Source organism: Artemia franciscana, chromosome 4 (assembly GCF_032884065.1).
Source record: "Artemia franciscana chromosome 4, ASM3288406v1, whole genome shotgun sequence".
Taxonomy (NCBI): domain Eukaryota; kingdom Metazoa; phylum Arthropoda; class Branchiopoda; order Anostraca; family Artemiidae; genus Artemia; species Artemia franciscana.
Window position 1 is genome coordinate 20,500,029 of NC_088866.1, and position 72,089 is coordinate 20,572,117.

The following is a 72,089-nucleotide window of genomic DNA, read 5'->3' on the forward strand; positions in this document are numbered from 1 at the left end:
GTATATGAAAGAGGCTGCTTCTTCATCAACGCCCCGCTCTTTACGCTAAAGTTTGACTCTTTCTCTCAATTCTTCTTTTTACAACAGTAAAAAGTAAAAAAGTAAAAAATTCATAATTTACGGCAGAAAGTCAAATATATGCCCATGTATTACCCGAGTTACTTCTTAAAAGAATCTATTATTAATATATTGGGTGAAAACGATTAAATACCTTGGACTTGTGATTGACGAAAGCTTATCTTTTAAAACACACGTTCAAAATATACGCTTAAGGATTTCAAGGTATTTTGGCTTAATGCGAAGGTTGAAGCTTTATTTTCCCTACTCTGTTTTATGAAGCATTTATTTTGCTCTGATTCAGACTAACATTAATTATTGTTCTCTAGTATATTTATCTCCATTTAAAAGCCATATTAAACCAATAAAGATTTTACAAAATAAAGCACTAAGAATCCTTAAACTTTTTATTCAATCACCTATTGAACTTCCAAATAAGTCTTCTACAGCATCTTTATATACTTATCTAGATATACTTCCAGTTTTTCAACAATTTACTTTCGGAACAATTCTATTCAAATTCAATTATGACATTAAGAAATTACCGCTATATTACCTCAATCAAAGTTTGTTCTCCCAATCACAAGATTCACAAAATTATAACACTCGACAAAAAAGAGTATCTACATTGACAAGTATAATACTGAGAGATCTGAATTCGCTTCGTATGCGTCAATAGCTCTGTGCTGATCTGCTCACAATGATCGCATTGACAAAATTTCCTCTACCCATTTAATTAAAAGGAAACTTAGATTTCATTTAGTCCAGGATTATTTTTAATTAAGCATCTTTTTAATAAGGCAAAGTTATTTGTATTGTTTGTTGCTTTGGTTTGCACCAACACCCCCCAAGCCCCCCGCGCGCGTAAGTCGTTACGCGCCATATTACTTACGCGCCATTGTAGTTGCGTCCCTGTGTCCCACCTGTGAATATATATATATATATATATATATATATATATATATATATATATATATATATATATATATATATATATATATATATATATATATATATATATATATGTGTGTGTATATATATATATATATATATATATATATATATATATATATATATATATATATATATATATATATATATATATATATATATATATATATATATATATATATATATATATATATATATATGTTTTTAACTACGCAAAACTTGCGAATATACAACATTCTTCGCTGTCCCATTGTCTGTGCATATAAATAGATTGTCAGGTTTACCGACTCTTGAACATGCAACATATAATTGTCCATGGGAAAAACAATCCGTATTCAGATCTATACCTCATGATTCTAATGATTGCCCTTGAGCTTTGTTGATGGTGATTGCTATCGAACATTCCCTGTGTCGCCGTCGTCATTTATATATCTCCCTGTGCCCCCCGGCGTCCCCGTTGTAGTTGTGTCCCTGTGTCCCGGCCGTCATTTATATTCCCTGTGTCCCGGTCGTCATTTGTGTCCCAGTGTCCCAGTCTGTAATTTCTCTTTGAGTGTCCCGGTCGTCATTTATATTCCCTGTGTCCCTATGTCCAGGTCGTCATTTGTGTCCCGGTGTCCCGGTTTGTATATACATTCGTTTTTGAATTGTTTTTTTTTTAGTTTTTAGTTTTTTTACGTTTTTTTAGTTTTTTTAGTTATACCTCATGATTCTAATGATTGCCCTTGAGCTTTGTTGATGGTGATTGCTAATCGAACATTCCCTGTGTCCCCGTCGTCATTTATATATCCCCCCTGTGCCTCCCGACGTCCCCGTTGTAGTTGTGTCCCGGTCGTCTTTTATATTCCCTGTGTCCTGGTGTCCCAGTGTTTTTTTTTTGGGGGGGGGGGGTTTAGCTTTTTTCATTTTAGTCTTTTTTGTAGTTTTTACCTAGCCAAGGTTCGAACCTGCAACCTCTCGGACCTAGAACCTGGAACATAACGCGTTTCCAACTCAGCTACAGCCGCTTGCATACTTTCCTTTTTGAATTGGTATATGATAGAAATAATTCAGATGTCATATGCGGACAGGCAGACAGACAGACATAATACACATACAACTTATATTCCCTATGTCCCGGTGGCCCGGTCGTCATTTGTGTCCCGATGTCCCGGCCTGTAACCACCTCCAAAGTTCATATAACCATCCCTTTTATAAAAACCTTATATGCGCCCAGGTAACAACTAATAACCCACACCCCCGAGCCCTATGAGGCTGTGTCAACCCCAGAGGCATTGTTATATAACCTTTGGATAATTTTGAAAAAAAAATGATTATTTCCAAATTTTCATCGGATGCATTTGGGGAAAGGAGGTATGGGAGAAAGGTTGCCCTCCGATCACTTTTGACTCTCAAAAAGAAAACTAAAATCTTCAATTTCCTATCATATAAGCCTCCTCCATAGTTTATGTGACCAATTCATCAATTAAACCCTTATAAGTCTCCAGGGTACAATTTACAACCTTCGCCCCTGGCCTCCAGGGAGGTTTGTCAAGCCCAGAGGGATTCTATATGACACATACACTATTTTGAAAAATGATCATTTGAAAATTTTGATGGGATACATTTGGGAAAAACAGGGGGTGGGATGGCAAGTTCCCTCCGATCACTTTTGACTCTTAAAAATAGAACTAGAACTGTTGATTCCCAATCATTGAGCCCCTTCCATAAAAACCTAACATGAGTAGTGATACCCCTCTGCCTTTAACTAGAAGGATAGGAGGTATGCTATTGGAGCTACTAGTCCCTAAAGACGTTATTTAACGCACCTGGGTCTGATGCAATACTATATTGCACCTGTAACGGTATAGTGTACCTGATTGCTACATAACAGGGGTTTGTTTACCTCAAGATTTCTGTGGTTTTTACATAATAGGAGTTTGTTTGTTTTTGCAAATGATTTCTTTGGATGTTACGTAATAGGACCTGTAAGATTTCAATGGCCGCTAGTCAATATGCAAACGGAGACATTAAATCATAGCTTAATGATTTTTTAAATGCTCGCGAGGGCCAGGAAAAACCTTCAGGGCCCGTTAGTGGGGAACCTTGAAGACACCGGACCTTAGCGAGAAATTCCACCGGACCCCCGGCAAACTTTCTCTCGGGGGGTCCTATCATAGCAATTCGAGCAGCTCTTTTAGCAGCTCTTCCACTCGAGAAATGGCACCAAAAGTACCATATAGTACCAATTTGCACGTCCAGATGGTGGAATGTATATAAAGCACGTAGATATGAGCTATAAGCTTTAAATGAGCCATTTAACACCTGTTTATGATGATCTGGTAACACGCTATCCCTGATATAAAAAGAAAAAAAAAAGGAGACACTTCATTGCTACCCATGAAAAAAAAAGTGATTTTCCTTGTTGTTCAAGATGGAGGACTGTAATGTGATGGAGGACTCGTTTTCGACAATGCCGATTCCAATGGTACACTTGTTATTACAATCTGGCACTATTTTTTAAGGCATTTCAGGCTCTTTTTTAAAAATCCCCATTTTTTCAATAAACTTTTACTTTTAATATTAGCTGAAATATTAATTACTATTCTTGAATCTGTGTCACATGGAAACACTTTTTCATTGGACATTTTTTTTTTCAAAACAAGTTTTTTAAATTTGGTTCCTATAGGATGTGGTTCGCTGTAGCATTCGAGATGGTAAAATTTATAAAAAGCACGTAGATATGAGCAATAGATTTTAAATTAGCCATTAAACATCTCTACGAGGCTCTGGTAGCCCGCTAGCCCCACCAAATGAGAAATTGCACGAAAAGCCCAATTTTTATTGCCATATGGCACTTGCAGATGGTGGAATTTCCCAGGAAAAAGAGGTAGTGAGCCGTTAAATGTCTCTATAATTTTCCGGTAACCCGTTTGGTAGCAAAAAAAGGATACATCAGTGCTAGCAATGCAAAAAAGTGATTTTCGTAATTCTTCAAGTTGAAGGGCTGTATTTCTCCTATACAAGGTTTTCGACTATAATGATTTCAATGGTACATTTTTATCGAGCTGACGCCATTTTCGAGGGTTTCCATTTTTTTTTTAAATCACCATAAATTTCTTTTCGCAATATACTTTTACTTTTAAGACCAACGGTAATAGTAGTTATCATTCTTGAATCAGCGTCATATGCCAATTTTTCTCATCAGGCAATTTTTTTTTTCAAGAAGTGTTTTTCAACTTTTGTTTACTATCAGCTGTGGTTTGCTCTTTACTAGATTGCAGCTACTGATGGAACCGTGATAGTTTCTCCAAACACCTAACCATGCTAACTAATCCAGTTTCTTAAATGCCACCAGTAAAGGTATCTGAAGATGTTTGAAGCTAGCTAAGTCATTTATATAGGTCTAATTTGCACTTACCTAGTCAATTTGTACCCTTCTTGTTAGCTGAGTGGTGGCTGTTTACCTTCTGGAACATCACATTTTTTTTTTAATTATCTGGTCTCTACAAGTAAATTAATCTATACGCGCTAGTAAATAGTAAATAGATCCGATGGAGAGACTGCCATAGCGAAATATTAATCAAATCATCCAACAGAGACAGTTAGGGGAGTAGCACAGCTTTTTTTAATCATTGTTTATATTCAACCCTGTAAAAGGCTTTTTTGAGGGGGGGGGGTATGAGGCAAATATGAGGGTTTTTTTGGGGGGAGGAGCAATAAACAAATTGATTTGATAGTTTCAGTAAGAAGTATGTGCAAATTCGGAACAATTCTGGGTTTTAGTGTGGCTCGGTCTTGAGCGCTCCTCTGCGTACATTCCTGAAATTTATTGATTCTAGAATCAAATACATAAAACCAACAACCTTAATTTTTTACAATAGGGACATTTTATTTAAAAAAATATATATGTACAAGAGTTATCCATAGAATCCGCCGTAGTAAGGTGGGTAAAAACCGCCTCCATAGCCTCCATAGCCGCCGTAGCCTCCAAATAATCCTCCAAGTAGCCGTTGCTTCACTGTAAAATGAAAAAAAAACTTTATACATATTGAACGTTTTATATGATTGGTAAATACTTGTTCAGTCACAAGTTTGAAAACAACCGGGTAACTGAAGAAGAAAGTTCCAGCTATCCTTTGCTTTCGAACACCCTTCCTGTTTACCTTTTCCAGATTTCTCCAGGTACCCATTCAGAACTCAGTCAACTCTAGCTAAGCTTACAGACTCACACCACTGACCCCCATTTCAGACCAAATAACAGGCGACACCAGGACCCGAACCATTGTCGTCACGAACAACCGATTTCAAGCTGAGTTTGTAATTATTGAACAACAATCAGAAAAAAACAAGCCTTAAATAATTATGAAGTAACAGAGGTGATAAGACTGAAAGTAAAACAATACAAAAAAGTATATATTTTAAAATTAAATCAAAAATTGGCAAGAAATTAATCCTCATCAGGTCAAGATTACAGGGAAACTCGAATGTTTGGAAATTCGAACAATGAAATTAGTTCGTGCATGTTTCACTGTGCATTGAATTGATGGTATGATATCCTTGTATTCGAAATGTTACACTATGTAATCTTGAGTTAATGCTTAACAATTTTGTATACTTCGGTGAATCTTAGAGATTTTACCTCAAAATCACCAAAATGCGTCTTTAATGAATGCGTCTAACTTTGTTTCATGGGTCATCGATCATCTGTTAATCAATGGCAACATGGCTATTATATGTCCTTCTCTCGAAACCTAAATTTTCGGAAAAAAAACTATTCAAATGCTGGATACATAAAAATAGAAAATGATAATGGAATCTTTTGATTTTGGACCTCAGTATGTTCAAATGTAGCGTAGGTTTTACTTTTCACGTGATTAATTTATGTACTACACATATAAGGCATCATCCTAAAAGGATCGTTAAGAATTTAATGTGTAAAAAAAGTATATACCCTTAGCGTCGACCAAGATTATTGTCATTTTCTAAAGTCCATGTCTAAATCATTAAAATTACTTGGTTTAAGCTACGAACTAGAAAACGAAGAATTATTCCGTCAATGCGAGACAATTTGCAGTTTCCCTTTTATGAAAAAGCTAATAACTTTATTAGCGATTATTTATCAGCGAACTTTTCACCAATTTCGAACTTTTATTTGCGAACTTCTCTAATTTCCCTTTCATATGCAGTACGGTCTACGGTGCAGTGTGGTTATACGATTTACGGTGCAGTATGGTTTAGTTTAAGACCAATTAGTGTTAAGTTCAGTGTACATTTGGTGTTTGACGGACAAAGAGGAATGTGAATCAACACAAAAACTAAGAAAAACTAAGTCAGTCTTTATTTTCATTGATTAAATTGCTGACTGTTTTAATGTTTTTATTCTTCTTCATTTTTTATTGATTTTTCTTCTCCACTTCACTCCTTAAAAGGGAAGTATTCCACTTCGGCCTTACCCCCACAATGTCAAATGCATGTATTGTTTTTGCCAAAAAAATCTCACAACTTTCAAAAACTAAGACTGTTAACTTGAAATTGTTTCACTGATTAGTCTTGAAAACATCAATCGTTTACTTGATAATTAACTTCAAGTTAATTTACTTCTTTTTTGTCACTCCTACAAGGAAGCATCTGCGCGGAAATGTTTTCGGAGGAGGGCTAATGATTAAAATAATCTTTTTGATGGGCAGGGGGACTAACGAAAAATATATTTGAAAATTTGAAAAAAAAGTGTCAAAAAATTCAAGAAAATATAGAATTAAAGTGGGTGGGACTCTCTTTCCTGCATACTTCCCGGTCTAGAAATATAACAGCTTTTGTCACAATTTTTTAATCTTTAAATAAAACCAATTAGACGTCGTGATTTTGAGGAGCTTACGATATTACAGACCGGGACACCGGGACACAAATGACGACCGGGACACAGAGAATATAAATGACGACCTGGACACAGGAAGACAACTACAACGGGGACGCCGGGGAAGGAGAAGGGGGGATATATAAATGACAACGGGGACACAGGGAATATTCGATTAGCAATCACCATCAACAAAGCTCAAGGGCAATCATTAGAAAAATGCGGTATAGATCTGAATACGGATTGTTTTTCCCATACACAATTAAATATTGCATGTTCAAGAGTCGGTAAACCTGACAATCTATTTATATGCACAGACAATGGGACAGCGAAGAATGTTGTACATATATATATATATATATATGTATTTTGTTTTTTTCATCGTAACCTTTTGTAGAGTGGGACTTAAAGTCTTTTTTTTATTCAAGTCTCTCCTTTCCACTTAATTTTATGTTTAGTGACTAAATGCCTTTTGGATAATCAGAACCAAGTTGCAACAACTGTTCACTAATTTCGTAAGTTTTGAATAATTTTGCTTAGGGACGTATCCTGTTAAACCGGAAATAAAAAAAAACACAGTTTTTCATTTAACGATTAAGCCAAAGTGTAAACCACAGTTAGTTTAAAACCATTATCTTTAAACTGACGGATCCCCCGGTTGTTTGTTATTTCTCAACTATTTGTCCTATAAGATTATTTAAAATTTGTTTTCTGGGTGTTCCGAGATGCATTCCAAATAAAATAAGTACTGTGAGCCTTTTTTTGCTTATTTCTGTATAATAGCATAATTATTATGATATATATACCTCATCTAGAAGAAATATGGAAATCAAGATTAAACTGGTTGTCTTAATCACGGCATATTCACCAAAAATCAGTCTCTGGCTTCCTCCGAGGACTCTTCTCGGTGTGTTAAGGACTATATAACTTATTACACGCTAGAAAATCCAGAAAAGTGAGTGTAAGTGTGGTTTCACATTGGCTAGACACAACATACTAAACTTGTTTCTGGTGGGCAGGTTATTTTTAGCCCACCAATCATAGACTATTTTACCTTTTTACAACAAGTAGATTACATTACTTAATAACTCTGAGGAATTACTACATAGCTCAGTTCTCACAGAAGATGGAAGTTTCGCGAAATCAACAATACACATTCAGTTGTTTTCATTCTCCTATAGCTACTTCAGTGTAACATTGTCTTTTGAATTTTTATAGATGGCATTTGTTTGACAAATTCTTCAAAAATTTCTTATGAACTTTGCAACAATTTGAATTAAGGTGCTAAGAATTAGATGCCTTTGTTAAATTAGAAGTACAGAACTGAAGGAGGCCGAGCCAGAGCTAGATTAACAATACGTAAAACGAAAGGTAGATTTGGAGCTAATTATATTTAATTCAGGAGCAGAGACGGGGGAAGAAGAACGAAAAAAGATAGGCACGCCCAAAGCACACTGTGTGCCCTTGGTTCTGTTTGTATTAAATTAAAAATAACTTTTTTTTTAATTGGAAGGAAGGAGCAAAATCAAAGCTTAAAACAAACAAAATTTATTCTGTTTATAAAGGGTTTGCCGACTTCTCAATCTCTCGCTCCATACGCTAAAGTTTTATAGTGCTATAAAAAAAGGTTTTTATTACAATACGAGGGGACCATCCTCATAATTTCTTTTTTTTTCAAGCTTAAATGCTGCTCCTTACTTCAAGTTGAAAACCTCGTTTTTTTAATTTTTATTTCTAACCTTTTTCAAAACATCTTCAGACCTAAAAAGAAATATAATGTTGGTTACAATTGCCATAAGCCTCCGAGTTCCTGCTCTTAAGTTGTAATACTTCCTCTACAACTGGAAGGCTCCATATATGGTTTATTATTGCTTTTAGATTGGATGGCTATCTTAGAATTGTAATCAATGGCAAGTTGGTCCCCTTTGGGGTAGTAGTATGGTACCACAAAATGGTAGAAACCATCACTTTTGTGTGGCACAATCACTTTAGTCACTTAAAATGGCACTAGAACTTTTGATTTACTGTGAGCCCTCTTAATATTTCCTAGGGCCAGTGGTTTGACACGATTACCCTTGGGAGAAAAAAAAATAAAACAAACAAACCCATGTGTGATCTTCTCTCTGTCAAGAAATGCAATTTTTCATATTTTCGTAGATAGGAACTTAAACCTCTATAATACAGTTTTCTGATATGCTGAATCAAACAGAGTAATCGTTTTTAAAGATCAGATAATTTTGGGGGTGTTTTTCCACTTTTTCAAAAATCTGGCAAATTTTCTCAGGCTTATAGCTGTTGATGAGTAACATTAAACTTAATATTTTTATACATTTGGAATAAGCACAAAAAGCAAAATCTTCTAATTTATTAACCGTTATCAAAATTCCATTTTTAGAAATTGTGTTATCATTGGGGCGAATCGTTCCTTACTTAGAGTTCGTCATGCCGAATTCTTCGATCACAAATTCGTCTTGTTCCTAAGACGAGGCACAGGCTATTCACCTCAATGTGGCACCAGGAAGCTGTTGGACCAGGTTCTGCCAAAGTGATATTTCCTGTATCTTAGGTCCAAAGAGTTGCTGCCACGATTTATCCAACACATGGTCATATTTCTGGAAACCACCTAGTGGTTCGACGTCCTTGCTCATGCCGTTCTGCACTGACTTGATCTGGCCTCCTGGGATTTTTTATATTTTAATTAAATGAAAGTTATTAAATTTCTTATAAGATAGAAAATTCAACTTACATCCCCAAAATAGAAATCTATTTTCTCCTTCTTCGGTGTTGGTCTTAGCTTCTGCCGGCTGAGTTTCCCCAAAAATTATCGCATCGTCGTCAGGAAGGGGTACCGAAAAAGCTTGAATTGAAATGGAAAACAATAAATTAAAAAGCGAAAGGAACAAAATACGTAGATAATTGCACTGGACAACAGAGAATGAAGTACCATAATAGGCGAATATGCTCATATTCTACTAATGTTTGGTAGGACTTTTTGAGAGCCAGGAATGAGCCTTTGTGACAAATTACATCATGAGCAATATTTACCTCTTTTCTTTCAGAGCTGAACATTTAAGGGAAAGTTTCCTCTTTGAAGGAAACAAAGTCTTGTACTTAATCCTTTCACACCTGTGCCCTGGAGATTTTTTCATCTTTCCCTGCCCTCCTGCTTCCGAAAAATTTACCCTTTTTGGTGTCTTATTGTCAGCAAAGGAAAATAGTTGTTCAATATGTGCATGTGCACTGGGGACCCAGGAGCTTAAGATGATAACCAGGCAATGAGACAATCAGGCAAGATTTTTGTGCCTCTTCCCTCAATTTTTGTGCCTAGCCCCACTCACTCTCTGGCTCCAACTATCCTCCTCGTATGAAATCGTGTTTACACACTGGAAGGCAAAAGGATTGGGTCCATGCTGTGATTTTTTTTTTTCAACTTTTGAATTGAAACTTTTTTGCCCTTCTGGGCTTTCACTTGTTACACTAGGTTGTTTCTGTCATTTTAAGAAATAGTATATATTGCCAAAGTTTGTCCTTATGAATTATTGTGAGATTCACTGAAACAAAGGTCTTCTTTTCATAGGCTAACGGTTGACGGTTCTGGTTCAGTGTATATTTCTACGAGAGGTGTTGTGTATATGATGGAGAAGGAAGAAACTCCCTTCCTTGTTTGGGCCATAGTTTTGAGGGGGCCCCCTGCCTCCAAACGAAGATTCTATTAAAAACTATGGTCCGTTTAGCAAGAAGCTAATGAATTTAAACTGAACCTGGAGTAAAAGTTCAATGACCCTTTTTACGGTCCAATTTCTAGGTAAACCCATTTTTTTAAATCATTTTTGTAAATTGTGAACGAATTGAACCATAATTAATTCGAAAAACGATTGATAAGTCTAAAGAATAAAATGGTCACAGTTTTTCGTTTGCCCGTGCCCCAACCTTAATTTTACGTGCATAAGGGTTCTCTTTGCCTGCAAGCTCAAGGGCGTAAGTGTTTCAATCCATTCGGAGAAAAATAGTTTTATAGCCCCTTTTTGGAAAACTTAAATTTTATTTTCTAGTTTTTCTTGTTAATTCGTTCCCTGTTGACCAAAGAAAGTAGGGATTTACACTTTTAGCCAATAACAAAAAAAATTATGGCTTATCTGAACCCTATTGTCGTTATGGCCCATTTCAAATCCCGATATGGCACAAAATTTCATTTTGTAAATTTTGTGTGCCTCTTACGACGACCCCTTAAAGTTTCAAGCCAACGGAACACATCGAACCTGCGCCCTTTTTCTGACTGTAAAAGCTATCTGTACACAATTGATAATATTCTTTACTTATTACGTTTGTTCCATGAGTGTGTTGGGGTTAAGTTATTCCCAAAGAATATTTGGGTACTTAAGTATTATACGAAAAACACTCGAGACATTACCTGGTTTTTTATCCCGGTTAGCTTGCAATGCATAGTGATAGAATATATTGTCTGACCAATTATTGCTATATTTTAATTAAATATTTAGTTGATATTTTGGTTAGGTTAGGTTAGCTACGTTTGGATAGTCATATTTTAATTAAACATTTAGTTGGTATTTTGGTTAGGTTAGGGTAGATTAAAATAGGCTTGTTTAGGTTTAGTATTTAATATATGCTATGATTTACCCCCGCCCTCTAATGTTCAAATACATAGCCCAAGTTTGTTCCTATACGACCAAATTTTTATTTTACTTAGATATATTTCATTAGCATTAACCAAACTTCACTTCTCGAGCGTTTCTCGTATCATATTTAAGTACCGATAATTATTCCGCTGTTAAACAATTTTGAACTAAAGAGCCATCTCAGAATTTCATTAGATTTTTTTTTTTTGGGGGGGGGGGGGGGTTTAAACGGAGGGGGTAGCGAAAAATTCACGACGTGGGTGAATCTTATAATCAAGTTTGAATCTTATAATGGGCGTTAAAACTTTTAAGTTCCAATCGCTTGAGCCCCGACGGTAGTTCTTACGACCGTCTTTTCATACGTGGTATCCAGCGGAAAAATAAAAATAAATCAATAATGCATGAAGGCACATTACTCCTTATTCAAATATAGCTGATGTATATCATGCTGTTTAAAGAAAAATATACTTTCGAGTCAATATTTCCTACTTGGACAAAGTCCTAACAAAGTTGTGTTCCCAGCTGATACTGCGTTCTTGCATAGCTTCTTTCGTATTTTTTACGTGCGCAGGAATTCATTTCCGGTTCGGGACATCACCAACTCGAAAAAATACTTAAGCAGAAAAAGTATAATGCAGACATAAAACATTTCAGGAAACGTGAATAACGACGATGACCACACTGCCTTTCCATCACAAACGTCAAAAACAAGAAGAACAATAGGGAATTCTTTTGTAAGACAGTGGATATCTAATCTGAATGAATGTTTTGGTCCTATATCCAAGGGTCGTCCTCAGTAAAACATAAATATATAAAAGAAAAAAAAACTTACAATAACATACGACCAATAACACTGAAATGAGAATTTTTCAAAACAGTCCCAGCATCCTTACTTCAGCAAAGTTCAACCAGGACTGATAAGCAAAGTGAGATGAAACGAGGCAACTCATTGACATGAAAGAAGACTAATTTAAAACAAGTTTGTAGTCCTAATCTCGCTTTTTTGGCAACTAACATCAAAGGTCTATTTGTGACTGGTTTTGTGTTAAATTTACTGGTTATTTAAAATATTTTGTAAGGTCGTTTTTAATTAAATTTGTGCATAGAGCGCTTAGTGAATATTTACCCGACTCCCTATTTAAGCAAATATTATTATTAATCTGAAGTCTGATTTCAATTACTTCTCGAACTATCTGCTTTATGCCTAGGTCGTGGCTAATAAGGTTGGATTCTTCAGAGGTATTTTGTTGCTACGGTTCTCAAATACATGGTTGCGTAAAGTAGAATCAAAAGAAACAGAAGCAATATTAGAAATTAGAGCCTTGGTAATAACATCTTTATGCTGTTCTCGGCGTTTCTCTAAATTCTGGTGAGTGGTAACTACATAATATTTGTCAGAGTCACATGGTATTTGATAGAACCCCTCTTTGGCGAGTAACTGTGGTTTTATCTTTATAAGACTTTAGGAAATTTACGATTTGAAATTATTGATAAATACTACACACAGATTATTTTATGTGCAGACTTTTTAAAGATTCTTAGTGATTTTTGGGATGTATGGGAGGTAAGTTATATTTGAGGGCTTATCAGGATTCTCACAAGGTAAACTTCAATAGACTTTGTGGGAGTGTCTTTTCATTGTACGGTTAATTGTATTATTAATAAATAAAATTGGATACTCATTTACATAAAGTATGTCCCTGATAAAGTTTTGTTCTGCTGTGATGTGCTGTGAAAATTAAAAAAAAATTCATTTTAGTTTTATTGGTCGTATGTTGTTGTAAGTTTTCTTCTTTTATGTATTTGTATTTTGCTGAGGAAGACCCTTGGACATAGGGCCGAAATATTAATTTAAATTAGATTTCCACTGTCTTACAAAAAGAATTCCCTGTTGTTCTTCTTGTTTTCGATGTTTATGATTTCAAGAAACATCGGGGATTTCGTAAAATCTTGAGGAAACCCTGGTTCAATGGAATTAGAATAATCGGATGATAATTATAACGGTCAGGATGATAATAATTAGTGAGATGATTAGCATTTGAATAATTATCCGAAACATTTAGAATAGTTATAAATAAACGGTATTGGTTTTTCATCCTTAAACTAGTTATTCAACAGCTCACAAATGAAAAAAAAAAACCTTATATATTTAATACATCTAATAAGCATAAGCGGAATTAGTTAATATAATAAAATTTTGCTCCATTCAGGAAAGAAGTATACCCCTAAAAAGAAAGTTAGGTTTTCCGTAAAACAAATCTTCAGGTCATAATTTTTAGTTCGAGAATTTGACTATTTAATTTGTCAAATGACAGTGAAAAGGCTAGAACAAGAATGAATCCTTGCGTACTAGCGTATATAAAATCTTAGATCGGCTCGTCTTTTTTGTCTCGTCTTTTTTCTCTTGTGCTTCATTGACTACTTTTTTGGATTTTATCCAGCTGGACAAACTCCTCAAACCAATGAACTCCCCGGTAGTGAACATAACCGGCTGAAATTATTGCGTAATTTTTGTAGATATAAAACTACTGGTTTTAAAGCCAAAGATCAGGACACTGATTGTTTTTGTTTTTTCTTCAAAATAGTGGCAATGCAACTGAGTCCGCTGAATCAAACAGAACTGTTCTTGTCTTGAACAAGGGCGTTATTTGCTATGGGACAGGGGGGCAAGTGCTCCCAAAACCCCAGTTTGCTCCCATCACAGAAGAAATTTAGCGCCTTCTAAAATCTTGTCAATGCTAAAATAGGCCTACATAATTCACACATCGACAGAAGCCAATCAGTTTTCTTTAATATACCCTTGCCTCTGCGGTATTATGTCGCTCACTTTTCATTTTTCACTTGACTTGCGAAAATTGGCTCCAATCCCCCCCCCCACAATTTCATAAAATTAAACCCTTGGTGTTGAACCCTCCCCTCTTAAAATTTGTTGAACAGTTGCAAAGCAAGTTGCAAGTGCTTTTAAAGAGACCTAGAGAAAATACTTGTCGTGGCGAAAGAACTCTTGTGGAGGCCCGGGCTATGAACTCCCTTCGAACCACTGGAGTTATGGTTTTAGATTTTAAAAACAGTTTATGTGTATTTATTAACCACAAACAATTTGTATGTTTCAGTTTGTTTTTGTTGAGCATTTTTTCAGTGTTGGTTACATTGGGCCATTAATCATGAAAATAAGGAGAGGGCTCAGTCAAACAAATTGTTTCAGTCTAGTCAGGCAAATGAGAATGTTTTTTTTTCATTATTGTTTATATGAAAATAAAGTTCTTAAATAATAAGATGTACGAGCTTTACAGCTTTACATAACTCTACTGTATTTTGTCAACAAAGTTATTATGTATATATAAATAATCCCAGTGCAAGTGCCTGCTAAGACTGTTCATGATCACTATTTATTTTTCTCTATTCAGAATACTGAATGAAACTGATTTGAGTGAATTCAAGAAACAAGTGTATTTCTTAAAAAAATAATAAGTACTCCTTGGAAAAAAAACTTCATGTCATGATTTGGATAATTCGAGAATTTGGCAATCCTTATGCTTTTATTTCTTAAACAACAGTGAAAAGGCTAGAACAGGAATTAATATTCTCAGGTATCTCACTTCAGTAAACTAAGATTTTCTGTGTGTTAACATTTCAACTTTACGTGTTAGGGTCTTCAAACTTATGTAGGGTTGAGGATTTAACCTCCAAGCAATCTAAATTTGGAGAAAAATATTCAGATTAAGCAATATAGCTACAAATGGTGGCTAGCCCCATCTTATGCCTTTACCATCTCGCAACTTTTTCTGAATTATTGTGTCGGGCAAAAACTCCTAAAATTAGAGTGGAGACTCAATCAAGCGGAAATATTCTATTTTACTACCCTCTTTAGGAAGCAAAAATATCACCCTTTAATCAACTAGTCTTTTCATCATTTTTTGCCGCAGAGCATAATTATAGCTCATACTGGGCCACAATGTCACACTACAAAAATTAAGCAATAATAATTATGTGTAAGCTATCTGAAAACGTAATGTAAATATACCAGTTGGAATAGTTTGAAAAGGGATAGCATCATGCGGTTGTGTGTTTTAGTTCTAACGCTCAATTCGTTCCCGACACGCAACTGCGTGCGGACTACCACTCCATTAGATTCCTGCTTTTTACGTTGACCGTCTAAATTTTGCTTTACTGAAAGCTTGTTAGAATGCGATAAATACATCGTGATTGTAATTACTTGTGTTTTACTTTCACAAGTGGGTTAAATAACATAGCCTTAAAGTTTTGAGGTTCTAAAGGGTGTATGCACGATAGAAAATGTGGATAAATTTGCAATGGTGACCCTTAATGATTTTCTGCTTGTTTTAGTATAAATGTTTACTCACAAAGCTAGTAGCCAATTAAAACTTTCGAAGTTAAAAAGCTAAAAAATATAAGAAGAAGATTTGCTTGATTTGGCAACTAAAAGACTGGGTTGTTCAAAGTAAAAAATTCTTTTAAATACTGCTGAGACAAATTTAATCAATGTTTATTAAACTCTACAGATATTTGTCAATAAATACTAAGCATAAGAAAGTGATAACCAAATACACATTTGAGAACAGATTATCTTACCTGGTAAGATCAATCCAACAAAGAAAAAGGACAAGATCAATAAATGTTTCATAGTTGACGTTTTACGACTTACTGCCTGCAAGAAATCCTCTGACTGTGTTTATTAAGCTGTACAATGCGTAATTTTTGAACAAGTTTTGAAATCTTGTTCTAAGTTTACGCAATATAAAAACCCTTAGGTTTTGGGAATTTTGGTCGTAGTAATTTCCGCAATCGGTTTTTTCTCTTCAAAAAATCTGAGGTGATGTAAAGAACAACGTTGTGTCTTAAACAGTAATGAACGTGGGGGGTAATAAAAGGGGCCAGGCAACCCAACTGCTTGTGAAAATGGGGCACTGAAGTAATTATTTGTGAAAAAAAAAATTCTACAAAATGACTCTATTCAGATATTAGCCTTCTTTCTTGTCCTTCTTTGCGAATTTCAATCAATCCACAAATTATAAAAGGAACATTCGGAAGATTCATAAAATGAACCCAAGTCCTGATCATTTTATTTGTTTCAAATTTAGCGCAATACCTGCAGTATATTATGCCATGCCTAACGGCTCTTTCTTACATTTTCCACCTCTTCAATAATTGCTAAAACAGTTGAATTTTGGAAGCAATCCTAGCAAAATACTAAACTATCAGCAAAATATTCTATTTTTCTCCAAAAACTTCCTTTCGGTTGTGTTCCCTCGTCAATTTTTGAATTGGTGCGACTGAACTCTACGAAGGAAAAGCAGGTTTACTTTGCTAAAAGTACAGTCTAAAATAGTAGTATCATTAGTTTGATATCTTGCAAGGATCGCTTTCAAAATTCAATTGTCCTGTTCTGTCGAATGGAATGTTCAATTGATCTTCAAAGCGGCTGATCAATTAAGCAATCCCAAAGTTAAGCAAACACTAGCGAAGATGAGAAAGAGATGTTGGTTAATGAAAAATTCGATCAAATGAATGATCTCACTTCCCTAGGTAGTATTATTAAGACGGTGCGTGCAGAAAAGATGATAAAAGTAGATTAGCCAAGGCCCAGGGTGTTTTTTCATATTTGAAAAACGTTTGGAAGAATAGAAGGATGAGCCTGCGAACCAAGATTACAGAATTGGAAGCTACAGTGAGGCCAGTAGTCAATTATGGTTCTGAAGCAATTATGCTCCAAGAAACGGGCGAAGACTTGATGGATGTTTTCCAGAGAAAGTGCCTACAGATTGTTTTGGGTACCCGACTGACTGACCGTTTTTCAAACAGAAGGCTGTACGAAAAGCAAGCATACAAAATGGGGTTTATTTTTCGAGGCACTGTTCTGGAAAACGCTAACTTCGTTTTGAATAGTGAAGCTTGGTGAGGGGGGATGGTAGCCCTCCTCATATTTAAAGCGACCCTGAGTATTAGTTAAAACTAATACTGCTAACAACTCACCGCAGCACCAAGCAGCCCGAGGCCAACAAAGCTACGAACGCTCCTCCTTCATCTCATTCTATTCAAAGCCTCCTTCTTTACATCCTCTCAGGAAATTACCGTTCCTTTTAAATCTTTCCTGACAATATCCTCCCACCCAAACTAAGGACTTCCTTCTTTTTGTTTAGCCTTAGATGGTTGGTCAAAAAGGACAATCTTTAGAAATCTGTCATCCTTCATCCGCAGAGCGTGCCCTAACCATCTCAACTTTTCTCTCATTATAGCACAACAAAAGCGGGAATGAACAACTCTTTTCGCGCAGCCTACTGTTTGAGATACGGTCAGAAGTCAGGTAGCCAAAACAATCTGTGAGTATTTCTCTGGAAAATATCTTACAAATCTTACTCCGTTTTTCGGAACACCCATGCTTCAGAACCATAAATGACCACTGTCCTCACTGTAGTTTCCGATATTCTAATCTTGGTGCGCAAGCTTATCTTCATATTTTTCCAAACTTTTTTCAGCTGAGAAATAACACCCTGATCCTTGGCTATTCTACTTTCAACATCTTCAATGCACCCTCTGTCTTTACCAATAACGCTACATAGGGAAATGAAACTGTCAACTTGATCGATCTTTTCGTTACCCTGCGTCACCTATTCATCTTCACTTATTATAAAGTCGCCGTAGCGACTTAGTCTCCTTATCATTAGTTTTCAAATCTATTCTTGCACCCTGAACCCGCAGAACCTCTAGGAGTTCATTTCATTTTGTCAACACTTTCATCGCAGATGCTTAAATCTTCAGCATAATGTAGGTACAGGAAAGTTTTACTTTCCTGGACTTTACTTCCCCATTTGATTCCGTGCTTTCCCATTGGCTTTCCTGCGCTCCTTAAGATATAGCCCATCAAAATGATCCATATAAATAAGAATGGAACGCAACTCTGAGTAGCATAGGGGTAATAGTCCTGTCAGAGCCCTATCCCCAAGTGTACTATTGGTGTTTCTGACCCCTCGTTACCCCCAAGCAAATACTACTGGAGACCTACCCCGGTGTGCTATTGGAGCTTGCAATCCTTTATATCCCTTCATGGATCAGCCATTTTGCACCTGGAGTAAATTGTAGTTACCAATCTCACGCGTTTTGTCTTTCAACTATCTAGTCTTGCCATTGAGATAACAGTTTCCGAAAAAAAACATTTGATTGCCAAGAATATTGCCGTAGTACTTCAGGAGCCTCGTGTCGTAAAAGCCGTATCTTAATGTTCTGTTGGGGTGGACGTGACCATTTGGTGAGCATTAGCATTTTTGCCTTGTGTGTCGATAGAAAGAAAGAAAACCGGTCCAACTTATTATCGAGACTTGAAGTGAGCTTGAAGTTACAATGTGTCCAAAAAAGAAGTTTTGATATGGTTTCTAATATATAGTTAAATGAGGTTCGTAACTTATGTAATTTTCGTCATATGCTAAGTGGATAGGGACTGTTTTTAGTGCAGTTTTGCTTTATTAAAAACCTTACCTTAGACCTTAGTTCCTCCAGAGCCATTGGTGGCGCATAGGGCGTCGACAAAGCCTCTCCATTCGTCTCGCATTGGTGCTGCAGCGATGACTTCTTCCCATTCAGGTATTAGTGAGGTGCCAGCCGTCCTCAGATCTCGGTCATGTGTTCGTCTCAATGTATTTTTGGGGTGGCCTCTCTTTCTTCTACCGTCTGGCTTCCATTCATAGGTTGTTCGAGGAAGGCGGCTCTCTTCCATACGAAGAACGTGTCCCAGGTATGTCCACCGCCTTCTTTTCAGCAACTCAATGACTGGAGGTTGACCTGTTTTTCTGCATATTTCTGCATTTGTAATTTCTTGTTGCCAACTTGTATTCAACATTCTTCTGAGGCTCATATATTCAAATGCAAGTATCCTTTTTTCAAGCTGGGTGTTTATTTTCCAACATTCACTTGCGTAAAGGAGAATTGAGAATACATTGCTGTTGAAGAGTCGAAGCTTCAGTCGCATTGAATATTTATTACTTCTCCAAATAGGCTTCAATCTATTGAAGGCCCCTGCTTGTCCAATTCTACGTTTAATCTCGGTCGAGATCTCTCTATCACAATCAATCCAGCTACCCAGGTACTTGAACTCCTGGATTTGTTCTAGATCTTTGTTTTTGCAATGGAGAACAAGTGGCGAGGTTGTAATGGCAATGCTCTTCGATTTGTCAATGTTTATCTTTAGAACAACATTCTCTGCATTCTCGGTAATAGTGTCAAGCAGCTGCTGCAACCGTTCTTTAGACTCTTCGAGAAGGACAACGTCGTCCGCTAAGTCCAGATCAAACAGTTGCTTGTTGCTTATTTTTACCCCGTAGCCCGATGCGAATCTCAGGGCATAATCCATTATAATTATAAAGAGCATGGGGGACAGTACACATCCTTGACGAACACCAGACATGATCTTGAAAAATCTGGTTGTACCGTTTTCGGTCTTTACGCAACATTCCGATTCTTCATAATGCGCTATAATCATATCTACTATTTTCTCGGGAATTCCGTAGTATTTCAAAACTCTCCACAAGCAATCTCTGTCAACTGAGTCAAATGCCTTTTCAAAGTCAATGAATAGGAGGCAGAGCTTCTTGTTCCATTCTTTTGATTCTTCGACAAGCATTCTCAGTACAAATATTAGATTAGAACAGGATCTCCCAGTTCTGAAACCATGCTGCTCTTGAGTTGCGTCTAGTGCTTTCCGCAGACGCTGTAAAATGACGCAGGCTAATAGTGTGGATGAGACAGGGAGAAGATTGATGCCTCTCCAGTTATGGCAGTTCATCAAGTCTCCCTTTTTGAAGAGTTTGACTATAATGCCTCTGCTCCAATCTCTCGGGACCGTCACTAAGGTCTATATTTTGGTGAAAAGAGAAAGCCAAATGGATATGCAGGTACTAATTGAGTACTTCAGCATTTCTGCTGAAATGTCATCAATACCCGGGGCTCGTCCATTTTTTAACTTCTTTGCTGCATGCATGATCTCCTCAGCACTCGGAGGATCTGTATTGATGTCTAGATACATAAAAGGGATATCAGGTACGTTCGCTTGGTCGCAAGTTCTCGGTCTGTTTAAATGATTAAATTAATATAAAAAATACTGATAATAAAGGCTTTCTTTGGTCAATACTCGCTAATCTTCATCCAACTAAAAACCATGTAGACAAACTATCAAACCATAAAAAACATGAAAATGAATTCAACTTTAAAGGGATTACTAATTTTCCAATGGATAGCTAAGATGTTTGTAAATTTGAAAACAAATATAATATTTAAATTTGTCTATTTGAAATAAGTGAAAATAAAGCTGTTAGACCTCATATTCCTAAAACTAAGATCAATGGAAAAACAACTAAACGTGTTATTAATTTACTCTATTTTGATAATCATTATTTTTCAATTAAAAATTTAATTAGATTATTTAGAACTGAAATTTCTAAACCTACATCAAAATTTATCTTTGTACCTACTGTAGAAGAGATTTCACAGAAGAGCAAAAGTTTCAAAAACATTCTAAAAAGGATGATTGTGAAGATCCTGACATCGTTATGCCAAAAACAAGATCTAAAATAGAACTTGAAAATATAGGTAAACAAATGAAAGTACCCTAATGCTGATTTTTGAATCGTATACTGAAGAATTTAATCAAAAGAAAGGTAAAAAGATAAGTAAAGTAGCAGAGCCAAAGCCATTTGCTCATGGATTCCAAGTATGTTGTTCTTCTGATTACGACAAAAGGAAACAAATGATTTAGAGAAAGATTTTTTAACTCATAAATAATGTTTGTTTTGGAAAATCCATGGAAATTGTCAGAAAGAGAGCTAGTATTGGAATAATCGCTAGTGATGGACAAAGAAAAAATACATAACTTTAGATCGGAAATAATCTTAATGAGAATTTCTCGGTAGCCAGAATGGCCAAGTCAAAAATAAATATAGATAAATCTTTTTATGTGGACTTGCAGCATTAGAGTTATCTAAGTTACTGATGTATGAATTTCATTATGAGCACATAAAATCAGAATATAGTGAAAACATTCGCTTATGTTATATGGATACAGATAGCTTTATTTGTGATATTCGAACTGAGAACTTCATGAAGAAATTAAAGCTGACCTCAAAGAAAATTTCAGTAATTTAGATTATATGAAACATAACCATTATAACTTCCCTGCATTCAATAAAAAAGTGATATATGGTGAAGGACGAATTATCTGGAACAGTAATGTCCGATTTTGTAGGTTTAAGATCAAAAGTATATGCTTCTTTAAATGAGAATGACGATGGAACCAAAGTAAAGAAAAATTGAAAGGTATTAAAACGAATATCGTTAAAGATTAAACATCATTACAGAATTATAAAGATGTATTATTGGAAAAGTGAAAAGCTTATCAGAAACTCAGTATACTTTAAAAGCAAACAAACATAGAATGTTTTTTAAAAAACAAAATAAAAAAGCTCTAGACCCCAATGACACTAAAAGAAAGGTTTCAAAAAATAAAGTAAACACGGTACTCTAGGGATTTAATCACTTGAAGCTATAAGCTATAATTCATGAAGTTCAGCTATAAGCTTCACTTCATAGTTGAATTTTACTTAGCAAAAATTTTTACCAAGTAAATGGATGGAAAAGCAACTACTAAAGTATATGAATCTGGAAAAAATAAATATCTTAAAAAAAAAAACATTTGCTAGTACCTCAATGGCCGTTTCGACTATTGATGTGTGGTAACTCTGGATGTGGTGAAACTAATTTACTCTTAAACTTGATTTATGATTACCTATACTTTCAAAAATTTATCTGTATGCTAAAGATCTTGAAGGAGATAAATATAAAGATATAATGATTAACATGAATGTCTTAGAAGAAAAAAATGACACGGATCTTTTTTTGCGACTAATGATAAAAGTGATATTATTGATGTAGATTTAGTTATCTTTGACTATTTTGTATTAAAAAAAATTGAAGATTTATTCGCGAGAGGTAAAAAACGAAATACATCAATAATTTATATTTCTCAGAGCTATTTTGATTCATCTAAAATTGTACGATTAAACTATAGCTATTTTGCACTTTTCAAGTGTTGCAATCCAAATGAAATTGATAGAATTCGACAGAACCATATATCTGACTTAAAAAAAAAAAATCTATCAACTACTTTAACGAGGCAGCCAAGAATCATGGATTTGCACTAATTGATTTGAAAACAAATGATGGATCCCTAAATTACAGAATGACCTTGAATATTCACTTAATAAATTTGAGTATACTGAATGTACAAGTTTGGAAGCATATGAAGTAAATATCGAAAGTATACTAGTAATGAAAGCAGATTACTGGATGATGATGGTAATATTGATTTACAATTGAAATGATTAACTAATCTAAGTCATCCAAAATCAGAGAAAGATGCTATGAATTTACGAAATGTGAAAATTATTTTAAACAATTTCAAGGCTGAAATTGTTAACCAACAAATTTTTACAAATCAGTACTTAAGTGAGAATAATAATATATTAACTAAAAATTATCAATCACCTGACAATAAATTGACTAGAGTTGATTATAAAGGACTATTAGCAAAAAAAACCTTAAAATTAACAAAAGAAGACATTAATTCAGAAAATAGAAGAATTAGAAATGATGTCAACCCAAAAAACGGGGCAGATGCAGTTACAAAACTCATATATTGTTTTATGTTTTCAGTAAGGTGCTAGTTAACTATATTCTTAAAAACATTATGAAATATAATTAGTTGTTTTATTTGTACTAGCTTTTTTTAATGAGTTAGACAGACTGTAAAGTATTTTTGTTCGTTCTAAGTTTTCTTTTTCTAAAATGATATTTGCCTGTTCTAATTTAAATTTTATGGTGAAGAAACATAGCAATGACCTTTATATACGGAAGAACTTCTGTTCATTTTAAGTTTTAACGTCACTCCCTACTTTCAGTTGAAAAACTCTGTTTTTTAAAATTTAGCGTCACTCCCTGCTTTCAGTTGAAAAACTTAGTTTTTTAAAATTTAATTTCTGATCGTTTTTCAAATAATCCCAAAAAGTGCATGCTACATAAAATGGTATACTCTCACTTATTTCACTAAACATTCTTCTCCCCCGTTATAAACACAAAGAATATACTGGACATACTGGTTAAGAATAAGAATAAACAAGAAAAAGTTGAAAAGTAGCCTGGAAACTAAAAAATATCACATAAAAAATACAAATAGGTTTTTAGTATTATGATTTCTCTATATACATTATAAGTTGTTTTATCCTGTCTATTAAATAGTAAAATAGATAAATAATGCGAATAAGAAAATCTAGTAATAATAAGTATTCTTCATTGAATATACAACTTTGAGTAGTTCCAGAACCATAGGCCTACACTTGTCGGCTTTAAGAGACAAGGGGCTGGGGTGTGGATTTAGTAATTTAATAAGAATGTAGCTGCAAACAATGAAAGTGGATGACCTCCATTCCTTTCTAAATGAAAATGCTTGACAAGTCTAAAAAATAAGTTTGCCACATTTGCAAAAAAAGTGAATAATCAGAAAAATAATCGTATCTAAGGCACAAAGTCATGATTGAAAAAAGTACCTGGTTAAGGATTGAACCCTTGACACCCTGATGACATTCTGAAGGTCTAACGCTCTAGCAAATGAACTGCAGCGGATGAAAATCGAATGTAATATGGTCCGAATGTAATTGTCGGACCATAATTATCTAACTTACAGCTCATTTCCAAGAGACTGTGGAGGCCCATGTCATCGCCAAAAACATAGTTATTGGACCTTATTCAGTAAACACATTGTAATGGAACTTATCTATTAGCCACTACACACTCGAGTTTTTGGATCTACAGGTGCGGGGGTTGCAACAACTGAGATGCTTGGGAAATAGATAGGATATATGTAATTTGGACTGTATATTTGCACATTAGGGGGGGGAGGGTTAATTAAAGTTGCGCTGCATTTAAAAGTAACCTAACCAAAATACCAACTTACTATTTATTAAAATATAGCTACAATATAGTTTTCCATTGAACCAAAGCTAATTGTCTCCGTATACAAGCAGCTATAAACTGATTGTTGTCTGATTTCATAGGTGCAGATTCTCGACTATGTAGCCTATTAGCTAACAGATAAGTAGCTTGGCAATTATAAAACATTGAGTTAATTAAAGCTTCTACTTTAAAGAGTGATAGCATTAAACTACATTTGGTGAATATGAACATTTGCGAACAGGGAGAGGGAAAGGGTTCACGTCAAGTAACAGTCATTTGGAATTTCAAATTTCAATTATTGCTTTTTCTATGAATTTCTTCCTCTTAAGGCAATTTGATATCTTAAAAATCATTTTACGAACCTCAATATCGCCTGACCTTGTAAAAGACAAAGACTTCATAGTGAATTCTCTTGGGCCTAATAAAACTTACTATTGGGGCTGGGGAGGGGGGGGACTGCACAGGAAGGGTATTGTAAACCTTCAATTAAGGGCATTGAACCATATTTATTACAATTATACTGTTTTATAATTACAAGCTTATTTACTTCAGATGTGGCAATAAAAGTGTCATTTATAGTGCTATATGGCACTCGTAGACGATTGAATCCGTAAAGAAAAGAACATAATTGAGAGAAATATCTTTAAAATGAGCCATTAAACATCTCTCTATGATGTTCTGGCAACCCCCTAGCCCTGAAAAAAGGAGACACATCAGTCCTACCAATGCAAAAAAGTAATTCCCTTATTGTTCAAGGGGGGGACTCTAATTCCCTAATTCAAGGCTTTCAACCATGCTAATTCGAATGGTATATTTTCTATTTCGTTCTAACACTATTTTCGAGAACTTTCTGTTTATTTTTTAAATTAAAATAAATTTCTATTCGCAACAAACTTTTACTTTTAAGATGAACCGAAATAATAGTTGCTATTAATGAATCAAAGTCAAATGGCAATTTCAATCTTTGCTAGGTTGTAGCTGCTGTTGCAGCCATGACTACCAATTGCATTTTTAGACTACAACAAGTTACTCTGTCTTATAGGGAATTCAACAGATTTTAATTTGTGTGATGTAGCGTGCCATGTGATAGCATCGGGATTGATACTCTACTTGGCAATACGGTACCCAAAAACTGATCCCAACTACGACGAGGTTGGGCAATAGGTGTAGTACTCTTTCCTGTAAGAAGATCCAGGAGCTAAAACGTTGATTTGATGCCCTGTGTGCCAGCAGTAGCTCTGGAGGGCTTTAATGCTTTGTTTTTCATTATTATCTTTCGTTTATTAGTCAGTAAGATCCTTGTTTAGAAAAAAGTTAGTCATTAATTTAATAACAATTTTCAGAACGTAGTAGGTTTTGATAAAGCCGATATTAAACCTAAATTTACAGAATAAAATGCGCAAGTGCAATAATATATTTTTAATAGTAATCAAAGTATGAACAAAATACATGAATTATCCATGATGATAGCCGGGTCTATAGTGTCCCCCGTAGTACGGTGGGCGATAGCCACCATAATGTGGAGGGCGGTAGCCTCCATGATAAGGTGGGCGGTAGCCACCGTAACCTCCTCCAACGCCACCAAGTAGAGCTTGCTTCACTGTAAAATAAAATACTATTAGCTAAAGTTGAAGACGAAATTAGAATTTAAAATAATGCGGTGATATTATAAATTATTATTAGCAAACTAAAGGAAATACCTAACTTAAAGTGAATAAAAAAAACATACTGAGTTTCAACTGTATAGTAAAAGTAAGTAAGTAGGTAAGTAAGACGGCACTAGACCCTTAGGGACCAAACCCTCGGTGCTGATCCCCTTTTTGTGGCCCTTCAGCCAGGAAGTGCAATGCGGGGCTGGAGCAAACCATCCTGTACTTTCACATACCCTTCCTGCTTACCTTTCTCCAATTTCTCCAGGTACACATTTAGAGCTGGGTCAACCCTGGCAGAGCTCACAGAGTCACGCCACTGACCCCCATCTGAAACCAAATAACCAGCTACGCCTAGGATCGAACCCATGCCCCATGGGCAAAGAATTCTCAAGCCAGCGCACCAATCACTGTACAGTATAAGGATTGGAATCAACAATGCTATATAATTTCTCATACTCTCCAAATCAAACCCTTTAGCTTACTAATGAGAATGCAAGAGGAATGTTGATGAGTCCATGCAACAGATTTTATAATAGACACCTCATGCTAAATTTTCTACCAAAAGACAACTAAGTATATACATACTTTTCTAGATTTTCATTTTACCTAAGCAACTAGATTGTGTGGATAGAAACAAGTAGCATAAATAAGTGAAAAGGGACAATAAAACGCGTTACACATACTGAAAAAGAAAATGACAAACTGCCATCCACTTTTAGATTCAACACAGGGATTGTGTATTTGAACTTCCTAAGAATTCCAAAATTCATCAGTATTTTAAGTTAAATAGATTCATATGATGTACAAAGAAGAGATTCTCATTAAGAATAACACCTAGGTACCTAGACATACTGATAAATAGGTCGAGGACTGAAAAAAAACATTGCAAGATGAACTTCAGATAGCTCAGGGGCGGCCTCGAAAATTCGCAAGGAAATCAATAAGCTTGCCATAACAATGCTTACAGCTGACAATATTAGTGACGCCCCAACAGTTTTGTACCCAGCCTTAGGGGTTATACTATTGGACCTACTAGTCCCTCAGGATTAGAATATTAAGTGCGTAAATGGACCATACGTAATACTATAGTATACCTGTAACGGTATAGTACACCCTTATGTTAAGCAATAGCTTACTTAGTTTGTTTACTTATCCAAATGATTTCCTCGACTGTTAGGCTTAAAAACTCGCGAGGGCAAGGAAAAACCTTCAGGGCCCCAGTCAAATCAACAGGCAAACTTAGATGTTACATCGTAGTTTTTTATTGGTTGTTTAAAAACCTAGGGGTGTAGGGGGAAAATCCTCAGGGGTCACAAGTCAAGATACAAACCTACTCGTTACGTAATAGGAAGTGTCTTCTTCAAGACGTTCCAAAGCACTTCAAGAAGTTTTTTAAGACATTTCAAAACTTTTTTCAAGTTGTTTTAATGCATTTCCTGACAATTTTTAAAGTTTTTTCTTCGAGACATTTCAAGACGTTTTTAAGAGATTTTTCCTCAAAATGTTTTTCAAGACATTTAAAGACGTTTCAAAACATTTCAAGACGTAAGTATCGACGAAGACAACTGCCTTTCCATCACAAACACTAAAAGTAAGAAGAAAAATGGAGAATTCTTTTCGGAAGACAGTGGAAAACTGATTAGAATGAATATTTCAGCCCTAAAAAAGAATGCACACAAAATAATCTGTATGTTGTATTTACCAGTTATTTGAAAATCATAAATCTCCTAAATTTTGGTACAATAAAACTTCAATTATTCGCCAAAGAGGAGTCTATAAGATACCATGCGATTGTGGCAAATTCTACGTCAGTAGAAGTCACCAGAATTTAGAGAAACGTCTACAGCAGTCTTAAGATATCGCCAAAGCTCTAAATTTTAATATTGCTTCTGTTTCTTTTGATTCTGCTTTAAGTAGCCATGTGCTTGAAAATACTAGCCACAAAATACTTTTTGAATTTGGGATAAAAAATAAAAGAAAAAATTAACAGCAAATAAATCAGGGAAATGCCTTGAATAGAATGACAATCTGGAACGGGCCTTACATCAAAATTGCTCACGAGGTAAAAGAAATTTCTTTACCCGTGACTTGAAAGCCGGAAGACTAGGCACATTTTTCACACCCTCGGGCAAAATATTCCAAAAATGAAGACCATAATGGTGAATCACAAAAGATGCCCGAGTAGTACTCCTAAACTCAAGATTAAGTTATCAGCTTTTCTTGTATTATGATTATGACGGTCCTTATTAAAAGTAAAAAGATTTTCAAAAGCAGGGGTGAGCTGGCGATTCAAATATTTATACGAGAAAATCGCAACTTGGTAATTTCGAATTTGGGATACATCCATTAATTTATTCTTTTTAAAATGCTCATGAGCAGGAACCTCATCAGAATCATAAAATTCTGATAATAATTTTACAGCTCTATTCTGAAGTTTTTGTACTCTTTTGAAACATGTTACAAAATTAATTGCCCATATAGAGCACGCTTAGCTAATATATGGACAAAATATAGAAAAATAAATCATTTTTAGAATCTTTTTTGGGACTAGATTTTTAATTCTTCGCATCACCCCAAGACCTCTGCTTAATTTTTCAGCTATAGCATTTGAATGGTTTTTCCACGACAGGTTTTCATCAATTAAAAACCCCAAATATTTCGTTGTTGCTACTCTTTTTAACACATTTCCTCGATGCTCTATACACAAAGTTAATTAAAAACGATCTTGCAAAATATAAAAGAAATAATAGATATTAACAAAGAACCTTTCGCAAATAGACCCGTGAGATCAGCAGCTAAGAACACAAGATTTGCACTAAAAATGTGTTTTTAATCATTCTCTCTCATTTCAATCATTTGCCTCGTTTCATCATAATCTGTTTATATGTCCTGGTTGAACTTCGCTGAAGTTGGGATGTTGGGACTGTTAAAAAAATGTCATTTTAGTTACATTGGTTTTATCTTGTTGCAAGTTTTTCTTCTTATATATTTATGTTTGGCTGAGGACGGCCCTTGGACATGGGGCTGAAATATCCATGCAAAGTAGATTTCCACCGTCTTGCGAAAAGTAATCACTAATGTTCTTCTTGTTTTTTGTGCTTTTGATGTCAAGAAGTATTTTTTAAGACATTTGTCTTCGATGTTTTTTTCAAGACATTTCAAGGTGCTTTTAAGGCATTTTTCTTCCAGTTGTTTTTCAACACGTTTCAAGACATTTCAAAGACTTTTTTTTCTAGAGTTTCTCTTCAAGATTTCCTCAGTGCTTATGTAATAAGGAATGTTTACCTATATTAAGGATGACGCCATCTCGCGTGACTTCTTTCAGAGCTCGTGGGGAATCCCCACTTATAACCGAGGAGGACAACGTCAGGTTTAACGTAAAGACGATACCTACTTAGGTGTTACGCAATACTTTAAGATATTTTTTCTTTAGGATTTATTTTTTTAAGGCTGTATTTTTGATATTTCATTCTTTTCCCATTAGTAATTTTTTGTTCCATTAGGAATCGAAAGAAATTTCTCCTCAATAGAATGATGCGCTAAAAAGCCGGACCGAAAATGCTTTTTGAATATTTTCACTTGGGGAATACTTCCTAATGGAAATGTTTCAGAACCTATGGATAACATATTTCCTATGTCAGCAATAATTGACAGCCGGGGGAGAAAATTAATTACTGGAGATTGGTTATTTTATGAACAGCACCTCCTTGTTAAGTAATAATTTAGAGGGTGTTATCAGATATTATTAGGCATTTCTTAGCACATTTCTTAGCATTAGAGTCTTTTACTCTATTGGAACTTGAATTTGAAATCAGAGGTGAAATAAAAGCAAGAGCATCATTATGGTTAGAATATGGTGCACCTTCACATACGATCAAAAATCTAACCCTTCCACTTCACTGCACAGAATTTTACACTAAAATTGAGATGATCTTGAATGGGTGTACCTAATGACTGCAGATGGACATAGATAATTGAATTGCATTAGTGAAATATATTGAAGATTCATCGTGAAAGAAGAAATATAAAGAATGAAGGCTTTTTGTCTATTCAAGTTTTATTAATAAACAAATTTACAAGCATTATTAAAATATTTTATTCTTAGGACACCGATATCAATTTTATACAGCTAGGAAAGGGTATTTACCACTATGAAGTCATTCAATGAAGGATTATCCATATAAAATATAAGAAATTTTTTCTAAGTACACCCACGACATCAAAACTATAATACTGCAGTAAAACGAGTACTTTTAACAAATAAATATAGTTCCATTTAGAGGAGCGGAGTGACTTGTTATATTGTTTCTTCTGGTGATTCCTGGTAATTGATTCCAGCTTGGCACAGTATAACAGCCCGATGAAACCCCCCGGCGCACATTATCAAACCTAAGAGCCCTTCAACCGTTTCCTAACAATAATAACTTTACAAACTGAAAATGACCATTGTTTTTATTTGAGCACCATAAACTTTCATTTCATTGTTTGATTGCGATATTAGACGCCAATTCCCAGTCTATGACACTTATTGGCTTACAAACGGCACCATCTTGCAAGAATTATCATAGATATTGGCATTTTTAGGGTACTTTCCAGCAAAAATATCTGTTTACACTAGAATCGATCATTTACACTTAATTAAAAATCCCTCATTTTGAACCCGTTGAAGTAACTTCGTTGAACAACGTTACTTCGTTGAAGTAACTTCGTTGAACAACGTTACTTCGTTGAAGTAACTTCGTTGAACAACGTTACTTCGTTGAACTAAGGATGCTGATACTCTTTGAAAAAGTTTTTAAAGTTTATGTGCACTGGAGGCTGTAATGAGACTGGTACATTGTGCCACGATGGCTCCAATTGCCAGGACTCATCAGAAGAAACCCTATTGGGGATTTTCCCTTAAGTTTAATCGATCGTTTCTAGTGTAAACGGACATTTTTGTATTAAAATGACCAAAAAGGCTCTATATGAAATAAATCTTGCAAGAAATTGCCGTTTGTCATCCATTGAGTATGAAAGGCTGGGAATTGCCAGAAAGTAATACCAAGAAAAAATGAACAAAATAAAGAATTGAGTCACATTACATGTGATCCCTTGAATCTACCTCTAATATGTCGCCCCCTCCTCTCAATGGATCTAGATTTATTGGTTAAAATAATTGTTTTCATACACCAATATATTTTTGATGTTAGGGATATACCTATTGCCAAATTATCAGATTTTATGTTGGAATGACTTCATAGTGGAAAATACCCTCTCCTGGGTGTATGATATTAATTTTAGTGTCCTAAAAATAAAAAGTTTTAATAATGTTTGTAAATTTATTTATTAGTGAAACCTTTATGGACAAAGAACTTCATACTTTAGATTTCTTCTCCCAAGATGAACCTTTAATATATCTCGCTAATGTAATTTAAGCATCTTGTAGCCTATGTATATCTGGAGTCATTAGGCACACGTGCTCAAGATAGGATCTAATATAAGTGTAAAATTCTTTGATCATCAATTATATTTTTGATCGTATATGAAGGCATACCATATTCTAGCCAAAATGATACTCTTGCTTTTATTTCTCCTTTGATAGCGTACACAAGTTTAATTGGAGTAAAAGACCATTGTTAAGAAGTGTGCTAAGAACAGTCCCCTATATAATCTTTTAATACCATCTAAAGCATTACTTAACAAACATGTTCACGTCAAATGTAACCAATTTCCAGTAGTCGATGTTCTACCTCGCATTTCAATTATTGCAGACACAAGAAAGGCGCAATCCATTGATTTTTCTTAACATTTTCACTAGAAATTACTCCTCAAGTAAAAATATTAGGAAGGATTTCTTGGTACAGCCGTCTAGCACACAATTCCATGGAGAAAATATTTCTTTCAATTCCCAAAGGGGACAAAAACTTTTTGAATATGAAAGTTCCCTAAGGAGAAAACCTTGAAGAAAATGAGATCTCAAATAAAATGTCGAAAGCAAATGAAATCGTGAAGAAGAAATATCTTAAATTATTACGTAGCACCCTTGTGTACATCGTCCTCACGAAACACTCCCCGTGGGAGTCTTCCTAAGTTTCAAGCAGAGATTCCCCACGGACCCTGAAGAAACAGGTCACGCGAAAATGTGCCATCCTTAACACAGGTGAAATTCTCTATTATGTAAAAACCTAGGAAATGTTGAAGAAAATGTCTTGAAAATATCTTGGAATGTGTTGAAACTTCTTGAAAAAACGCCTTGAAGAAAAATATTATAAAAAACGTGCTGAAATGTCTTGAAACGTTTTGAAAAATGTTTTGAAAGGTCGTGAAGAAAAACATCTTTAAAATGTCTTGAAATGTCTTGAAACGTCTTGAAAACGTCTTGAAATGTCTTGAAGAAAATAATACCTATTACGTAACGGCGACGTATGCATCTTGACTTGTGGCCCTTGAATGTTTTTCCCCCTACATCCCTAGGTTTTTAAACAAGTAACGAAGAAACTATGATTTAGCATCTATGTTTGTATTTCGATTTAATGGGGGCCCTGAAGGTTTTTCCTGGCCGTCGCGGGTTTTTAAACACATCAATCAAAAAAATCATTTGCATATGTAAAGAAACCCTATTACGTAATATACAGGTGTACTATGTCTGATGCACACCCGGGTGCGGGTAGTAACGTCTTGAGGGACTAGTAGCTCCAATAGTATACTCCTATGGCCGAGTTTAAAATTGTTGAGGCGTCACTACTAACAACTAGTGTTAAGCCATGAAATTGTTCTTTAAAATAAAACATTCAATTTGTTACGGGTTTCAGGATCTGTTCTGAAATTAGTACCAAGGATACTTTTGGTAGCAAAAGTAACTAGATTGGTCCTATCAATTGACAGAAACTTGCCTTTTTTAGCATGGAAAGACTCTGGTTGACATAGACAGCAACAGTCTGTAAGTTTTGGCTTCACAGCCATATAAAGATGATCATCCACACAAATTAAGAAAATAAATTGCCCTAGAGCTGAACCTTGTAAGTGAGACACCAAAGCTAAATTGAGACGGTAACTGGAAAAGGATATCCATGGAAGCAACCTTCCTACAAAATTAGGGTTCAAAGTAACGGCCATCATATACTGTCATACCTTGATGAGATAATTGCGAAGGTAGAACTTAGCGGGTCAACAAAGCAAAATACAATTTGATGTCCTAAAATGTAGCAGCAGCTATCACAAGCCGAATATATCAAGCCGAATAAACAAAGTTTAAAAAATAACTTATATAATCTTCATTGAGTCCTTAGTTTGGAAGCTGAAATGCAACTCAGTAAAAAAATCTTTTAAAACTAAATGGACAAGTGGAAAGAAAAGAATATCCTTTCCAAAAAATTTTGCTAAATTTAGACATTAAAAATATTGCTCCATAGTTTATTGAATCATCCTCATATCTAGCTTTATATTACAAATAATTTTTCCAGTTCATTTAACCCGATTAAAATTCTTACTCAAAAGACAGACTTTTAAGTCTTGTCAACTCGAAAGAGAGAATTAAACTTGCAGAACTATTGATGCATTTAAGCATTCTTATATAAAAAACAAACATCAAAAATTAATTTTACGGTTATTATTTCCACGGTTTTCAAACGAAGTGTTTCGAACAAAATCTTTTTTTATAAAGATGTCCTCTCCCACCTCTCCTTTTTTTATTCAGGTAAACATATGATTGGAATTTTTTGTAATACAATTGTAGCATGTTTCTGCAATAAGAAGGGAGCTATCGATCCTCTGTACTTATATTACAGACTTAGTCCAAAAATATTCCTCTGGATGAACGGATGTTAATAATTTAATTAAACTCCCACCATCACCCATCCCCTGCATTTCTATAATGGATCACTGAAAGATGCAAAATTTGGACATAAAATATAGTTTTGAGGTTTCAACCACCTCCCCTTCACCCACAGAAACTTCCACTGGCATTTCTTCTTGACAGCTCACAGGTAATTACCTGTGAGGTAATTACACTGTGCTTTGTCGAATCTCAAATGAACCTGTCTAATGAAGCTTCAAAATAATATTAAATATCATCATGTGGAGCAACCATTATTTGTACAACCATTATTTACCACTAGCTGTTGGGGTGGCACTTCGCGCCACCCCAACACCTAGTTGATGGGGGCGCTTCGCGCCCCCCCAAGCCCCCCTCGAGCGCGTAAGTCGCTACGCGCCATATTAGTTACGCGCCATTGTAGTTGTGTCCCTGTGTCCCACCTGTGAATATAGATAGATATATATATATATATATATATATATATATATATATATATATATATATATATATATATATATATATATATATATATATATATATATATATATATATATATATATATATATATATATATATATATATATATATATATATATATATATATATATATATATATATATATATTATATATATGTTTTATATATACGTGTGTGTTTAACTACGTAAAACTTGCGAATATACAACATTCTTCGCTGTCCCATTGTCTGTACATATAAATAGATTGTCAGGTTTCCCGACTCTTGAACATGCAACATATAATTGTCCATGAGAAAAACCATCCGTATTCAGATCTATACCTTATTATTCTAATGATTGCCTTTGAGCTTTGTTGATGGTGATTGCTAATCAAACATTCCTTGTGTCCCCATCGTCATTTATATATCCCCCTGTGCCCCCCGGCATCCCCGTTGTAGTTGTGTCCCTGTGTCCCAGTCGTCATTTATAGTCGACAAACATGACGTCAGTCGACACACAAACATGACGTCAGTCGACACACACGTCCCAGTCGTCCGTTTTGTCTCGGTGTCCCAGTCTGTAATTTCTCTTTGAGTGTCCCGGTCGTCATTTATATTCCCTGTGTCCTGGTCTATATGTACATTCGTTTTTGAATTGGTATATGATGAATTTTTTTTTCTTTTTTTCTTTTTAGTTTTTTTTTGGTTTTTGCCTATTTCTTAGCTTTTCTTTTTTTCTTTTTTTTTAGTTTTTTTGTAGTTTTTACCTTTTTTAGTTTTATTTTTATTTTTATTTTTTTTTGTTTTCTTTTTCTCCTTTATTTTTCAATTTTTTTCCTTTTTTTAGTTTGTTTTTCTTTTTCAGTTTTAGTTTTTTATTAGTTTTTAGTTGTTTTTTTTCTTTTTTAGTTTTTAGTTTTTTACCTTTTTTAGTTTTTTTTTTAGTTTTTTAGCTTTTTTAGTAGTTTTTACCTGTTTTTTGGTTTTTTTTTAGTTTTTCTTCTTTTTTAGTTTTTTTTCTTCTTTTGTATTAATGCTAAAGCCAAGGTTCAAACCTGGAACCTCTCGGACCTAGAACCTGGAACATAACGCTTTACCAACTCAGCTATTTCGGCTTGAATAGATTTACCTTTTTTATTTTTTTTTTTGTTTTCTTTACCTCCTTTATTAGTCAGTTTTTTTCCTTTTTTCTTTTTTTTTCTTTTTCAGTTTTTAGTTTTTTTTAGTTTTTTTAGTTTTTTTATTAGTTTTTATTTTTTTGTAGTTTTTACCTTTCTTTAGTTTTTTTTTTTTGTTTTTTTTTAGTTTTTTAGTTTTTAGTTTTTTACCTTTTTTTAGTTTTTTTTTAGTTTTTTAGCTTTTTTAGTTTTTTTGGTATTTTCTTTTTAGTTTTTTTTGTAGTTTTTATCTTTTTTAGTTTTTTTTTTTTTTTTTAGTTTTTTAGTTTTTAGTTTTTTACCTTTTTTTAGTTTTTTTTTAGTTTTTTAGCTTTTTTAGTTTTTTTGGTATTTTCTTTTTAGTTTTTTTTGTAGTTTTTATCTTTTTTAGTTTTTTTTCTTCTTTTGTATTAATGCTAAAGCCAAGGTTCGAACCTGGAACCTCCCGGACCTAGAACCTGGAAGATAACGCTTTACCAACTGAGCTACTGTATTTGTATCGGATTAACGACGCTTCTTGACTACTAAGGTTCCTTCGTCAGCCCTGTAGTGCATTCCTGCAGCATGGTTCGATCTCTGGGTCCCGTATTACCACGCTAAGGTCGAACCCACTGCGCCAACACAGGTAGTTATATAACTGAGCTACTTCGGCTTGAATACATTCGTTTTTGAATTGGTATGTGATGAAATAATTCAGACGTCATATGCGGACAGTGACGTCACTCGACACACAGACAACTTATTTTTATATATATAGATTATTTCTAGGAGCAACTGGAACACCACGTGGCAGTTTAGCCTGTGTAACTAGTAGGCTATATTTTATAGTTTCTCGATCATTCTAAATCGATTAGCCATCTCAGAGATTTAGCCATCAATTTTTGTAACCTCCTTGGGCTAAAATCCTGACTTGCTGTGGGGTAATCTCATTTCCAGCTTAAAAGGGACACTGTTGCGTCAATCTTCGATAATAAATTAGTAATATTTGTACTAATGAGCCCCCTCTCGATATTCTAGGGATACTGGTTTCATACGACTACTTCTGAAAAAAAACATGTATTTATTATCTTCTTTCTTGGAAAAAATACACAATTTCACTTTTTGTTGATAAGGGCTTCATGCTTCTGTAATAAGAACTCACTGGTATGCAGAATTCAAGAATGTAATTTCTGTAAATACCATTTCCCGTTTTGGCAGTGCTCTCCACCTTTTTCAATAAGCAACCAAGTTCTCTCTGGCTCGCAGATTTATTGAGCACCTTTAAACTTAATGAATTTTACTTGTTTTGAATCAATGTAAAAGGGCGACCCTTTTGATGTAAGTACTGTTAAAAATACTAAATGTTTATGAGTCTGGTTACTGTTTGAATTAATTTCTCTTTACTTAAAGCTTGTTACCTCGAGCTTCTTGATATTTGTTATTAATATCACTTGTTAAACTCAGTGACCGTTACAAGCTAAAGTTTTTATGGCACTTGGTATTAACCAAGTGACATATAGCAATCGCCAATTCTGTCGGTCTGTCTGTCGGTCCCGGTTTTGCTACTTTAGACACTTCCAGGTAAGCTAGGACAATGAAATTTGGCAAGCGTATCAGGGACGGGACCAGCTTAAATTAGAAATAGTCGTTTTCCCAATTTGACCATCTGGGGGGGGAGTGGGGGCAGGTTAATTCGGAAAAAAATAGAAAAAATGAAGTATTTTTAACTTATGAATGGGTGATGGGATCTTAATGAAATTTGATTTTTGGAATGACATTGTGTCTCAGAGCTCTTATTTTAAATCCCGACCGGATCTGAAGACGTTGGGGGGAGTTGGAGGGGGGAACCTAAAATCTTGGAAAACACTTAGAGTGGAGGGATCGGGATGACACTTGATGGGAAAAACAAGCACAAGTCCCAGATAAATGATTGACATAATCGGAACGGATCTGCTCTCTTTGGGGTAGTTGGGGGGGGGTAATTCTGAAAAATTAGAAAAAATGAAGTATTTTTAACTTACGAACGGGTGATCGGATCTCAATGAAATTTGATGTTTAGAAGGTTATCGTGTCTTAGAGCTCTCATTTTAAATCCCGACCGGATCTGGTGACATTGGGGAGGGGGAGTTGGGAGGGGGAAACCTAAAACTTGGAAAACACTTAGAGTGGAGGGATCGGGATGAAACTTGGTGGGAAAAATAAACACAAGTGCTAGATACATGATTGACATAAACGGAACGGATCCGCTCTTTTGGGATAGTTGGGGGGGGGGGGGTGTTTCTGAAAAATTAGAAAAAATGAAGTATTTTTAACTTACGAACAGGAGATCGGATCTCAATGAAATTTGATATTTAGAAGGATATCGTGGCTCAGAGCTCTTATTTTAACACCCTTATTTGGTGACATTGGGGGGGGGGAGTTGGGAGGGGGAAACCTAAAACATGAAAAACACTTAGAATGGAGGGATCGGGATGAAACTTGGTGGAAAAAATAATCACGAGTCCTAGATACGTGATTGACATAACCAGAACAGATCTGCTCTCTTTGGAGTAGTTGGGGGAGGGGTTAATTCTGAAAAACTAGAAAAAATGAGGTATTTTTAACTTGAAAACGGGTTATCGGATCTCAAAGAAATTTGATATTTAGAAGGATATCGTGTCTCAAAGCTCTTATTTTAAATCCTGACTGGATCTGGTGACGTTGGGGGAAGTTTGAGGTGGGGGAACCTAAAATCATGGAAAACGCTTAGATTAGAGGGATCGGGATGAAACTTGGTTGGAAAAATAAACAGAAGTCTTATATACGTGATTTACATAATTGGAACGGATCCAATCTATTGGGGGCCGGGGGTTAATTCTGAAAAATAAGAAAAAATGACGTATTTTTAACTTACGAAGGAGTGATCGGATCTTCATGAAACTTCCTATTTAGAAGGACCTCGTAACTCAGATCTCTTATTTTAAATCTCAACCGGAACAAGCGTAATTGGGGGGGGCAGTCGGGGGGGGGGCCGGAAATCTTAGAAAATACTTAAAGCGGTGAGATCAGGATGAAACTGGATGGGAAGAAAAAAAAACTTGTCTAAGATACGTGACTGAAATAACCGGACCGGATCTGCTCTCTTTGGTGGAATTGGAGGGGGGATAATTTTGAAAATTGAGGTATTTGTAACTTACGAAAGGGTGACAAGATCTTAATGAAATTTGATATTTAGACGGATCTTGTGCTTTCAATCAATCAATCAATCAATCAATTTATTAATACTAAAAGAAAAACTATTACAAAAGTAAATCCGTTAATAGGCCCAAGAAGCTTTGCTTGTAATGGGCCAAAAAAAGAACTTTAAAGTTCTTATTTAAATTCCGACCAGATCCTGTGACGTTGGGGAGAGTTGGAGGGGGAAACCGGAATTCTTGGAAAACGTGAAAATTGAGATATTTTTATCTTACGAATAGATGATCGGATCTTAATGAAATTTGATTTTTAGAAAGAATTCATGTCTCAGAGCTCTTATTTTAAATCTCGACCAGATCGTTTGACATTGGGGGGAGCTGGAGGGGGAGATCTTGGAAAAACACTTGGAGTGTAGGAATCGGGATGAAGCTTGGTGGATAGAATAAACAAATGTCCTTGATACGTGATTGACAGAATCGTACTGGATTCGCTCTCTTTGGGGGAGTTGGGTGGAGGGGTTCAGTGATTTGGCGAGTTTGGTGCTTCTGGACGTGCTAGGACGATGAACATTGATAGGCGTGTCAGGGAGCTGCACAATTTGACTTGATAAAGTCGTTTTCCCAGATTCGACCATCTGGGGGGCTAAAGGGAGAGGAAAAATTAGAAATAATTAGGTATATATAACTTACGAGTGGGTGATCGGATCTTAATGAATTTTGATATTTAGAAGGACATCGTGACTCAGAGCTCTTATTTTAAATCTTGATCGGCATTAAGCCTCTTATTTTCCTTTTTAAATCAATCTATTGATTCATAGAATTTTGTTAGAGCTCATACCATATGATCTCTTGGCTCTTAGCTCTTCTCGCCTCGTCACAAGTGCCATATGAGCTCTTAGCTCTTGTTTTTTATATAATCGAAAATGATGTTCATTTACTTGACACTGTTGTGAGTCATTCATAAAATGACTCACAACGGTATGGTAAAATACTAAACATCATACTCATTAACGGCAATTTTCCTTATTTCACCTCTTAAGAAAAAACAATTAAATAATCTCAAAAGGTAAAACTCCAACAAAACATCCCTTTCCTTTCGATACATGGGAGATAGAAAGTGAAAATATTGATTCATCAATAAATCTTTTTGTTACCCAGGATCTGTTATCCAGACTTTTGAAAAAAAAAACTAGGGAAAAACATGACAAATTATTAGGGGGAAATTCAATTTTAGGATTTATGGGAGGGTTGCATATGCCCAAAAGATCCAAAAAAATCTAACCCTATGATCATATATAAATAGTCAACTTACTTCCCAAAAGACCTCCAAGCAGTATTCGATTTTCCACATCCTCTTCACCATTAGCATTGGCATCTACCTGCGTAATTTCTCCAGTTTCGATTGTATTTTTGACAGGTAGGGTGGTTTTGGCTGCATCATCGGCTGGAGAGGGTACCGACAAAGCTGAAATTCAAATAATTATAAATGAACCCACAAGTAAAACTATAAAAAACTTTAAGGAAATAATAGTAAACAGGTGACAATAAGTTACTCTATTATATACTTTTTCGTCTTTTTCTTGAAACAACGTTTATAGCCGACTATTAAAATCACATAATATATTCATTTGATAGATGTTAATTGATATACATTAAATGAATGTAATTGTAATTTATTAATGAAATGTTAAATAATGTAATTTAATTGCATTAAATTAATGTAATTGATATCAACATGCATATTGAATGATATGTGCATTAGTTGACTAGTATCTACATCGATATATAATTAATGATTGACAAATTATAAACAAATTAAGTAGTTCTCGTTTATTCAGGGACGTCGTTTCGGAGGGCAAGAGGAACATTTATTCCCCTCAGACAATTTGGAGAAAATAAACATTTTACAACCCATGCCCATTGATTGTTAGGATATGGACCCCTCTTGCCTCACAAATAGAAATGCTGGAGCTACTCCCCTGTATATATTATGTTAATAATTTTGTCTTCAAATGATTAACTCCTTTGTATTGGTATGGAATCGCCCCCTAGGTTCGCATGCTTAAGGAATTTATGTACCTTGAAGGCTCCCACTGTGATCTACTTCACCAACTTCAACTAATACTGCTACAAAATTTTAGACATCTTCCATGAGTTTCAAACTAACACCTAAGCACCCGTCTGTTAAACATATCAAATTTTTCAATATCACTTAAGAATCTCATTCTTAGTAAATTTGTGTACCTTGAACGTTTTCTACTTGGATTTATTCCCCCAAATATATATAATACTGCCCCTAAATTTTTGGCATCGTCTATGAGTTTCAAACTAATACCAAAACACTAATTCTGTTAAACAGTTTTTATCAGAGTTTTTCATATCAATATCAGAATGTTTGAATACTAAGATGGGTAGCATATCTTCAACCTCTGCAACCTTGTAAGGGTTCAGTCAATGCTGCAATCATAATGTTTACGCCAAAGAGAGATAAACATCATATGCCTACAGAATAGAATTTCTTGACAGACATATTTGCTGAGGTTTGTGTTATTTCGTGTGCTAATCTTTTTACATCACGTCATGGTTTTCTAAAAGTCTTTATTGATATTTTACCTGAAATCCTATTTGAAAAAGAACCATCTCACATATTTTTGCATATAGTATGTGACAATAGTGGTGTATCCATTTCAATTTCCGTAAAATAACCACCTTCTTTCCACATATATGGATTGTTTGGAATCGCTTAATTTGTACTTGCCCATTCCTAATGCTTTTATATAACTTTTTTATAACCTTGATGCACACAGTGTCTTTTGATTTAATTCAATATTCCCCGAAGTTTTATTTTAGGAATTTTAGGCTCTTCAGACTTACTCAGGATCAAACACTTCCCCGTTTCGCAATAATTTAGACTATTTAAAAAAAATTACTATTTCAGAACTTGATCTGATGTCTTTAGAGGGAGAGACGCTAACAAGCGGAAGGGAGGGAAAAATTGTAGTCGCAGCCACAAGTAGTCAAATTTGCAGTCGCAGTAGCAGTGATGTGGTTGCCTTGAAAGTTTATAGTTAATACCCACCACTATTCCTGAGAAAGTTTGATACGCCCTTTTATTACCCTGGATCTGCCAGATGTCTATTATTTTAGCTCGAAAACCCCTTCAGCATTCCTTAAAGTGCCATCTTTACATCTAGCGTTTCTGAACACACCGAGAATCAAATATTTCCCTTTTTCCAACGGTAAATTCCTTATATAAAAATAAAGCAAATTGTATAATTGATAACACTTGTCCCGGGGCTGTAGGGCATGGCTGCCCTAGAGTAGGGCTATTCGACATTTTTACTATTATAAACAAAACTGCTATCCTAAAATTTCGATTGGTTTTAACAGTGGGCACCTTAAAAGGGCAAGAGGGGGGCTAGCTGCTCTTTGATCGCTTTTCAGTATCCTTGTCAAGATAACCTTAAAGTCTCAACTTAATATCTTCAGCCGTTCCTTTGATATTACTAATACACCTTTTTGACAGTCTGCATGCATATAGTGTTTTGATTTCGTTAAGTATCCTCCTTAGTATTTCCTTAAGGTATTAAGTTCTACCTTAATACCTTAAGCCTTTTCGGAAACCCGGAGACCACCCTCCTTTCCCAATACAAATTCCTTTATGTAAGTGATGTTTTTCTGCATACGCACAGTGTTTTTTTTAACTAAGTTCAGCTTCCTCCTCAACATTCGGTTGAGCTTCACTTTAATACCCTTAACCTTTTCGGAAGTGCCCAGGATCAAAAATTCCATCTTTTCCAATGATAATACGTGAATCTAAAAAAGGATGGATTGCATCATTAACAACCCGTGCCTAGGGGGCTCTGCGGAGCTTGACATATTTGGAGGCATAGTTATAAGAAATTTTGTCTATTTTATGCGAATATTTTTTCCTAATTACTAATACACCTTTTTGACAGTCTGCATGCATATAGTGTTTTGATTTCGTTAAGTATCCTCCTTAGTATTTCCTTAAGGTATTAAGTTCTACCTTAATACCTTAAGCCTTTTCGGAAACCCGGAGACCACCCTCCTTTCCCAATACAAATTCCTTTATGTAAGTGATGTTTTTCTGCATGCGCACAGTGTTTTTTTTAACTAAGTTCAGCTTCCTCCTCAACATTCGGTTGAGCTTCACTTTAATACCCTTAACCTTTTCGGAAGTGCCCAGGATCAAAAATTCCATCTTTTCCAATGATAATACGTGAATCTAAAAAAGGATGGATTGCATCATTAACAACCCGTGCCTAGGGGGCTCTGCGGAGCTTGACATATTTGGAGGCATAGTTATAAGAAATTTTGTCTATTTTATGCGAATATTTTTTCCTAATTCCATCAGAGTTTCGTTACTAGTGGGCTCTTTTCCTAATTCCATCAGAGTTTCGTTACTAGTGGGCTCTTTACTAGTAGTATCTCCTCTCTGCCTCTGAGCGTAGTCCACCCCCTTCGAATCCCGGTGCCGCCACTTTTTAATAAACTTCTTCGAGATGCAAGTGTTATTACTTTTCTTCACTTCAAGTACAGACGGTTGGTACGTAACAGGGAATGTCTACTTCAGGATTTTTTCGTTGTTACGTAATCGGGTTCGTTTTCTCAACGATGTGGATGCTTGTTATATAGTAGCTGTTATGTATTAAACAGCTGGTCATCCTGTGAAATTTGTACAATTGTTGATGTCTATAACGACAAGTGTAGATTAAGCAATCCGTGTGAATTTCATCGAGGATATACAGTGCAAATTAAAGACTGTAATTCCTGTCTTGAAGAGACTTGTGACTCTCACAAGATGTTTCCTACGTTCTAGTTGTCACTAAGATAAATGTTATCAACGGGAAACTATATACCCTGGTATAACTGCAAAAAACCCTAAACATGATTTCAGTTTATTATCAAGAGACTAGTATTTTCACGTTTTTAAATTTTTTCGAGAGGAAGAGCCTGGTCTTCTCTTCAACTGCTGTAAAAATAAGGTAGTCTGGTTTTTATGACACCCCTATGATTATAAACCTACTGTGCCGTGGCTTATAAATTAACTCCTTTTTTCATCATTTTGTAAGTGTTTATTTTCAGCAATATAGGTCAAAAATCTTTTACGTTGTTCACGATACGATTGAGGTATTAGGTCTACAACGTTTGATAAGACTTTACATAAATCCTCTTCTTCTTGTTTTAGTGTTTTCAAAATTTCAGAACTTTGAGGTTGATTTTGATCAATGATATTTACTTTGAGTGGTCTTTCACGGTATGGTTTATGTCTATTGACACGTCGAAGGGCATTTTGAAGCAAAAGTTATATTTTATCATCGGCGATTAGCAAATTTATTACTGTTTACAAATTTCTCAAATTATCTTCAAAGTGTACTTTTAGTGAAATAGCAAGTTCTATTGGCGTCAATTAGTAGCGTCTAGCCATTTAGACAATAGTGTTTACAAGTCCCGCAATTATTGGCATTAACAATGAATATAAACTACCACCTGCTTGAACAAGTCGTTTTGTTTTAAAATCTTTTTGTTTCTTTTTTCAAGCTAGAGCACGTAAGAGTGATTGATCTTGCTTTGTCCGCTGCTTAACTATTTTTGACAGTTGAACGTTGCCCTCAGTTAAATTTAAACAAAGCTCAAATAGGAGATTAATAAATTCATTGTCAATGCCATGTTTGAGTACAGTCTTCCTAGGCCGCAGTTTTGAATTCCTTACGGCGGAAAACAAATGTCTCCTTTATTTTAGCTCCTTGGATGTCATGATGGTGACTAATGAGTTTTTTTCCTATTCAAAATCAAATTAACAGTACCTTCATTGCCAGAATATCCGTGACCACACGCAAATCCTCGGGCGTGTTTTGGTTGAGATATAATAGAATGTAATTCGTGTATTTATTCGTGTATGCCGAGGGTAAAAATTTGGTTCACTGGGATATATTTGCTGGTTAAAGTTATAAGGGAACTTGAATCACGAACAATCCTGTCGGTTATACATTAAGCACAATTAAATGTAAGAGTTCTCTTAAAATTTACTCTGACGAAAGATATTGTGGAGAACTAAGGTTTGGCAAATGTTTTTATAATGAGACAGGACCGTGAATAAGTGTGACATCTCCCGAGACCATTCTTCTATGGATTCAGCCAAATCATCAATAATCAACCACGGTTTTTGGTCCAATAATATTAAACAAATCAGGTCTCCGTATAAATTTTATGTCTGGTATAATAGTCTTTTATCATAAGACTCGAGCCACACACTAAAGTAATAATACTGGTTTTTGGGGTTTTTTAAAAGCATTTTATCAAAATTTTTAATTATTTTCGTTAAAATCGCTGTTTGTCAGACATTGAAGGTCCGCAACAGAAATGATCTTAATGGAGTTTTCAATCGATGCTTATTACTCTTCTCAGTGAATAAATGCATATAACCTAACCTAACCTCAATCTGTCAAATAGATATAAAAACTAAAATACATGGTGTCTTCAATATATAAATAAATACAACTATAATTTTTAAAACATATTACATAAAATACACATTTAAAAACACATAGACATTAAAAAGCGCTTGAAAATACCACCTCCCCCGCTTGGTGAGCCGGTCATAAGACACGAGGGCCTGCTGCAATAAGAGCTGGCATCTGGGAGTGACGGGGTGAACCGACGAGATGATGGTAAGAAACAGTAGTATAATATTAAGCACTTTTTCAAAAAACGATTTTAATTTGCGCAAAAAAATTAGATAGAAATAAATATAAACAATTAAAAATACTATAAAAACACAATGCTGATCTGGAGACTAAGGGATGAAGGCTGTTTGAATAGAGACTGTTTGGATAGAAACAAGGACCCCCTCCTGCTAACTCTAGAGCTTTCTCCAGGTCGAGGCGACGTCTACACTCTATACACATACGTCTCCATCTGAAGTAAGGTAATGAGCATGTGGTAGTACTGTTACATCGTCCACTCGCACATAGACATTGTCCGATATAGCTGACATGGCATTTAATTCAACTCAAACTATAGTTTTTTAATTATAAAGAGTGAATAACCATGACAGTCGCTACTAGAACCAAAGTATTCTCTACACAGCTCCTATAAACACTCATGTCGAAATTTTCATGTCGACTCATGTCGACCCTTTGTAGACTGTTTTGATACCCTCTTTGTATATTTGCAGACAGTACACCTTCGGACCAGCAGGCCTACCGTGGGACAACAAGTCGCTCCTCGTCTAGGACTTTAAAATAATAGCTTATTTGGGGCTTGGTGCTTCAATAAATGGACTCGTCGCAGTTGGTGTAATTCATTCTGGAGCTAATGTACTCACCATTTTCCAAATCATCTAATAAATTATAAGTTTTAACTTTTAAAAATAATAAAACTGTAAAACTCTATCCCATATTAAGCTCGAAGTTGTCCCTCCCTTGGTCATTCGAGCTTACACACAGTGTAATAAAATTCCAACATGAGTTTTTTTGAAGTTTCTAATATGGCCTTGCCAGCTGCCATAGTTTTGTCGAAAATTACGTGTATTCTTTCTTATGCAAAAGGACGATATTGGAGTCTATGATCGTGAACGATGTGAAATTTGGATCTGCAACGATTCGGGAACATTCTTTTGGGTCGATTACCACTTCACAACGACTCCTATGGTGCACACTCTTGCACATGTTACCCAAGACTGAATTTAAATAAGGTAAAAGATTTTTTTCTGCCTTCTCAGATCGTTTACTTACAAAGGTGTCAATTAACGTCTTCGCATATGGCTTTTGATAAAAATCGAAGGCTCTATGAATCTCTGTGTTTTTCAAACCTTTGGCCACCATCCAATGTAAAAGAGTATGGTGTCCAACAATATTCTGTTTGGATCAAGGTATGCATTAAACTTTTGTTTTGAAGGTGTCCCTTGCTACCCCCATCCTCTAACAAAGATAAATTATAGGGACCCAATGAATATCTAGCCACCGGTCTATTTATGCTCGGGAAAAAATCCTTTACCGAGTCAAGAAGTTTAATTGGTATTTCGCAATCAATTTCGAAACACCGTCCTTGTGGTCCACTCTCAACAACAGTGGCTCTTCAACAGTTGCAATGTTCTGGAAACTTGGATCACAAGGCTTATTCATTTTTAATTTCCGCACGACAAAGACTTTGGGAGGCATTGGCGACGGATAAAGGGAGCTCATACCCAGGAAGACCACATTCAACTTTTCATGGATGCGTTGTCTAGTCAGATCGGTTTCCAGGATACTATTCCTGTAACAAATATACCCTCCCTGCATGAATCTCTCTATAAATAGATACGTATCCATTATGGTAATCAAAACAATTTTTTCGTGTTTTAATTTTCAGAATTAAATCCATTATCAGATAATGGGGCTAAAAATAGTACCCAAATTGTAACATAAATTCCTCGTAAATTTTGTCCGTGTTTTTACGGACAATTTCCAAAAATGTCAATATATCACTTGCCTGGTACCTTCTACAAAAATCCTCTCCATTTTTACAGCCACCCTGATCCCGAACTTTTCAGAAAATTCATAGTCGGCAGTGATGTTTTGAGCCTTGAGGCCGAGTTTTAGTACTCGTACAGGTATTTATCTTTACTCATTAATAAATCATACATTTCGTCATCTGGAAAACTCTGTTTAAGGAGGGGAAACTATTAAAATCATAATTTTTTTTACTTGAGTCAATTGACTTAGGTATTTGGGGAAAATACTATATGAATCTAAGAAACGGAATTTATTTAGGTACGTATTACCATTTTCAACTGGTTTCAATTTGAATTCTAAGAGCAGAAATTTCTCAGAGGACTTGGGTCTAACGTAATATGAATAAGAAGCTTCTACCCATGCGCCATCTACAACTTCATCTTTCTGCAAATGTGCCAACACTGGTAATATGAATTTCAAATCATAGTTGGAATTGTGCACGTAAACTGGTAGAAAGTATTGTTGCTTATCGTTTCAATTACATTATTTATGAGTCATTCCAAGAAAATTATTCCTTCCCACGATAAATAGGATTGCTTAAATGGTCGTGGTCGCAGACTGATATTTCATCACTACCCTCAACAGATTTCCCCTTACACACCCAGCACATACTTTTATTTTCAATTGCCAACTCGTCTTCTGTGATAGAGCCATTGGGTAGTTTACGTCGTGCAGCCGTTAAATTGACTTATTAGCACTATTAATAAGTGCAACCATAGCTGCTCCAACAAAATCTTCTCTATCCAAAATCTGATACACCCTTGCTGATACACCCTTTTGACAACCAGCATGCGCAAAGTGTATTTTAACTTTGTTTGACATGCCCCACGATATTACAAAAAAAATTTCATTAATATCCTAAACTTTTTGGAGACCCCGGATCTTACATACCTCTTTTTACAAATAATAAACCTTACACATAAGCAATGAGCAACTTGAATGACTTACCTCCCCTGCCCCTGGGGTTTTTTAATCCCAAAATGCATAATTATTTGACCATTAGTCTATATTGAACGAAATGGCTAACTCAAAATTTAAATCAGATGTCTTTGGTGGGAAATGCAAGTGAATGGTTTGAGAAAAGGGCGGCTCTTTGCCTTCCAGCTACTTTAACATTTCCCTTGATAATCCCTCAAAATTTCATCCTAATATTCTCTGTAAAGAGAATATTCCTTTGTAAAGATGATGATGAAGACTTGGATCGTTTTCTCCGGAAATGCCCGGTGCTCTTGGATTTACGGGAAATTTATTTGCATGGGGTTAATTTGATGCTTCCGGATATTCTACAAAATAGTAACCCAACCACAATCTTTCGAGTGGGAGTATATATAGATAAATCTTTAATAAGAAGAAAAAGTTTTATATGATTAATTTCTTTCGTAGTTAGATTAGGTACTTTTTGCGTTGAATTCTGTTTTTTGTGCTTGTTCGTACTGTTGTTAATTTCCTTGCTTATTTGTTATTTATTTATATTTTTGTGTACATGGCCCACGGGTTTTTGAAATACACTTATCTATCTATCTATCTATCTATCTATTCTCTGTTGTTCCGGGGATATACTAACAAGCCTTTTTGAAAACCCACGCAAACATAGTGCGATTTCATTCTGTTCAAGATCTCCTTCAACATTTACTAAAAGTTTTGCCTTAATACCTTAAGCCTTTTTCGAGGCCCAGGATGAAACATATCCCAGTTTTCCAATAACGAACCTTATCATTACTAGCATAGAAACTAGTTTAGCATACAGCCGTTGCCCCAGAGGTTAAGGGGGACCATTTCATCTCTGAAGACATATATATTTAAATTTCAGAATATTGTGAACAAACCGGCTATCTAAAGTTTTTGACCTGATGTCTCTTAGACGAGGGCAGTTAAAAACGGTGTGGGAGGGGGCCTGTTACTTTTCGACAACTTTTGATTTGTAAAAAGGGGCACTAAAACTTAAAAAAAGAAAACTCAAATTTTCAGTTTCCAAGCAAACGAGTCCTCCTTCAAGTTGATCAGACCACTCCTTCGATATGAAGTGGGCTATGGGAGAGAGAAATAAGAGTACATTGAGACCTCATTGCTCTCTAATAATAGGCAACGCTAGAGCGTTGTTTCTGACTATATTTAAAAGCCTAATTATCCATGTTCCTTGTTATTGGATAGTGAAATACCAAGATGAAGATTAGGATGATATGTGGTCATTTTTTTGTATGTTTTCTATCATTGTAAGTTATTAATCTAAAATAGTGAGTAAAGAAAAATATCAATATTCATGCTGTATTTCTAATACTTCTTAATACTTTTTTGCGGGGGGGGGGAGGAAATGAAGATGATACGTCAACAGACATGCTGAAAAATTGTTACAAAAACGTGAAAAGACAGCATTATCACTGAAAAGACAAGGCATAAACAACAGCATTAATTCAAACAGAAAGACGAAAGAGTCCAGATGGGTTGGTGGACAGAAAATATCTAAGAAGAATAAAAATACGAATGGGTTTCTTTGGGTGGCAAGCGCCTAATCTTACCTGATGTGTGAACGGGAATCTCACCTTGTGTGTGAGTGTAAAAAGTGTCTCATTGACTGAATAAAGGTTTTGGAAGTGTCTGGTAGTGAGTGTTGGTTAATTGAGTGGATTTCTAACAGGAACGCAAGTGTTACTAAACAGTTGTGTAAGTTTATTCAAATAGGAGTTAAACAAAGAATAGGCCTATTAGGTTAGAGAACATAGTCTCTTAAAGCTTTTAGGTGTTGAATTTTATTATGACTGTCCTTTCTTGGTTAAAAATGTAAACCATATTCTTTTTTTTCTTTCTTTTTTTTTTTTGTTTATATAACTCGAAGTTGTGTTTTGTTCTTTGGGCCTTTTTGTTTTTGTAATTCGTGTGTTGCTTCAGCTTGTGGGCTTTTGCAATTAAACCGTTTCATGTTTTAAAAGATAACATAAAAAGAGATTATTCTTTACAAGACGCTCATTTTCAGTTAGTTCTCAAATAAAAAAAAAAGATCAGAAAACGAAGCGATAACAGCTGTTGCTGATATATATATATATATATATATATATATATATATATATATATATATATATATATATATATATATATATATATATATATATATATATATATATATATATATATATATTATATATATATTATATAGATATATTTGTTGATGTGGATTTAAAACTGTAAAGGACCTTTATCGAAGACTGAGATTTAAACTAGAATGAATTGCTCTTCATACAACCCATTGTATATCTATTTCTTAAATTTCAAGTCCAGTGGATATTGTCCGTCGCCCGTCAACCCAAAATCAATTAGATCTTTCATCCCTTAGTCCCATGACTTTCTACCTTAGTTCTAACCTAGGAATGATAGATGGATGGATGGATGACAGACTTATCTATCAGCATGTGAAATAACATCATTTTTATACAATCCTGAAAAGGGTTTATGCCATATTATGCCTCTTGCTCACTCGGACTATCTGTCTGGACTATCGTTTGGTTGCTAGCACCAAAACGTAGCCAATTTTTCGGCCAACTGTGACTAAAAGTATTTTTCTGACTCAAATTCTCAAATAAAACGCTGCTTCTGCAACACGCCTAGACATTTAATTAATTCTTCTCAAAGGATTTTTTGGGGGTACTCTGGTTTTCTTTTCGTTTAATAGCCTGTATCAGTTTTTTGTTTGACATCACTTAAAAACCATAATTTTTCCTGCACGCAACTGTCTCTGTAGAAGCTGTGTTATTTATTGTTTTTGGATAATCATGTTAAGATGAGCCTTTGCTTAAGTCCATGTTTTGTAATAGTATTAATGAAGGATCCAGTTATCTACTTTTTTCATTCTTGTGCTAAATAATCTTTTGGTATATCCTATTAATATATTCTGTTTATATTTGCTTAGCTCTGATCCTGTTGGCACCCTTGAAAATACATGTGTCTTCATTCCATTATTTTATTAAAAAAAACTAGCTATTATTCCTGGAAGGCAATCTTTCTGCAAGATTCATTTTCAGAACTAAACACAGCAATGAAAAGAGTAATGCAACAAGGCTTATTAAAGCTCTTTCCAAATATAATAGGCCCTATGACGACAATGATGATTCGTCCTCCCCCTTATAATGTCTGGATACAGCTCAAAACTTTTGTTGCAGTAGTGACTATTTTATAGTGAAGATTAATAAACGGGGAATCGAATAGTATTACTTTTTGATGTTGTAAAGTTTGGTTGACAAAAAGAAATAAAATATTTTACCTTTTTTTTTAACCTTTTATTTGTTTAAAGGTCGTTGTAACACTGAAGGTTGTAACCTTGTATGTCAAGGTTATTTAAGAGAAAAACTCTTTTTTTTTGTCTGAAAAAGTTGGACAACACGAATCAGAACAACTAGGTATATTTTGTTGATTTTTATCAACGTGTCCACTTAGGCTGTTATCATGCCTTGAAAATTCAAGTAAATTAGCAAATAAAAATCATTGGGTACCATGAATCAATAAAACCAGGTTTTTCTTCAAAAATTTGTCTTTCTCATTAAAATCCCATTGATTTAATCTACTTATCCAGAAAATTCCAAACCGACTGAAAAAAAATCGATGCTTGGCTCACTCTGGGCCCCACATACAAACAAAAACGAATTTTTTAAAAATATTTCCAAACGGGTAGATTTTGGGGCTATTTTTCCAACTTCAAGAATAGCCGAGACTTGATTTTTTCTAAGATTGTCACTCCTCCCACAAAACACAAGGCCCTTATTTTGGCCAGGGGAACGATTCCTGAAAGCTTTAAGCAAATTAGACACCCAGGATAAACGTGTCCCATTTTCGGTGTATTATCAAACATATCGGTAAGCAATGGGTGATTTGTATAATCTATATCCCTTTCCCTGGGATGTGGGGTCTTCCATTCCTGGATGTATATCCATTGGGTCACGCAACTGCTCTGAGAAAAATGGCTATCTTAAATTTTTATTATATGCCTTGAGAGGCTACATGGGGGCGCAAAAAAAGCCATGAGAGGGAGGCAGTCTCCCTCCAGTTATTTTGACTCTGATTAAGGCCATTGAAATTTTCAATCTCCAACCAATTCAACCCCCTTCTAATTTTCTATTCCACATATTTTGCTACAGGAAAAAAAAATCATCAAATAATACACTGAAGGTAAATGGCTCTTAACTAAGGCGACTCTAAGGCATTCCATTCGGTAATGATCTTTGTAATAATTTATTTTGACTTTATAGATATTTTACCTGGTAAGATCAATCCAACAAAGGAAAAAACAGAAATCAATAAAAGCCTCATAATTGACGATTAGTTACTAGCTTTCTGTTGAGTATTACCATAGATTTTATTGGTAATTCTCTTATCAGATGGTTGCTTCAGACATTGGTTTGATATGGGCTGTGGTTACTTTTTACTTGCGGTTTTTTAAAAAGCGGACTTTTAAGGAAATTTTCTACCATCCTATCAATCATTATTGGCATCAACTTTAACCCGCAAACTTCCTTCCGAATTTCTTGAGAAAGAAATCTTTCTAGAAAAAATGGTTGCGAAATTTTGGTAATAGATTCCAAACGATTTAATACAACACAATTGTATTACAAAATTTGATTTAATGTTTTCCTTCTGGAAATTTTTGAGCCATTCGTTTAGAACAAGAAGGTGAATAAAAATGTATTTAAAAGTCACGGGTACCGTTAAGTCAGGTCCATTTATCTTATTATCTCTTCTATCTCTATCCCGAATATCATCACTGAGCCTTTGAATTTGATGTAATGCAAGCAAGTCGGAAAATTCAAATACCCATTTAAGTATATGCAACTGGAAGAACAGAGGAGTCCTCCTTCCATTGAGATTGGTTCAACAGACTCGTAGCTCCCCCCCCCCAAAAAAAAAATAAAATACATCTGATAAGAAGTGTAGTTTTTCTGTTTCTTTAACTATCACATGAAATCAAATGATGGGCAGCAAGTCTAAAGTACTCATGAATAGCTCATGCCCTACTCTTACAAGAGTACGGCTCAAAGAGTGTGCCAAATAGATAAGAGAGGAGACATTAGCGTTTTAACATGGGTACAGTAAAGTTTAATGACTACTTTCACTAAGCACAGTATACGGCTACTCAACTGAGTTGAAGAAAAAAGAGAAAATTGCTATAATAAAAGCTCTAAAAGCACTGGTAGCACTATCAACTGCTGCTGATTAAGATGATGATTGCTGATAGTACTATCCATTTTGCTTAGTAGTCTTAGGATGGGTTTCTTTATGTTTGATTGCTGCTATTTGTACAGAGTTAAATTCAAAAAAGAAGCGAAATCTTCAATATTTGGCATGGTAAGATTAGATGGCGTTGCTTGTTATCGCTGTTTTTAGTTTCTTCTGGAAATAAATTTGGCTCTATTAGTCCAAAACGCAGCGTTGCAAACCGGAAAAATTTATAGGAGAGCAGAAAAACTGAAAAATTATAACTTCATTAAGAAGCCTCTGTTCTTAAGGGATAATATTTGATAACAACACTATCTCCTCTGTGGTGCAAAAACAGTTGCATTATAAATCTGGACCAGAAAGAGGAAGCTATGGGGCAGGCCTAAGGGGGCCGGGCCCCCAAGATTTTTTTGTCGTCCTTATTCCGTTTTTTCCTTTTTCTCTGTTTTTATATATAAGCAGGTCAATTTGGTTAATTATTGGCACCCTTGTCACAATGCCCTCCCAAAAAAATTTTGCTCTAAATCCACTTTTGATTCCACCCTTTAGGAAACAAGAACAGTTACAAAATGTATCAACAGATGAAAGTAAGAAATTCTCCCATTTGAATATTGGCAAATCCTTAGTCCTGGCTGAACTTGCCCGAATCCCCCTCCTGAAGAGATTTTTTGTTGGAACTGGCTATTGTATACGAATTGTTAACAATAACGCAAAAAATCAATGTTAATACTCTTTTAGAATGATATTTCTCCGTGATTTGGAATATCAGAAGGAAGGTTATTCATTTGGTCACACAGTTAGGGTCATACATGGTCATATATGGGCCATACATTTAAGGTCATCCATTTTGGTCAAAGTAAGGTCATACAATTATGTCATCTATGCTCAAGGTGTAAAAAAATGTGCATCAAATCCTATCTCTTGTGATTTCGACTCTACCTCAGAAAGTCATGCCAATCGACCAAAATACAGAGGACTGGGATTTTTTCCTTTTTTTTAATGAGGATACAACCAAAAGTGATTTTTCTAATCTAGGGGGTCAGTTTTATAATAAATATACGAAAAAGGAGGTGGGAAATGCCTTCCTAGATTTTGAAGTGTATCATTTGGTGGAAAAATCAAGCAATTAGTCCTTTAATCTTTGAAAAATAGCTTTTTTGCATCTTTATATTGAAATTGAATACACGTTCCTCCGTGCATTATGTGATTTGGTATCCTGAATAGCCCAAGGAATACGGGAAAATGATAAGAGGGGAAAGCATGGTGTTGCACCATTGGTTTATTTGGGTTTACAAACTCTAAGGGTTGCCGTAAGTATCTTTCGAATGTTCTTTTAAAAGTTTTTTTTTACCCTAGAACTGCTGAATTGGGCTTTTATTTTCTACCTCCTAAGCTGACTTTGTCACAAAAAAGGAATTAGTAGTTTGCCTCATGAAAATTAAGAACAAAATGTCCCGTTGATAGTGCAATGCTATCCTGCATAATTAAAAACTTCAAAATATAGGGTTTCAGTTGATTAAAAGTTGGACTTTATTTAAGTTATAAGCTTGGTTGGGTTTAACCTAAAAATTAGTTAAAAGTAGGTGGAGTATTTTGTTTCTATACTATCATTTACTGATTATATAGAAATTTGGGGCTAGACAGGGGAGCAAATTCATGAAAATATAGCGATGGGGCGAGGATTTTTTTTCTTTCTTTTTTTAATGAAGTTCCGAATAAAAAGTAAATCTAGGTGGGCTATTTTGTAGTTGTTCCACATTTTCGATGAAAATACAAGAAAAAGTATTTTTTTAAATCTAGAGAAACAAAAAGGAATCTAGAACAGACAACTGCCCTCGTGCCCTGCATCCTCAATTAGCACCCCAAGGGCTTTACATACAGTGCCTAGGCTAATCAAATAGTACATGAAAATATAATTATTGGTCATGGCAAAACATCTTTTGTTGTCTACGTCCCATATAGAGCAAAAAAACACAAAAAATAGGTTTTCTCAAATTTTTTTAAAAACTTAGATAATTTTTTAATTAACACTGGGAAATCCAAGCCCCTTTAATGGAAAATTCAATTCCCCTGCAAAAATTTTCTTCATGGAAAGATCCTCCAAAGTAATCCCCCCCCCTCGCCAGAAAAATTGGTTTTCAATAAAAATACAAAAAAAGCATTTTATTTTTTAATAGAGAGGGGGCGAAAAAACCAAGAGCGAACAACTGCTTGCGCGTATGGAGCTTGATATACAGAACCTAGGCGAATTATGAAGTACATACAAATATATTTATTGGTCCTGGTAAAAAAAATTTGTTATACACGTCCCACGTGAAGCAAAAAGGACAAAAGAAACGGCTTAAAAATAAACTAAGACCAAAATTTGGTTTTAAGATTATGTCCTTTTTAAGTAAAGCTTGAGGGCTTTTATTATTTTTCTTTTAGATGAACTTGACTTCTATCTTCAATCAGTTTTCCTTACTTTCTGTCGTAAGCCAATGAACAGGTACGGAATTATGGAAAGGCCTGCCTCCTGGTCCAAACAACACCTCTTGAAATTTTGAAACCAGAGAATACTGTAATGGGTTCGAGCTCCCAACTGCAAAAATGTGGATTTTCACAATTTTGACCAGATAATGTATTTTAAACCAGATTTTATATGGGGGGGGGGCGGTGGGGGGAAATGGCTGGCATGAACTGAAAAGCAATTATCAATATAATAAAATATCGACCGGAAGTTAGGAGCAACGTGAAAGCTTCATGTGAATAGAAATTATTTCGTAAATTACTTTCAGTCTAAACATTTTTTTATTTATTTAGTAAAAAGTAGGATCGATATAAATGTCTAAATAAAAAGCAAGTAATCGAGGGCGTCAATTCACAAGATGTAGTAAGATGGGGGCAATGCATTTTTTCAAATTCCTGGGTGGTTTTTTGCTTGTTTTTGGTTTAAATAAAACGCCAAAAAAAATATATTTTCAAATGCCCCAGAAAGGTAATTTTCAAAATCAAGCGTATCTAGAATGATGGGATTACCCCCCCCCAAAAAAAAAATTGATACATCTGTAAGCATGATCGTATCGGAGGGGGGGGGGAGATATATGGGGTTTGCCTACCTATAGGCCTACAAGGGCCTCCTGTCTGCCTCGAATGTTTTGCAAGTTAACCCAATTATAAGCTATGACAGCCGGGCTAACAAAAAAGGAACTGTATTTGCTTGTGTCTTGGGTTTGACTGTCTAGGCTTTTTCATAAGCTCAGGTACTTTTACCAACAAAAATGCCCAGATAGTCAGTAAAATGTTATTACCTCAGACTAGGCAGCAGAGAAAAAAAAAGGAAAAATATTTCTCATTTAATTAGAAATTTAACCGGAACCCCTGCCAATAATCTACAGACCTTATCTGAGGGGGTCACTATAGATGAAAAAATAGTAAAAAATGAAATTGGCTGAGAATGATGGACTGAAATGAGCCAACGAATAGACACTATTTAGAAAGTGATTGGAGACAGCGGGTCCCTCTCCCCACCTATCCCGAAGAGAGAGAAGCTTGAATGCTATACAGTGGACGAGGGCTAGATGGGATCCCATATGAAAATGAATATATTGTTGGTAGGTGTCTAGCACATGGTTACCGCTTGAGCAACGGTATAACCATTCACAGCTTTAAGTGGCAAACATGGACTAGATGGAATCACATATGAAAAATGAATATATTGTTGGTATGTGTGTAGCCCATTGCTACCGCTTGAGCAATGGTCTAACTATCTGCGGCCTTAAGCATCCGTGCTTTAAGGGGCGAACAAGGGCTAGATTGAATCCCATGTAAAAAAGGAATATATTGCTGGTATAAGTTTAACGATTGATTATCGCTAGTGCAATAGTCTAACCATTCAACGGCTTTAAGCATCCGTACTTTAAGCGGTGTGCAAAAGCTAGATGGGATGACTGTCCGACTGTTTAGTATTTATTAATTAATTAAAAAAATTGCAAAATTTGGTTTGTACGTAGCGCATGGCTACCGCTTAAGCAACAATCTAACCATTCATGGCTTTAAGTATCCGTGCTTTAAGCGGCGAACATGGGCTAGATGGTATCCCATGTGAAAAAGGAATTTATTGCTGGTATGTGTATAGCGCAGGGTTACCGCTAGAGCAACGGTTTAACCATTTACGACTAGTAAGCATACGGGCATTAAGCGGTTAAGATGGGATTCCATGTCAAAAAGGACTATATTGTTGGTAGCGGCTTAGTAAATGGCTACCACTTGAGCAACAGTCTAACCATTCACGGCCTTAAGGATCTGTGCAAATCTGACTAGCATGCCAGTGAAAAGCCAAGGAGAGAGAGAGAGAGGGTTTCAACCATTCATGCTGCTTGACTCAGCACCGTTGTCAAAAAATATTCAAATTTTGTTTAGTTAATTAACTAATAATTTGTTATCGGAACCCCTGCCGATAATCCATAGACCTTATATGAGGGGTCACTAGAGAAAAGAAAAATTGAGCGTGTTTAATAGAAGCGGTGGACATGGGCTAAATGGGATCTCAGTCAAAATGAGCGTGTTGTTGGTATTGGTGTAGCACATGGTTACCGCTTGAGCAACGGTCTAATCATTCACGGCCTTAAGCATCCGTGCACCTGTACTCAGTTGATGAGTATATGTGTGAGGAATTGGATACCTCTAACAAGAGAAGTTGACTAGCATTCCAGTGGGAAACCCAATGTGAGAGAGAGAGGAAGTCCATCTGTTTTTCATTTCCACTAGGGCTTGTGACTAGGGTGAGAGTTTGAGATGGCTTGTTGGTTACAAGCCATTCAGTCTTCTTGACTCAGTGCCCTTTTCAAAAAATGTCCAAATTGTGATTAATTAATTAAATTAAAAATTCGCATTCGGAACCCCTGCCGATAATCCACACACCTAATATGAGGGGGTCATTATAAAAAAGAAAAAATAGAGCGTGTATAATGGAAGCGGTGAACGGGGGCTAAATAGGATCATTATCAAAATGAGCATGTTGTTGGTATTGGTGTAGCACAAGGTTACCGCTTGAGGAACGGTCTAACCATTCACGGCCTTAAGCATCCGTGCACATGTGTAGCTGTACTCAATTGATGAGTGTGTGTGTGTGTTTGGTGGAAACAGTTAAAAAGGAAAGTTGACTAGCATGCCTGTGTTAGACCCAAGGAGAGAGAGAGAGAGTTTATGTTCCCTTTCATATCCACTAGGCCTTGTCTGGTATGTTTTGGTCTGTTTGTTGTCACGGTTAAGTTCGTATTAGTTGCACCAATTCGTACGTCAAACTTTGACAGATCAAAACTGTCGCTTGTATTTGTGCCCATGCAGCACAAATACATTTCCAGGGGCAACATTACTTCGTTTCATGATGGGGAAAAGTAGCAGAATAGCATAATATAATAAGGAAAAAACAAACACTGATATTAAATATATCCTGGGTGGTGTAACTTTCAAAAGGGCTTCTAACCGGTGCTTTTTGCTTTGCACCGGTCTCCAACCGGTGTGACAGTGTGAATCTATAACCAACTTATGCTAATAACTGTAGCACCATAGAATAAATAGTTGAAATTACTAAAAATACTTTAGCGTAAAGAGTCAGGTATAACGAGGAGGTAAACCCCTCATATTCGTAATAATTTTTGTTCGTTTTAGGTTTTAATGCTGCTCTTTATTTTCAGTAGAAAAAACTTTTCATATTTATTCTTTCATTGTTTTTTCAAATAATGCTAGAAAATCCTGCGCCTCCTTCATTGAAGTTCTCTTCCCCCATGAGAAGTTCCTCCATGGATATATCCTCCCACGTAACCCCCCCCCCCCCCTTGACTCTCCCCCCTAAACCAAAAAAATCCCCCTGAAAACGTCTGTACACTTCCCAGTAACCATTACTATATGTAAACACAGGTCAAAGTTTGTAACTTGCAGCCCCTCCCACGGGGACTGCAGGGGAGTAAGTCGGTCCCAAAAACATAGTTATTAGGTTTTTGACTATGGTGAATAAAAATGGCTATCTCAGAATTTTGATCCGGTGATTTTTGGGAAAAAATGAGCGTGGGACTGGGCCTAGGTGCCCTCCAATTTTTTGGTCACTTAAAAATGGCACTAGAACTTTTAATTTCAGTTAGAATGGACCTTCTCACGGCATTCTAGGACCACTCAGTCGATATGATCACCCCTGGGAAAAAAAAGAAAAATAAACACGCATCCTTGATCTGTCTTCTGGCAAAAAATGCGAAATTCCACATTTTTGTAGATAGGAGAGTGAAACTTCTTCAACAAGGTTCTCTGATACGATGAATCTGATGTTGTGATTTTCGTTAAGATAGTATGACTTTAAGGGGGGTTCCCCCCATTTTCTAAAATTAGGCACATTTTCTCATACTCGTAACTTTTGATGGATAAGACTAATATTGATGAAACTTATATATTTAAAATCAGCATTAAAATGCGATTCTTTTGATGTAACTATTGGTATAAATTTTTTTGCGTTTTGGTTACTATTGAGCCGGGTCGCTCCTTACTACAGTTTGGTCGATGCCAATCGACCAAAATACAGAGGACCGGGATTTTTTCTTTTTTTTAATGAGGATACAACCGAAAGTGTTTTTTTTTTTTTTATCTAGGTTGGTCTGTTTTATAATAAATATACGAAAAAGGTTGCGGGAAATGCCCCCCTAGATTTTGAAAAGTATCATTTGGGGGAAAAATCAAGCGATGCCCCTCCTTTAGTTTTTGGAAAATAGCTTTTTTGTATCTTTATATTGAAATAGAACACACGTTCCTCTGTGCATTTTTGTGAATTGGTATCCTGAATAGCCCAAGGAGTACGGGAAACTGATAAGAGGGGAAAGAATGGTGCTGCACCATGGGTTTAATTGCAGTCATAATACAAATTCTAAGGGTCAACTTTTAAATTTTAGAAGCATCCATCTTTCGAATTTTCCTTTAAAAGCTTTTTACTCTAGTACTGCTGAATTGGGCTTTTATTTCCTACCTCCTAAGCTGACTTTGCCACAAGAAAGGAATTAGGAGTTTGCCTCATGAAAATTAAAAATAAAAGTCCCGTTGATAGTGCAAAGTTATCCTGCATAATTAGTAAGTTCAAAACAAGGGTTATTAGTTAATTAAAAGTTGGATTTAATTTAAGTTATAAGTTTAGTTGGATTTAACCTAAAATTTTGTTAAGAGTAGGCAGAATATTTTGTATCTATACTATCATTTATTGATTACATAGAAATTCGGGGCTAGACCGGAGGGCAAATCCATGAAAATGTAGCGGCAGGGCAAGGATTTTTTCTTTTTTTAAAATGAAGATTCGAAAAAAAGTATTTTACAATACCCAGGTGGGCTATTTTGTTGTTTTTCCACATTTTCGATGAAAATACAAGAAAAGCTATTTTTTAAAATCTAGAGAAACCAAAAAGAATCTAGAGCAGACAACTGCCCTCGCCCCCTGTCGTGACAAAATATTTTTTGTTATCTAAGTCCAATGTCGAGCAAAAGTCAGAAAAAACGGTTTTTTTCTCACTTTTTAAAAATGTAGATAATTTTTTAATTAACACTAGGAATTCCAGGTCCCCTCCATGGAAAAATCTATTTCCCTGAACAAAACATCCATGGATAGATCCTCCAAAGTAAGATCCTCCGCAGATGGCTTTCAATGAAAATACAAAAAAAGTAATTTTTTTAAACCTAGAGGAGCAAAAAAAAAAAAATCAAGGGCAGACAACTGTTAGCGAACATGGGGCCTGATATGCAGAACCTCGGCCAATTTTGAAGTACATGCAAATATACTTGTTGATCCTGGTAAAAAAAAATTGTTAACCTGAATTAGGTTTTAAGATTATGTCCTTGTTAAGTAAAGCTAGACAGCTTTTGTTGTTTTTCTCCTAGACGAACTTGACTTCCATCTCCAATCAGTTTTCCTCAATTTCAGTCGTAAGCCCTTGAATACGTACGGAATTATGGGAAGGCCTGCCTGCAGGTCCAAACTATATTCCTTGAAATTTTAGAACACTGTTATCGATAGTTCCATTATTTTTCAGAATACCAGCTTGCATTTTATGTTCTTTTCTGAAAATTCAACGCCACTCCCCAAACAGAAAGTTCAATGGCTGGCATGAATTGAAAAACAATTAGCAATATAACAAAAAAAAATTGACTTAAAGTAACGAGCAACATGGAAGTTTAATATGACTAGAGATCATTTCTTAAATGTGGGGGACTACCCCTTCCCCAACCCTCACTCTTTAGGCTAAATTTTAACTTTAATTCTAAAGAATATATCACAATTCTTTATGAAAGTACGTTCAAACGCGAGGGCCGTTGAGTTTGAGTGAGAGGTGTTTTTAAAGAACTTTAAGATTTTAGCATAAGGAGTGAGGGGTGAGGAAGGGGTAGTCTACCTCATATACTTAACAATCTGTTCGTTTCAATTTTTATTGCTGGTTTTTACTTTCAGACGAAAAAAAAATTTTCTACCTAATAAAAATTAGGATCGATATAAATGTCTAAATAAAAAGCAAGTAATCGGGGGCGCCCAATTCACAAGATGTAGTAAGATAGAGCAATGTGTTTTTTTCAAATTCCTGGGGAAATTTCGCTTTTTATTTATTGTTTTTTCTAAATAAAACACCCAAAAACAGGTATTTTCAAATATCCCAGAAAGGTAATTTTTAAAATCCAGTGTATCTAGAGGGATGGGATTCCCCCGCCACCAAAATTGATGAGCCTGTAAGAATGGCTGTATCGAAGGGGGAGAATTCAAGGGGTTTGCCCCCCTCCCCCCTAAAAAATCGGTCCGACTTGTAAAAATATAACAAAAATTAATATAAACAAATTTTTGATGCGTTTTAAAGTTTGTTTGGTACTTGTGTATTATTCAGAACACACTCAACAAGTGAAGTTAGGTTCTTTCGTGAAACAAACTACGATGCAGGTACATTTTAAAGAAATATTTTGTATATAGAGGTGGATAGGCTATGTTAAGTTAGGTATTTGATATAATGCACCCCACCCCAACCCCCTAATTTGCAAATGTATAGCCCAAACTTTTGATAAAGCTAATGAAATAAAACAAAATATGATGAAAATATAATACTTTATCAGAAAAATTGTAAAATTACAACTTAAAATTATCTACCCAGAACGCAGAAATGTCTTCTATATAGCCTCTATAATTAATTAAATAAAAAAACAGTTTTTTTAAGTGAAAGTAAGGAGCGACATTAATACTTAAAACTAATAGAAATTACTCCGTGTATGAAAGGGGCTGTTCCCTTTTCAACGCCCCGCTCATTACGCTAAAGTTTGACTCTTTCTCTCAATTCTACTTTATTAAACAGTAAAAAACTTTAGCGTAAAGAGAGGGGCGTTCAGAAGGGAAAAGACCCTTTCATACACGGAGTAATTTCTGTTCGTTTTAAGTATTAATGTCGCTCCTTACTTTCAGTAAAAAAAACTAGTTTTTTTTTAATTTAATTTCTGAACGTTTTTGAATTAATGCATGTTTGATTTGGGCTCTCCGCACTTAAATTATTAAAATTAAATTTGCATATTGATTCTTTTTTTTGGCTAAATGGCTTTCTCTTAGTTTTGATTAGACGATTTTGAGAAAAAAAGGGGGGGGAAGGAGGCCTAGTTGCCCTCCAATTTTTCGGTTACTTAAAAAGGCAACTAGAACTTTTAATTTTTAAAGAACGTTTTATTAGTAAAAAATATACGTAACTTAAGAATTAACTTACGTAACAAACTTCTATATTCTTATATTTTTATTATGTATATGAGGGGGTATGTCCCCTCGTTAATACCTCACTCTTTACACTAAAGCTTAAGTTTTGTCCCAATTCTTTAAGAATGACCCCTGAATCAGAAAGGCCGTAGAATAAATAGTTGAAATTACTAAAAATACTTTAGCATAAAGAGCAAGGTATTTAAGAGGAGAAGAACCCCTCATATGCATAATAATCTCTGTTCGTTTTAAGTTTTAATCCTACTCCTTACTTTCAACTGAAAAAAAAAACTTTTCATGTTTATTTTTTCACTGTTTTTTTTTATAGTAATGCTAGAAAATCCTGCGTCCTTTTCATTGAATTTCTCTTCCGTCATGACAAGTTCCTCCACAGAAAGATCCTCCCATATATCCCCCTCCCCTCAACCCCCCCTAACCAAAGAAATCCCCCTGAAAACGTCTGTACACTTTCCAATAACCATTACTGTATGTGAACACTGGTCAAAGTTTGTAACTTGCAGCCCCTCCCCCGGGGACTGTGGGAGAGTAAGTCATCTCCAAAGACATAGTTATTATGATTTTCGACTATGTTGAACACAATGGCTATCTCAAAATTTTGATCCGTTGACTTTGGGAAAAAATGAGCATGGGAGGGGGCCTAAGTGCCCTCCAATTTTTTGGGTCACTTAAAAAGGGAACTGGAACTTCTTATTTCCGTTAGAATGAGCCCTTTTGTGACATTCTAGGACCACTCAGTCGATACGCTCACAAAAAAAAAACAAACAAATAAACACGCACCCGTGATCTGTCTTCTGGCGAAAAATACGAAATTCCACGTTTTTGCAGATAGGAGCTTCAAATTTTGGCAAAAGGGTTCTCTGATACGGTAATTGCGATGGTGTGATTTTCGTTAAGATTCTATGACTTTTAGGGGGTGTTTCCTCCTATTTTCCAAAATAAGGCAAATTTTCTCAGGCTCGTAACTTTTGATGACAAAGACTAAATTTGATGAATAATATATATTATATTATATATTCGTTTACTATTGAGCCGGGTCGCTCCTTACTACAGTTCGTTACCACGAACTGTTTGATATAATTGCCTATTTTTCAGTCTTTGTCAAATCCCAAATCTTCATTTCTATCACTATGCATAGCAAACTAAATTGAGTTTTGCCTTTGTGGCTATGAAACCGGATTTTATCAGCAAAACTCTTGAGTCAGTCAAAGACTTTCGCATTTTTTTTTTTGCCAGAAGACAGATCACGGGTGCGTGTTTATTTGTTTTTTTTTTGTTTTTTTTTTAGGGGTGAGCGTATCGACTGAGTGGTCCTAGAATGTCGCGTGAGGGCTTATTCTAACGGAAATTAAAAGTTCTAGTGCCCTTTTTAAGTAACCAAAAAAATTGGAAGGCACATAGGCCCCCTCCCACGCTCATTTTTCCCAAAAGTCACCGGATCGAAATTCTGAGATAGCCATTTTATCCACCATAGTCAAAAATCTAATAACTATGTCTTTAGGGACGACTTACTCCCCCGCAGTCCCCGTGGGAGGGACTGCAACTTACAAACTTAGATATAGTAATGGTTACTGGGAAGTGTACAGACGTTTTCAGGGGGATTTTTTGGTTTAAGGGGGGGGGGGGGTATAGGGGGGTATAGGGGGGGGGGGTTACGTGGGAAGATATTTCCATGGAGGAAATTCTCATGGGGGAAGAAAACTTCAATGAAGGGGGCGCAGGATTTTCTAGCATTATTTGAAAAAAACAATGAAAAAATAAATATGAAAAGTTTTTTCTACTGAAAGAAAGGAGCAGCATTAAAATTTAAAACTATCAATAATTATTACGCATATCCAGGGTTTACCTCCTCGTTATGCCTCAATCTTTACGCTAAAGTATTTTTAGTAATTTCAATTATTTATTCTACGGCCTTTGGGATTCAGAGGTCGTTCTTAAGGAATTGGGACAAAATTTAAGCTGTAGTGTAAAGAGCGAGGTATTGACGAGGGTAGAACCCCCTCATATACGTAATAAAAACATACGAATGTAGAAATTCGTTACATAAGTTAACTCGTAAGTTACGTATTGTTTTTTACCAATAAAAATCTTTGTAAAAAATTAAAAGTTCTAATTACCCTCTTAAGTAGTCGAAAAATTGGAGGGCAACTAGGCCTCCTCCCTCGCTCCTTTTTTCTAAAATCTTTCGATTAATTGCAATTAATTAATATGCAAATTTTGATTTAATTATTTATGTGTGGAGAGCCAAGATCAAAACATACATTAATTCAAAAACGTCCAGAAATTAAATAAAAAAAACAATTTTTTTTAAATGAAAGTAAGGAGCAACATTAAAACTTAAAACGAACAGAAATTACTCCGTATATGAAAGGGGCTTTTCCTCCTCAACACCCCGCTCTTTACGCTAAAGTTTCTTACTGTTTTAAAAAGTAGAGTTAAGAGAAAGAGTCAAACTTTAGCGTAAAGAGCGGGGCGTTGAGGAGGAAAAGCCCCTTTCATATACGGAGTAATTTCTTTTCGTTTGAAGTTTTAATTACGAACTTCTATATTCGTATGTTTTTATTGCGTATATAAGGGGTTCAACCCTCTTCGACACCTCGCTCTTTACACTAAAGCTTAAATTTTGTCCCAATTCCTTAAGAATGACTTTTGAATCACAAAGGCCGTAGAATAAATACTTGAAATTACTAAGAACACTTTAGCGTAAAGAGTGAGGTATAACGAGGAGGTAAACCCCTCATATGCGTAATAATTTTTGTTCGTTTTAAGTTTTAATGTTGCTCCTTACTTTCAGTAGAAAAACTTTTCATATATATTTTTTCATTATTTTTTTCAAATAATGCTAGAAAATTCTGCACCCCCTTCATTGAAATTCTCTTCCCCCATGAGAATAATCTCCATTGAAATATCCTCCAACGTAATCCCCCTCCCCTCAACTCTCCCCCTAAACCAAAAAAATCCCCCTGTAAACGTCTGTACATTTCCCAGTAACCATTACTATATGTAAACACAGGTCAAAGTTTGTAACTTGCAGCCCCTCCCACGGGGACTGCGGGGGAGTAAGTCTTCCCTAAAGACATAGTTATTAGGTCTTTCGACTATGGTGAATAAAATGGCTATCTCGGAATTTTGATCCGGTGACTTTTGGGAAAACATGAGCTTAGGAGGGGGCCTAGGTGCCCTCCAAATTTTTGTGACTTTAAAAGGGCACTATAACTTTTAATTTCCGTTAGAATGAGCCCTCACGCGACATTCTAGGACAACTCAGTGATACGATCACCCCTGGGGAAAAAACAACAAAAAAAAAACAAATAAACACGCATCCGTAATCTGTCTTCTGGCAAAAAAGCGAAAATCCAAATTTTTGTAGATAGGAGCTTGAAACTTCTGCAACAAGATTCTCTGATATGTTGAATCTGATGGTGGGATTTTCGTTAAGATTGTATGAATTTTAGGGGGTGTTTCCCCCTATTTTCTAAAATGAGGCAAATTTTCTCAGGCTCGTAACTTTTGATGGGTGTAACCGATCTGGATGAAACTTATATATTTAAAATCAGCATTAAAATTCAATTCTTTTGATGTAACTATTGGTATCAAAATTCTATTTTTAGAGTTTCGGTTTCTATTGAGCCGGGTCGCTCCTTACTACAGTTCATTACCACGAACTGTTTGATGATGGTTTTGGCGCACTATAGACAAAAAATTCTAACAATATTAATTTCCAGCCATATAATGGCTCAATTTTTTTTTAATTATGTTCCTTGCATACCTTATGATAGAGTTTTCCTAACTGGGAGGCGTACCTCCCTAGGTAGGCACGGACTAATCTAAACGGAGCCGCGAAAATAAGCCCCAGTGAACAATTTTCAAATAATTTCTAAAGCTATGTAAGTAAAAAAGAGAGAAAAAATACCCTCGTGCTTTATTGCACATAGTGCAACTAAACATTTTGTAACTCGGCACCTCACTCCGTATCTTCATCAACATTCAAAATAAAAGGTTACCTTCCCAATAAAGATAATATAAACCCATAATACCCTGATACTTCTTGTGAGCATAGCCAGACGCAATTCATCGCATCCTTATTAAAAACTCAGATTGAAAAGTTAGCGAAATCTTAAAGCAGTCAGACAGAAATTAAGATAAGGTAATTTAGCCTAATTGTATTTGTACAGAGAGCCATTCATTGGGTTGGTGGTGTCTTGGAAAAAATTATTTACAGCGATATTGCAACTAGGCTGAGAAAGGAAATAAAACCTATAAAATCATTTATGGCAACTATATAAATAATAAATATGCTCCTATGTCAGAGTTTTGGGACTTTGATATGTAAAAGGAGATTACTGGCTCTTCACAATTATGTACTTCCGCCCTGTCCCTCTCCAAATGGCACTGACCATTGACGATCTTAGAAATTCTGATCTTAGTTGGAGTGAAACTATGGAACAGTATTCTGCTAGAAATAAAATATTCTGTTTCAGGTCCGTCATTTCGCTGCAATTATAAAAAACATCTTCTTTCTACCAATACAAGTGATTAATGTTTACGAGGATTCTCTCTTCTTCTTTTTTCTTTTTTTTTCTGTAATACATAATGCCTTTTACCAGTATTCTTTCTGTTTCAATTCCACTTTGTTGTTATGTCAATAATCAGCGATATTTATGCGAATACTCGACGCTCTCTAGGGGCTACATTTAAGCCCAAGGGATCATTGACCAGTCTCTGGAGTTGTGTTTCATTTGTGTGTTTATATTCAGTAAAGTCAAAGTCACTTATAAACTGTTCGACATCTCCCAAAAATGGCGTCTGGGTGTTCGGTATTACCTCTTTCCTTCAGTACATAACAATGAAGTTTTTGAAAAAGCCGTATTAAACTTAAGACCATCAGGAACAAATTCCTGTAAAAATTCAAACTCGAAACGGCCAGATATTACTATTAGAGAATAAACGAAACCTAAAAGGAATAGAAAATAACTAAACAACCATATTAAATATACACGTAACAGGTGCTAATATAAATGAATAAACAAACCTTAAAAAATGTAAAAATTAAATTGAATATTCAGGTTATATTTGAAACTGTAGAAGTCTAAAGCCTATTGTGTCATTTCCACCTGAATGAAATTGATCACTCCCTATATGTTTCCATTGCTAATATCCTATAAATTTTGCTTGATTTAGGTTTTTGGTTTTGGTTTCCAACCCACCCCGACCCTTACAACTCATGCTCTAAGATAAATTCTCTTGGACAAGCATGAGTCAATTCCTTAATATGTTATGAAAATTATTCCACTTAAGTAGTTTTTTAGCAATATTTGAATGGCATTAGAAATACTTAATTTTGGACAAAATTTCTTCGTTCCAAAATATGAAAGTTACTCCTAGATCCCTGCTCCCCTATATTATTCCATTGCTAACAACTTGTAAAGATCCTATTTAAATCCTGGTTAGAGAAAATTCTACTTAATATTCTATTTAAAGAAACTTTTTTTGTTAATAATTACAGGAGTTTCTCTCTTTTCAATATTTTTGTATTTGTCAAATATCGTTGAGTTGTTTGACTCCTTTATAAACTCCTTCTCCTTTTTAACCCTAGGACCAAGGCCGTATCCAGGGGAGGTAGGAGGTTTGCCCCCCCCCCCCAAAGAAAAATGTTTGAGCGGCTTGTAAAAACATAACAAAAATGAATGTAAACAGCTTATTGACGCGTTCTTTAATTTATTTTTGTAGCTCCCCGTAAAAAGTTCAGTCCATCCAGAATAATTATAACAATCGTATAACAATCAATTGTTTTTGGATAACTAAAAAGGCCCATCCATTAGTGTTGGTGCAGTCTTCATAACAGACAAGACATCCTTTAAACGGTAGAGTCTCAGAAGCCATACATCCTTTTTTTTTCAATATGGCTACACTAATATAAATCCTTGTAGACGAGCATACACCACATTTCTTAAACGTTGGTTGTTATGCAAGCAACAACAGGTAAAACAATAAGGAAGGAATCTAAGACAGTATTTTTTTTTTTATTTATTCAGAATTCTATGCTCTAAATATACTCGAATGCATATCGGAGAGTTCCATAGTAGCTTATGAGCTTGATTATGGAGATATCCCCTAATATATCTTATGAACATGAAAACTTGCCTTCTAAAGAGCATTTGCCTCGTCTATAGTGCTTCAAGAAAAAAAAAGATCAGTCTTCGCCAGATTTCAGTCGATTAGGCCTAATGTACAACAGTTTTTATCCCACGTGGTTTTCGCTGTTTTTCCTCGCCTAATTTGAGGACATAGTGGCAATTGACTGCTAGGTCTTATCCCCCCCAGATTATGAAAAAAAACTTTACATGGAATTTTTATTAAAAAAAAAACTGCACAGCCTAGATTTTGAAAAATACCTTTTTGTATCTGCATTAAAATCAACATTCTTGACTTACCTACTTTCGTGAATTGGTACTTCTGTGTTCAGCCCCCCTCCGCACCCCAGGGAAAACTCAGTATTCCTAATGTTTATCGATATTTTTACTTTCCGATATTTGCAATGAGAGTATCATTTCTTTGGTCGTTTTCACCTCCTCAATATAACTCAAATTTTAATTGCCTTCATGCATGCATTGTAGTTTTAGAAAAATAGTATTTAAATTGTAACCATTGGCCTTGTAACAGGTACATTGGCCACTAGAACTTTCAATTTCCAGTCCAATGAGCCCCCTTCGAAGTTTTTGCGACCGCTCTTTCCATAAAACCTTATATAATCAGGGGCATAACTTACAACCCTCGCCCTGAGGGCTCTGATGGGGGGGGGGGTTAATCTTAAAAGACATAGCTACTGGACCTTTCAATTATGCTGAACAAAATGGATATATCAAATTTTTGAGATTGTATGTTTTTGGGGAAATGACGGGCATAGGGGAGAGGTGGTTAACCAGCAATCTCTTTTGACTATTAGAAAGGGTAATAGAACTTGCAATTTCCAATTAAATTAGCCCCTTTCGAAGTTTCTACGACAACTCCTTCTATACGAAGTGTCATAGTCTATTAATCACCATGTTTTGTGAGTAAAGGTCATGTTTGAGCTTTACTTTCCAAAAAGACAAAGGGCATTTAGGGGAGTCTTTCAGAGAAGTTTGAGGCGAGTGTTAAACTAAATCAAAACATGCTATGTGTATACGAGCTGTCAAAAGAGAGTAATTCAGGAATGACTGAGTATATTAATTTGGAACTTTCAGGAAATGATAAGGGTGATAATCAATTGACCAAAAGTAATATTTTTACGCTGCTACAACTCCTACAACTTCCACCACTACTACTGCTTCCGCTTATTCTGCTACATCCACAGTACTAAATTCAAAATATTGGACGGAAATTTGAACTAAATCAAAAGACACTATGTACATGTACACTGTCAATAGAGCGTATCATAGCCAGCGCAATAGCGCTGCCTAAGTAAAGGGCGATGTGGGCACAATGTATTATTTATTTTTTCTTTTTGTTTTTTTAGACCAGGGCACTTCGTATTGAAACACCTTTGGTCCTCAGTTTTATCGATTATGAGCAAGCTTTCGATTCTGATGATAGAGGAGCGTATGCAAAGATACTGCTGCGGTTACGGTAGGATTTGAGGTTAGCGACTGGTTTTATATTTAATCAGGAGTTAAGCAGGGTTGTGTTCTATCCCCATTTATATGGATCGTTTTGATGGACTTCGTCTTAAGGAGGACAAGAAAGACAATGGGAGACAACGGAATCAAATAGGGAGGAAAAACACTCCTGGGCTTAGATTATCCTGATGAATTAAGCATATTAGATGAAAGTGTGAGCAAAATGAATGAAATCTTAGAGGTTTTGCGAGTTCAGGGTGCTAGAATAGATTTGAAAATTAATGTTAAGATGACTAAATCACTAAGGCTAGGAATAAGTGAAGATGAAAAGGTGACGTTGGGTAACGAAAAGACTGATCAGGTGGGCAGCTTCACCTACCTTGGCAGTATTATTAGTAAAGACAGTGGAAGCAGTGAAGATTTTAAAAGTAGAATAGCTAAGGCTCAGGGTGTTTTTTCACAGTTAAATAAAGTTTGGAAGAATAGGAAGATAATTCTGCAAACCAAGATTAGAATATTGGAAGCTACAGTGATGACAGTGGTCAAATATGGCTCTGAAGCATGGGTGCTCCGAAAAGCGGACGAAAATTTACTAGATGTTTTCTAGAGAAATTGCCTACAGATTGTTCTGGGTACCCGGCTGACTGACCGTATTTCAAACTGTAGATTGTACGGAAAATGTGGTTCAATCCCTCTTTCTAGAGCTATAATGAAAGAAAGTTTGAGATGGCTAGGCCACGTTCTGCGGATGATGGATGACAGATTTCCGAAGATTGTCCTTTTAGGCCAACCGTCTGGGGCTACACGGAAAGCAGGTCGTCCTTGTCTGGGTTGGGAGGATGTCATAAATAAAGATTTAAAGGAAATGGGAACTTCCTGGGAGGGTGTGAAGAGGGGGGCCTTGAATAGATTAGGTTGGAAGAGGAGCGTACATAGCTGTGTTGGCCTCAGGCAGCTTGGCACTGCAGTGAGTTATTAATAGTAGCAGCACTTCGTATAGAAGGAATTGTCGTAGAAACTAAAATGTACTATTATTAAAAAATTAGTAAATAGTACATTTTGCCCACATGGCTCTTTAGTTAGGCAGTGCAATTACGCTGCCTGTGATCTTTGGACTATTTTATGGCTATCTCAAGATTTCTTTCAGATGTATTACGGGAAAAAACGACGTGTGTGGGGGGGGGGGAGGAGCTGCACTCCAACCATTTTGAATCTTTAAAAGGCACTAGAACTTCTGATTACCAATTGAATGAGCCCGTCCGAGGTTTATACGACCACCCTTTCTATCAAACCCGTATATACCCCCAGGGTCCAGGGTAT

At 35.4% G+C, this 72,089-nt stretch overlaps 2 protein-coding genes across 2 annotated transcripts; both read right to left on the reverse strand.

Moving 5' to 3' along the window:
• Positions 1-4,858: 4,858 nt before the first annotated feature.
• Positions 4,859-16,209, reverse strand: LOC136026125 (protein suex-1-like). Its single transcript, XM_065702415.1, has 3 exons — positions 16,075-16,209; positions 9,591-9,701; positions 4,859-5,008 (listed from the first exon to the last, which is right to left on the reverse strand). The coding sequence occupies exons 1-3, from the start codon at positions 16,124-16,126 to the stop codon at positions 4,908-4,910; spliced, it is 264 nt and encodes an 87-aa protein (XP_065558487.1). The 5' UTR covers positions 16,127-16,209; the 3' UTR covers positions 4,859-4,907.
• A 9,690-nt stretch (positions 16,210-25,899) lies between these two features.
• Positions 25,900-52,590, reverse strand: LOC136026127 (uncharacterized). Its single transcript, XM_065702416.1, has 3 exons — positions 52,472-52,590; positions 40,022-40,174; positions 25,900-26,095 (listed from the first exon to the last, which is right to left on the reverse strand). Exons 1-3 carry the CDS (start codon positions 52,521-52,523, stop codon positions 25,950-25,952), a joined length of 351 nt encoding a protein of 116 aa, XP_065558488.1. The 5' UTR covers positions 52,524-52,590; the 3' UTR covers positions 25,900-25,949.
• Between the last annotated feature and the right edge of the window lie 19,499 nt (positions 52,591-72,089).

Coding starts and splice junctions, on each gene's coding strand:
- LOC136026125 (XM_065702415.1), bottom strand. CDS start 16,126: ATGAAACATTTATTGATCTTGTCCTTTTTCTTTGTTGGATTGATCTTA. Junction 9,702..16,074: donor TGTTGGATTGATCTTACCAG/GTAAGATAATCT, acceptor TTTCAATTCAAG/CTTTTTCGGTACCCCTTCCT. Junction 5,009..9,590: donor TAGATTTCTATTTTGGGGAT/GTAAGTTGAATT, acceptor TTCATTTTACAG/TGAAGCAACGGCTACTTGGA.
- LOC136026127 (XM_065702416.1), bottom strand. CDS start 52,523: ATGAGGCTTTTATTGATTTCTGTTTTTTCCTTTGTTGGATTGATCTTA. Junction 40,175..52,471: donor TGTTGGATTGATCTTACCAG/GTAAAATATCTA, acceptor TTTGAATTTCAG/CTTTGTCGGTACCCTCTCCA. Junction 26,096..40,021: donor GCTTGGAGGTCTTTTGGGAA/GTAAGTTGACTA, acceptor TTTATTTTACAG/TGAAGCAAGCTCTACTTGGT.